This window comes from Neovison vison, chromosome 7 (assembly GCF_020171115.1).
Source record: "Neovison vison isolate M4711 chromosome 7, ASM_NN_V1, whole genome shotgun sequence".
NCBI classification, from domain to species: Eukaryota; Metazoa; Chordata; class Mammalia; order Carnivora; family Mustelidae; genus Neogale; species Neogale vison.
In genome coordinates, this window is record NC_058097.1 from 154,415,137 (window position 1) to 154,487,225 (window position 72,089).

The 72,089-nt window shown below is 38.8% G+C and overlaps 4 protein-coding genes across 4 annotated transcripts; 2 read left to right on the forward strand and 2 right to left on the reverse strand.

Annotated features, from left to right (window-relative positions):
* Nucleotides 1–17,450: 17,450 nt before the first annotated feature.
* Nucleotides 17,451–18,407, forward strand: LOC122914242 (olfactory receptor 52L1-like). The gene has a single exon (XM_044260872.1). It carries the CDS (start codon nt 17,457–17,459, stop codon nt 18,405–18,407), a length of 951 nt encoding a protein of 316 aa, XP_044116807.1. The 5' UTR covers nt 17,451–17,456.
* Nucleotides 18,408–33,071: 14,664 nt separating this feature from the next.
* LOC122912661 (olfactory receptor 688-like) lies at nt 33,072–34,037 on the forward strand. Its single transcript, XM_044258702.1, has one exon. The coding sequence runs from the start codon at nt 33,072–33,074 to the stop codon at nt 34,035–34,037; it is 966 nt and encodes a 321-aa protein (XP_044114637.1).
* Nucleotides 34,038–58,474: 24,437 nt separating this feature from the next.
* Nucleotides 58,475–59,434, reverse strand: LOC122912663 (olfactory receptor 52L1). Its single transcript, XM_044258704.1, has one exon. It carries the CDS (start codon nt 59,423–59,425, stop codon nt 58,475–58,477), a length of 951 nt encoding a protein of 316 aa, XP_044114639.1. The 5' UTR covers nt 59,426–59,434.
* A 7,302-nt stretch (nt 59,435–66,736) lies between these two features.
* LOC122912662 (olfactory receptor 52K1-like) lies at nt 66,737–67,690 on the reverse strand. Its single transcript, XM_044258703.1, has one exon. It carries the CDS (start codon nt 67,688–67,690, stop codon nt 66,737–66,739), a length of 954 nt encoding a protein of 317 aa, XP_044114638.1.
* Nucleotides 67,691–72,089: the final 4,399 nt, after the last annotated feature.

Sequence of the window (72,089 nt, forward strand, 5' to 3'; positions counted from 1 at the left end):
TTTAAATTGCTCTACTGGAACAAAGTTTGGGGGAGAAGCTTCTTGGTCAACATTTTTTTCCTGAATCTCTGTGCCAGGTATCTAGTGACATACTAAACTCAGTATACTGACACCCCCTATTTCACTGTAGGATTTATAGATCTCCTATTTTTCTTCCTGGTCAGACAAGATGAAGTCTAATTCAGGTCTCCTAACCAAGCAAGGAAATGGGATCCTCTTTTAGAAAGGCAGAGGGAAGAAAGAAAACCTAGCATGCTCCTTACAGAGGTGCTTAGGGATTTCTGGATGCTAATGCATCCAGAGGCACCACATCTGCCACCTCCTCATTCATTGCCTTTCTCCCTGTTAATTGGGGTTGGCTGTTAGAAAAGATCTCTGCCTGCCTTGTCACTCTTCCCATCTAGATCCAATTCAGTCTGTGCTACCTACCCTCCCTTGACCCTGGAACTTACAGAAGATGTCAAAGGATGAGTGCTTTATGATGTATCAGCTGTACTGGTAACCATGCTGGGACTTTAATAAATAAGTCTGAAGAGTTTTATGAGCTCCTATTCCTCTTCTATCTTCCCTTTTTTGGACCCATATGGGGAAAGGTGGCTTGGGAAAGCAGACTTAAGGGATGAAGAGCTGAGTCCTTTGGGAACTCTTATGGTGCTCCTGAAGGAAGGGAGTTAGGAGGTAAAGAATGAAATGATTTGAAGCTAAGGTAAGAACTTGCCCAGAAGCCAGAAGCCAATCATCTGGTGCACAAACCTGACATGCAAAACATGGTCAATTGTTTAGGAAAAGAGACCTCCTTTATTATAATAGTAATTGTAAAGTTTTGAGTGACCCTTCTGAGTGACTTAAACCACTTAAGTTCGTTTACATTTTTTCTCATTGAATCATCTCCCTTAGATATGAATGTGCAACTCTTTTAAGTAGGAACTATTATCCCACTGTGTAGGGGATAAATAGAAAGATAAAACCTTGTCCCAAACTCACTAAAATTAGCCTACATTCATAGCCATGTCAATCTGATTCCAATGTCTGTGTTCTAAATGACCCTTCTATTTACTGATGAATGTGACCACAGGTATTGATATCCTAAACAAAATCCTAGCAAGTTGAGTTTAGGAAACTGTTTTTTAACTGACAAATATATTTATCTTTTGAAAAATGCAAAGAGAGTTCAATACAAGGAAATCTGTCACCTAACATATCAAGCTTGTAGATAAGGTCATGGGAATAAAACCATTCAAATCACAAGCAGATTTGAATACTAGCCCTGGCATTTGCTATTGGTGTGACCTATCCATTAAACAAATACTAACTACCACCTATGCCCCACGAACTGTATTAGGCACTGTATACAATGGCAAATAAGGAAAACATGGTTCCTATTCTCCAAGAGCTCATTCTACTTCTGTGGTTGTTAAAAGAAAATAGGCATCTATAAATGTACTTAATTGAATAATTTTTAAAATACATTGTTCAGCAAAGAAGCAAAATGCAAAAACAGTGCATAGAATGCCACACATTATTTTAATGCTATACAAAGAATACACATAAATAAGTATATATATATATATATATATATATATATATGTTATTATATATATTCTTATGTAAAATCAAATTACCTCTGGAAGGATATAGAAACCTATAAGAGAAGTTGCTTCCAGGAAAGAAAATTCTGTGCCTGGCAGATAGAATAGAATGGTATCTTAGAGATTGCTGGTTGCGTACCCAATGCCCCAATTCTTCCTTATTAACAAAAACCACAATTTTATTTGGGTGCCCACCTATACTGCCAAAATATTATACCTCTCAGATTCTGAATACTAATAGATGTCATTTGGTGGGGTTTCCAAAAAGACTCTAAGGTGAACTAAATCAGTTGAGAAATGAAGGTCATTAACCCTCAGTCTTTTCTCATGGAACAGGCATGGGATTGACACCTGAATTTCTAACTTAAACCATCAGCAACTTTGAGGACAAAAGTCAGTTTTTAAGTATGATAATGAGGTTAGAGAGAAACTGAAGCTCTGGTTTCAGCCTTAGATGTTCACCTCTGAAACTCTTCTATATGAAAGGAAAAGAATTTTCTAATTTGTTGGTCCCCATTCTTGGAGTTCCTATTACATAAAATCAGATATATACTAACTGAAACAGATAATGAATTACTTTTTTTTGCCTTATTTTATTTTATTTATTTTTTTTCAATTTATTTATTTTCAGAAAAGCAGTATTCATTATTTTTTCACCACACCCAGTGCTCCATGCAAGCCGTGCCCTCTATAATACCCACCACCTGGTACCCCGACCTCCCACCCCCCCGCCACTTCAAACCCCTCAGATTGTTTTTCAGAGTCCATAGTCTTTTGGGTAAATTGGAAGGGGAGATGAATTACTTTTAATGAACACTTTTTTTTAATTTTCAAAATTTTGAATCATGTACACACATTACTTTTTTTTAATATAAATTCAAGTAGCCAAGATACAGACACCATTGGTTTTTGATAAAATGTTGTGATTTACCAGTACTTTTTTTTATTAAATTGATTTATTTATTTTCAGAAAAACAGTATTCATTATTTTTTCACCACACCCAGTGCTCCATGCAATTCGTGCCCTCTATAATACCCACCACCTGATACCCCCACCTCCCACCCCCCCCCGCCACTTCAAACCCCTCAGATTGTTTTTCAGAGTCCATAGTCTCTCATGATTCACCTCCCCTTCCAATTTACCCCAATGTTTATAGCAGCAATGGCCACGGTTGCCAAACTGTGGAAAGAACCAAGATGCCCTTCAACGGACGAATGGATAAGGAAGATGTGGTCCATATACACTATGGAGTATTATGCCTCCATCAGAAAGGATGAGTACCCAACTTTTGTAGCAACTCCCTTCTCCTCTCTAACACCCCTTGTTCTCCATGATATTTGTTATGCTCCACAAATAAGTGAAACCATATGATAATTGACTCTCTCTGCTTGACTTACTTCACTCAGCATAATCTCTTCCAGTCCCGTCCATGTTGCTACAAAAGTTGGGTACTCGTCCTTTCTGATGGAGGCATAATACTCCATAGTGTATATGGACCACATCTTCCTTATCCATTCGTCCGTTGAAGGGCATCTTGGTTCTTTCCACAGTTTGGCAACCGTGGCCATTGCTGCTATAAACATTGGGGTATAGATGGCCCTTCTTTCATGACATCTGTATCTTTGGGGTAGATACCCAGGAGTGCAATTGCAGGGTCATAGGGAAGTTCTATTTTTAATTTCTTGAGGAATCTCCACACTGTTACCAGTACTTTTTAATTAAATATTTTTAAAAGGTATTCTTTTGGTAATACAGACAAAATTATAAAACACATAAATGCTAAAAGTTTTGGTAATTATACAAAAAGAAAATATACAAAATCCTCTCATGTACCATCATGGAACATTACTAAGGGAGCATTAGGTTAGGTAAGGATGATCAAAAAGGTCTTAACAAAGAGAGGTATGGATAGGAAGGAAAACAAGGGTAGAAACAGAAAAGGCAGACAGACTATTATCTGAACCAGGCAAGAGATGGTGGTGGCATGGACCAGATTGGTGGCAGAGGAAATGACTTTGAATGAACAAATTTGGAATAATAGTCAAGTCAATATAATGATGAATAACAAATGAGAAATTAGTTATTCAATTAGAAGTCAAATATGAATCTTAGGATTCTATCTTGGACAACTTGGTGTTATGGGTTCATTTACTGTAATGACATCACACATTAAGATTTCTGGAGTTTTTTGAGTGTACATCTGAAGTTTGTAATAATAAATGTAATGTGGGTGCCTGGATGGCTCAGTCGGTTAGAGTCTGCCTTCAGCTCAGGGCATGATCCCAGAGTCCCAGGATGGAGCCCCGCCTAGGGTTCCCCGCTTAGGGTTGGAGAGTCTGCTTCTTCTTTCTCTTCTGCCCCTCCACAGCCCCCGCTTGTGCTCGCTCTCAAATAAATATATAAAATATTTAATTAATTAATTAACATGAAATCAGTAAGTTTATTTTTTTTTCCTAGCAAATGTCAATCTTTCACAGAGGAGACAGATATTTAGATTTAAACAGAGTTTGGGTTTTTTCAAGCAACTACAATGGAGGGAGAGACTGAAGGAGTTTAGATTATTTCAAAAAATGTACTTAAATGATGGGCTATAGAAGGGCTAGACAAAAAATAAAACCAGAACAAGGAAAGAATGAGTGATAGTATGAAGAGGATTCCGCCAATGGCTTGTGACACTAGATATTCAACAATTGTGACTGTACTTGGGATAGTTGAAAATGTGAGCCTGAAGGTTGAAGGTGATAGCCAAAAGTAGATGTTTCAAGTCTATATATTAAAGATACATCAACCACAAAAATAAAATAACTCAAAATTGGAGATTTTAAGCAAAAAAGTTTAAGTTTTGAGTACAGGCTGATCTAAGTACTCAAATATTTCATTTTCCCAGCAATAAGACTCCACTGAAAAATAAATGCATATACATAAAGTAATAACAATTATAGGAGAAGATACATACAGTTTAGTTACTTAAATTAAGGATGCATCTGGGAGGAGTTTAGGAAAGGCTTAGAATTCAAGCAAAGAATATGTTCAAGAGAGAAATAATTTGAGATGCGATTTTTAGCCCATAGTATCTCCCACTGATTTTAGACAATTTAGTTAGGTAATAAATAATTTATTTAATTTTCTTGTTTTCTCATCTGATCCACCTGTAAACATAAGTCATCTGGCAGCTACCTTACATTAGAAAATGGCAGAAACTTGTCTCCTAGTGACCTTTCTAGATTTTTGGAGCATCGGTGTAACTCTAGCAGTCTGGAGCTTCCTGTTGCTTTATATTGCACAGGAGGATTGGCCCAACCAAAATAGATGCAATGAAGAGAACAAAGAGATAACCACTCAGCAGGCAAGCAGGGCATGAGCTGTTTCTGCTGGGAATCCAATAATACAGCTCTATTCACTTGTGCTGAAAAGTACACACCTGGAACACAACAGGGCTGTACAAAGATAGCACCAAAATAGACTGATGGCCAAAACTGAAATTCAAAAGGGATGCTACAATCAAGCTGATAGAAAATGAAAGAGCTGCTTTGTAGTTCCCACTTCTCCCACACTTATTTTTTTACTCTTTCTCCACAAGTTCCTAACTAGCGACCTTTAAATGAGCCCCTCAATTCACTGACTTCTTACATTTGTTTTCTACTTATGTAAACTGATAGTTTTCTCCCCAATCTGATACTCATCCTTTCAATTCTCACTCTGAACAATACAGCCCACCAATGGCAGTTCTTAATCTTCCCTCTGATAATCCACTGACATTCTAACATTCAAATTATATAATACTGTATATCATTTAAAGTCCAGCAAAATGTCACTCACCAGAAATAACTATATAAGCAATCTGTTGCATATTTTTCATCTGTGTTTTTCTATGTTTATATTAAATTTATATACATGTAAATGATATTATCCCATATCAATTTAACTTAAATACATGAACCTGTTATAAACTCTTTATTATATCCCATACCGTTGCATTAGGGACAACTATTAGATATGCAATGAGTTTGTAGTATGTTATTATCTGTTAAGATGTGACAAATCTTTTTTAAAACTCGGTTCCATTTGGTGAAACTTTTACCATACATATACACTTTACAGTTTAGAATAACTGCACCAAATTCCTCTGAAAATCTTTGCTGGAATGTTTCTTGAAATTGCATTGATTTTATTTTAGTAGAAGACATCTTTAAAATGCTCATGTGTCCTTTCCATGTACATGGTTTATCTCTACATTTAATCAGGTTTTCATTTAAATACTTTTTTAAAAATTTTATTTATTTTCTTAATTTCTTTTCAGTGTTCCAGAATTCATTGTTTATGCACCACACCCAGTGCTCCATGCAATACGTGCACTCCATAATACCCACCACCAGGCTCACTCAACCTCCCAACCCCAGCCCTTCCAAAACCCTCAAATTGTTTTTCAGAGTCCACAGTCTCTCATGGTTCATCCCCCCTTCCAATTTCCCCCAACTCCCTTCTCCTCTCCATCTCCCCATGTCCTCTGTGTTGTTTCCACAAATAAGCAAAAACATATGATAACTGACTCTTTCTGCTTGACTTATTTCACTCAGCATAATCTCTTCCAGTTCCGTCCATGTTGATACTAAAGTTGGGTATTTATCCTTGAGGCATAATACTCCATAGTGTATATGGACCACATATTCCTTATCCATTCATCTGTTGAAGGGCATCTTGATTCTTTCCACAGTTTGGTGACTATGGCCATTGCTGCTAGGAACATTGGGGTATAGGTGGCCCTTCTTTTCACTACATCTGTATCTTTGGGGTAAATACCCAGTAGTGCAATTGCAGGGTCATAGGGAAGCTCTATTTTTACTTTCTTAAGGAATCTCCACACTGTTCTCCAAAGTGGCTGCACCGGCTTGCATTCCCACCAACAGTGTAAGAGGGTCTCCTTTCTCCACATCCTCTCCAATACACGTTGTTTACTGTCTTGTTAATTTCGGCCATTCTAATTTGTGTAAGGTGGTATCTCATAGTTTAACCATTACTACTATGATCCTTAGAACTCTTCTTTCTTCCTTTACTTACTGTGTTAGCCAGGATTTCCTCTTTCACCCTAAAGTGTATCAATGATGACCACAAGACATTCAGCTGTGTTCTTTTAAGGGGCATTACCTTTGGCAAAAGGGAGCAATAGTCTCCAAGGTTTTGCTCTCTCCCTGGGACAATTCTACCCAAAGACTAGTTGATAAGAGGGTAAAAGGGTCTGTCTGGCACACAGGTCTCAACTTAGATGATTCTGAAAAGCCAACCAGAAATTTTTATGTAATTATGTAAGTCTTATTTTTGTTTTTTGTTCCCTCAAATATTTTTAGTTGGTTTCCACACCTGCATGAACCCATCCGCTGAATACTTTAGGAGGCCCTCTGTAGATCTTTGGAATTCTCTTTCTATACTGTTCTCTCTCCTCTAGTACTCTACCCTGTGAACTCTGGCTACCTTGGAATTCCCTGATTCCCATGTCCTTCTCACCATAGGAAGACTGCCAGGCTACACCTAAGTTCACCTTCACTCCAAGATGGCTTGGAATCTCTCTCCAATAAGTTGTAACAATATTTCTCCAATAAACAGGACTCAACTCTTTTGTTTCCCATCTCTTTGGAATCCTTGCCCTCCATTATCTCAGGTCCAGCATCCTCAGAACAATTATTTTGTATATTTTGTACAATGTTTTGTTGTTGTTTTGTTGAGAGGATTTGAAACTGACTTGAAATTCAAATCTATATCTAACAGCTTAGATATAGATTTATCAAATATAGATATATCTGACTCCACAGACCATCCTTCTAAATATTATACCACTTTCAACGTTCTGAAATGTTACATTGAACCTTACCAGAATTTCTTAATGAAATTATCCTACTACCTGTTTTTTATATTATTCTGAATTCAACTCTGCTATTTGATATCTACATGGAGTGAGCAACTAATTTACCTTATGTAAATCTCAGACATTCAATAAATATTTACATATTATTATCAAACATATAACTAGCACTAGAATAGTCACATGTATAAAACAGTGTATAAAGTAGTTAAGGTCATTGCCCTTATCAAGATTCCTTTATAGTTTTCACATTACATTATAGTATCAGTAGCTTCCAATTGTTCAGTAAATAATATTAGCTATCTTAATATGGACTACTTAACACTGCACATGAACTGGATAGACAGATCACTGTCAGTTTTGTTCCCCATTAATGTGGTGTTCTAAACACACATTGTTAGAATATAGTAGGATCAACATATTTTTACCTAATTAATGAAATCAAGATCATACATAATCTGACCAGTGTATTTAGAACAACTTAATTTCTCTTTCTTCAGTTACATTGTTAGTGTATAAAAATGCAACTGATTTCTGTGGATTGATTTTGTATCCTGCCATGTTGTTGGCCTGCTGCATGAGTTCTAGTAATTTGGGGGTAGAGTCTTTTGGGTTTTCCACATAAAGTATCATGTCATCTGTGAAGAGAGAGAGTTAGACTTCTTCTTTGTAACTCTGAATGCATTTTATTCTTTTTGTTGTCTGATTGCTGGGGCTGGGACTTCTAGTACTAGGATGAATAAGAGTGGTGGGAGTGAGCATCCTTGTTGTGTTCCTGACCTTAAGGAAAAAGCTCTCAGTTTTTCCCCATTGAAAATGGTATTTGCTGTGGGCTTTTCATAGATGGCTTTTATGATATTGAGGTATGATCCCTCTAGCCCTACACTTTGAAGAGTTTTAATCAGGAAAAGAAGCTATATTTTGTCAAATGCTTTTTCTGCATCAATTGGGAGGATCATATGGTCCTTGTCTCTTCTTTTGTTAATGTGATCTATCATGTTGATTGATTTGCAAATGTTGAACGACCCTTGCATCCCAGGAATAAATCCCACCTGGTCATGGTGAATAATCCTTTTAATGTACTGTTGGATCCATTTGAGTAGGATTTGTTGAGTACTTTGGCATCCATGTTCATCAGGGATATTGGTCTGTAATTCTCCTTTTTGATGGGGTCTTTCTGGTAATGGGATCAGGGTATTGCTGGCCTTACAGATCGAGTTTGGAAGTTTTTCTTCCATTTCTGTTTTTTGGAACAGCTTCAGTATAATAGGTATGATTTCTTCTTTAAATGTTTGGCAGAATTCCCTTGGAACCCATCTGGCCCTGGACTCTTGTTTCAGGGAATTTTTTGATTACTTGCTGGTTACTGATCTGTTCAGATTATCTATTTCTTCCTGTTTCAGTATTGATAGCTTATACATATCCAGGAATGCATCCATTTCTTCAGACTGCTTAGTTTGTTGGCAGATAGCTGCTGGTAATAAATTCAAATAATTGTCTCTATCTCCTCAGTATTAGTTGTGATTTCTCCCCTTTCATTCATAATTTTATTAATTTGGGTCCTTTTTCTTTTCTTCTTTTTTGTATTTATTTAATTGACAGAGACAGAGAAAGAGAGCATGAGCAGAGGGGAGGAGCAGAGGGAGAGGGAAAAGGAGGCTCCCTGACAAGCAAGGACCCCAATGGAGGACTTGATCCCAGGACCCTTGGATCATGGACTGAAGGTAGACAATTAACCAACTGAACCACCAAGGGCCCCCTCTTTTTTGGGGGAGGGTAAGTCTGGCCAGTGGTTTATTGATGTTATTTATTCTTTCAAAGAACCAGCTTCTAGTTTCATTGATCTGTTCTACTGTTTCTCTAGTTTCTATTTCAAGACACGTCTCTAAAGACAAGGGAAACAAAAGCAAAAATGAACTTTTGGGACTTCATCAAGATAAAAAGTTCTGGGGGGAGGGGGGTTGGGAGAAGGGGGGTAGGGTTATGGACATTGGGGAGGGTATGTGCTTTTGGGTAAATTGGAAGGGGAGGTGAACCATGAGAGACTATGGACTCTGAAAAACAATCTGAGGGGTTTGAAGTGGCGGGGGGGGTGGGAGGTTGGGGTAACCAGGTGGTGGGTATTATAGAGGGCACAGCTTGCATGGAGCACTGGGTGTGGTGAAAAAATAATGAATACTGTTTTTCTGAAAATAAATAAATTGGAGGAAAAAAAAAGATAAAAAGTTCTGCACAGCAAAGGAAACAGTCAACAAAACTAAGAGGCAACCCATGGAATGGGAGAAGGTATTTGCAAACGACATTACAGATAAAGGACTAATATCCAAGAGTTATAAAGAATTTCTCAAACTCAACATCCAAAAAACAAATAATCTGGTCAAGAATTGGACAGAAGATGTGAACAGACATTTCTCTAAAGATATGAGGAAGTGGTGATGCAACATGGGGGCTTAAGTGGGTAGGAGAAGAATCCATGAAACAAGATGGGATAGGGAGGGAGACAAACCATAAGTGACTCTTAATCTCACGAAACAAACTGGGTTGCTGGGGGGAGGGGGGTTGGGAGAAGGGGGGTAGGGTTATGGACATTGGGGAGGGTATGTGCTTTTGGGTAAATTGGAAGGGGAGGTGAACCATGAGAGACTATGGACTCTGAAAAACAATCTGAGGGGTTTGAAGTGGCGGGGGGGTGGGAGGTTGGGGTACCAGATGGTGGGTATTATAGAGGGCACGGCTTGCATGGAGCACTGGGTGTGGTGAAAAAATAATGAATGCTGTTTTTCTGAAAATAAATAAATTGGAGAAAAGAAAAAAAAAAGACATACAAATGGCTAACAGACACATGAAAAAATATTCAACATCACTAGCCATGAAGGAAATACAAATCAAAACCACAATGAGATACTACCTTATACCAGTTAGAAAGGCAAAAATTAACAAGATAGAGAACAACAAATGTTTGTGAGGGTGTGGAGAAAGAGGAATCCTCTTCTACTGTTTGTGGGAAGTTCCTCAAGACATTAAAAATAGAGCTAACCTATGATGCAGCAATTGCACTACTGGATACTTACCCCAAAGATATAGATGTAGTGTAAAAAAGGGACCATGCATCCCAGTGTTCATAGCAGCAATATCCACAATAGCCAAACTGTGGAAGGAGGTGAGATATCCTTCAGCAGACAAATGGATTAGAAGATATGATTCACATATACAATGAAATATTACTCAGCCATCAGAAAGGATGAATACCTACCATTTGCATTGACATGGATGGAACTGGAAGGGATTATGCTAAGTGAAATAAGTCAAACAGAGAAAGACAATTATCATATGGTTTCACTCATATGTGGAACATAAGGAATAGTGTGGAGGATCATAGGGGAAGGGAGGGAAAACAATGGGAAGAAATCATAGAGGGAGACAAACCATGAAGACTCTGGACTCTGGGAAATAAACTGAGGGTTGTAAATGGGGTAGCAGGGTGATAGGCATTAAGGAGGGCATGTGATGTGATGAGGACTGAGTGTTAGATGCAACTAATGAATCACTGAACACTACATCAAAAGCTAATGATGTACTACATGTTAGCTAATTGAAATTAAATTAAAAAAAATAAAAAAGATTTTATTTGAAAAAAATACTAGAAATTGGTATGAACAAGGAATTTAGTAAAGAGTCACAGCCAAATAGAAATGAATTTTGCTAGTGTAGTTGTGAACTATATTAAAAATTCAAAAAAAATTTCAATAGAAGTGATATGCTTTAAAAAATAATCAATAATGACTCATAAGTAAAATTCCAAATTACTTCAGAAAAATATGGTGTTCTTGTTATCTGCTCTTTTTAGCAAACCACCATAAACATAGTGGCATAATATAGCATCTATTTTATCATTCTCATGGATACCATGGGTCACGAATTCAAAAGCAGTACAGTGGAGTAGAGGCCAGTGGCGTCCTTCTACTCAAACAGGTAAAAATAATCATGTGGCTAGGGTTTGGAATCAGTGGAAGGTATCTTCACTCATATGTCTGTTCCTGGGCTGGCATGATTTTAAGACTGTGCTTAATTGGGAGTGTTGAATAGAGGGCCTACCCAAGGCCTCTTCATGTGGTTTTAGACTTCTTATTGCATGGCACCTGGATTCTAAGAAGGTGCTTCTTGGAGGGAGCATCCAGGAAGGAAACATTCCAAGACATGCAGACAGATGCTGAATGGCCTTTTCTGGCTTGAACTTCTGTTACATTCTATTGTCAGTGGATCACCAAGGTCACTCAGATTCAAGGGAGTGTTTATTAGACTTAATCTCTTGGTGAGGAATTGTCAATGTTACATTGCAACAGAGCCTGTGGGACAGACATGTGTGGTCCTCTTTGTAATGTGTCATACCCAGTGAGATTTTTGTTTGTCTGAGAAAAACCTTTATTTCTCATTCATTTTTTTTTTTTGGTGGATGACTTTTGTTTTCTTTATTTTCTTTTAATTGTCCCCAAATTTGCGAAGTAATGATTTCTTTTATAATCAGAAGAAAGGGCACTTTCCCAAACCTACCCTACCTGCACTTCTTTTTTTTTTTCCCTATTTATTTATTTTCAGAAAAACAGTATTCATTATTTTTTCACCACACCCAGTGCTCCATGCAAGCTGTGCCCTCTATAATACCCACCACCTGGTACCCCAACCTCCCACCCCCCCGCCACTTCAAACCCCTCAGATTGTTTTTCAGAGTCCATAGTCTCTCATGGTTCATCTCCCCTTCCAATTTACCCAAAAGCACATACCCTCCCCAATGTCCATAACCCTACCCCCCTTCTCCCAACGCCCCTCCCCCCAGCAACCCACAGTTTGTTTCGTGAGATTAAGAGTCATTTATGGTTTGTCTCCCTCCCTATCCCATCTTGTTTCATGGATTCTTCTCCTACCCACTTAAGCCTCATCTCATTCACTTTTGAAGGAAAATTTCACAGGGTAGAGAATTCTGGGTTATTGTTTTCTGTCTCTTAACTGTTTAAATATTTCATTCCTCTCTTTTCTTTCTTGCATATTTTCTGAGGTGAAATCAGTTGTAATTCTTATCTTTATTCCTCTATATGTAGGGTGTTTTTACCCCCATAACCTCTTTCATTATTTTTTTCTTTATCTTTGATGTTTGTTAGTTTGAAAATGATATTGCCTAGATGTAGTTTTGGGGGGCACTGATCCTGTTTGGTGTTTTCTGAGCTTCCTGGACGTGGTTTGGTGTCTGACAATAATTTGGGGGGAATTCTGTCATCATTGTTTCAAATATTTCTTCCTTTCTCTCTTTCTTCTTCTTGTAACCTCATTTTGCATATGTTACCCCTTTTAGTTGTCCCACAGACATTTGATATTCTGTTCATTTTTTTTTGTCTTTGTTCCCTTTGCTTTTCAGTTTGGGAGGATTCTATTGATCTATTCTCAAGCTCAGAGAGTCTTTCCTTTGCCATATCTATTCTACTAATAAACCCATCAAAGTCATTTTTTCTTTCTGTTACAGTGTTGTTGTTTTCAATTTCTAGCATTTCTTTTTATTTTCTTCTTAGTATTTCCATTTCCCTGCTTATATTGCCTATATGCATGATGTGTACTTTGTCCATTAGAGCCCTTAACCTATTGTTCATAATTGTTTAAAATTCCCAGTCTGATAATTCCAGCTACCCTGCCATGTCTGGGCCTGATGCATACTTTGTCTCTTTAAATCATGTGTTTTGCTTTTTATATGACTTATAATTTTTTGTTGATAGTGGGACATGATGTGTTAGGCAAAAAAAAAAAAAAAACCCTCCTCAAGCTGCTGTATACAGACCTTAGTAACATGGTGATGGGTTGCGGGGGAAGGAGAAGTATTCTAAGGTACCGTGGTTAGATCTCAGTATTTTAGTATTATGGGACTGTGAACTTCACAAGTGTCTTTCAGTTCCCCCTAACTTATGTAGGACAGGATGGTTATTTGAGGGAAATAACCAACTCTCCTGCCTAATCAGCTATCCCTAGAGACTTAGCTCCCTGTGCCTCCAGCTAATGTGGAGGCTAACTTGGGCTCTGTCCAGGTGTATCTGTGTGTCCTTTGAGACCTGTCAAATGGTAATAATATCTTGACTTCCCAGTGCCTGTTCACAGTCATCAGCTTTGCTTTGGAGAAGTATCAAGAATGGACTTACCTTTTAGCGTGAAGATGAGAACCAACTAAAAGTCCATGCACAGGATTTCAGGTGTGGGAATTGAGGTCACATTTGGGGCTTATCATTTTGGAGAAGACTATTGACAGCTGACTTCTGCTTTCTCATAGCCCTTGTGATAGGAGCTATGTCTTGGTTGGCTACTGTGGCTCTGAGTCTTCCAATACTTCTGGTCTGACAACTTTTGTTGTCTTAAGTTTATTTTCTTTTGCCTCAGAGTAGCTGTTCTCCCCAGGTCTGACTTCTCAAAACTAAACCTTTCTGTTCAATTCCTCTTAGCTTCTGCCCTTCAGACCATGCATTGCTGTAAGGTAACCTTTGAGTTTTCCAATACTAACGAAAGCCATGGTTGAATCTTCATAGTCATTCACAGAGTACTTTAGCATCCTAGCTTGACATCCTCATCATCATATACGATGCATGTAGACATAGTTAATTAACCCATTTAACCTAAGTCTTGCCAGAGCTAGGAGAAGATCATCCTGGAAATCTTTATCTTTGAACCCAAGTGATGTGTTTGGTTTCCTTTTTGGTATTCAGAAATTTCTGTATAGCTTTTTTGAATGTAAAATCCCCTTCATCACTGTTAGTCTCATGTTAGTCTCATGGGGCAGGTGGTCATCATGTAGACTAAACTGGGGATTCAGGGTATTTCTGTGGCTGAGCAGAGAAGACCATAATGGAAACTTTGAGTCTGGCAATTTTCTCCTTTTTCTCAGTTTTCTCCTGAATCAAGACTGTGAGATATGCATACTCAGAGGTAGCCTGGAGATCAGGAGAGTGGTCCCCCTGTACCAGGCATATTTTACTGATTGTATATGTGTCTTGAATTTGACACCTGAACGCTGCCTCTAAGGGTTTGATTTTTGTTTTTCCCTCTCCTAGTAAGTCATCATTGTGAACCCATTGTTTCTATTCCCTCTCATAATCTCCGTGTCCCTGAATCTCTCTTTTACCACTATGATCAAGTCCATGCCACTTTAGAGATTATGGAAACAGGGACAAGCCATAGCCCACAGAGGGCTGCCTGCACTCCTGCCTGCAATAACAGAGATAGTGATAGAAGTGACCAGCAGTGACCAGAGGTGGCCCTCAATTCTGACACACAGCTGGGATCCTGCTATAGACTTTTCTTGCATAGAGATTCAACAGGGTTCCTTCTGACATGAAGCACCCAGAACATCACTTCAGGTGAGGAGCATGAGGCCCAATCAGTTCATCCCTCACAGATACCCACATCTGCTAATCCCTCAAGTTTTTGTCTATGGTTGTTTTATATATTCATCTATTTATTTGTAAAATAATATTGTAATATTTTATGTTACATTATATAATATAATATTATAATATAATCATAAAGTATTAAGCAAACATTGCTAAGTACTAGCTAGATTCTGTACTTCTGAAACTTGCCCCAGGACTGCTGCCCCCAGCAAGACATAGCCCCTGGTCTCCAAGCACCAACACACTGATAGGTTTTCCAGTACAAGGGAGTCAGTGCAATGACATGACTGGTAAAGTGATTTGATAGGGAAGAAAAGGAGGCATGCCATGCCGCCTTACAGAATTTAGGGATGGCTTCATAGAAGACAGGTTGCTTGGACTGAATTTACGTGAATAAATAGGAATGTACAACTACAGTTCTTCGCTAATTGTCCTCTGCTTCCTGCTCAGAGAACTAAATATATCTTCCCTTAGGTCTTGGGAATAAAGTCTGTTCTGCTTTTCCTCTAAGAATCACTGGGGCACCTCTTGTTGACTTTAGCAATTAATTTTTAAGAAATAGCCCTAGGCTTTTGCTATAGACTACAGCATAAACCAGGCAGGTGGTACTCAGGTACCTGTGTGTTTGCTCTCTTTCTTACCCATTGTTTTGGGCTCCATCCTCCACTTCTCTGCTGACACTGCTCCTATCAAAACAATGGGTGACCTCCCACAAACGGAGAACTGTTCTCTGACTCCTCAGCTGAAAACTGAGACATGAGCTGAAACCTACAGCAGAGAGGGTGTAGTTAAGAAAGAGACTTAATTTTCTCACCATACAGAATGTCAAGTACTAAAATGTGAATTTTTGTAATTATGGGATTTTCCTGGAGGTCTGAATAAAAATATGTTACTGCTACTTGCAGTTATAAGTGGATTTGAATATGGAAGGAAAACAGACTGGGAGTTATGTGCCTATCTGTCATTTCAGATTTTGTAACTGCTATGTTAAGAGATTGGGAACAATATTGTAGTCATCATTGATTCATGAAAATGACACTAGGAGTGATCTATAGATGCACAATCTGAAGGACCTGAGTCTTTACTGACTCTTTTTTATATAGATATACATGTGAACCTCTCCCTTATGTATAAAAATACAATTATTTCAGACCATGTCTGTTTCTTAAGACAAACATATAGATGCAAACAGATCCAGTATCATGTTGTTTGTTTTAATGCCCTAGAAGTGAATTGCATGGAGAAGATTAAACAGAACACCTGTTTAATTGTATGACTTGTTAATATGGGGGTTTCAAGAACACTGAATCATCATGACTTCATGGTAAGACATAAACAGCAAAAATTTGAGACAGAAACAGATTCATGTGGACAAAGTAAAAAGGAAAGAGGCCATAATCTCATATTTAGCAATGTTTTTTATAAATGTTAATAATAATGATAACTACAATTGATTTAAGGTAATGTATATCAGATAAACTTTGAAATTTTGTACACCAGTCTTAAATGTATGATTTCATTCCATGGGTTTAATGGACTAAGGGTTTTAATCTCAGAAGTGAGAAGATGACATCTGTATGTTACAAAACACCCTCCTACTACGTGGAGACTGGTTTGAAAGGTATAAAATCAAAGTCAGAGAGATCTAAGGAGATAGAGGTTAGGAGTGTGTCACTAAGCAGTGACACTAGGGGCTAAGAAGAATGACTGGATCAAAGGGTTTAAACTGTAGTCAACAGGAACTGGTCACAAGTAAAAGAGAGGAGAGATAAGAATGAGAAAGGATCCTTTCAGGTTTCTACATTGGGTTGAATAGGTACATATAGTGATTTAACATACAAAGCTATGAGCATGAAGGAGGTAGAGTGGATTGGGAAAGAGTAAGCAAATTAATTCAGTCTTGAATTCCTTGAGCATGTGGTATAGATACTTAGGTATAGATAAATGCAAAATAGATCTGGGTTGCAGAAAAGTATTTGACTCAGAAACCTGGATTTGGAAGAAATTAAAGGACGTAATTGGTTACAATATTAATAAATGGATGAACTCAATCAGAGATAATGTACAGAACAGGGAAGAGAGGAGAGGATGGGACCCTGGAATCAACACCACATAAGAGAGAGGTAGATGGAGAAGGGGGTGGGATGGGAGACATAGGAGGGACAACTGGAGGCTGCTGTGTTGTGGAAACTGAGGGAGAATACTTTAAAGAGAACAGATTGATTTACAGCATTCAGCAATGGCAAGAGGGGCTGCAGAGGATCCTTTCCAGTGGACATTCCAAGTGAGAAGTAATTGAATGGTAGAGTTTAAACATCTCCCTAAAAGCAGAGTGTTTACTCTTATCTGTAAATGAAACTAGACCCATTGTAGTTCAGACATGTGGATGTCTCACCTTAAAGACATTATCTCAAGACCAGGGGATTCTCTTCTTTGTATCTCACTTTATTTGCTTGTGTTTCACTTTCAGCTTCTTTCTTCTCATGAAGATGGTGGCCAGATCTAGACACTGGGATAACCCACCAGGAATGGAGAGATCATGATTTTGGATTCTTTTCTCTCTTCTGTGTCCAAGCAAGCCATTGACGATGGCCCTTAGTAATTCAAGCTGGAGGCTACTCCATCCTTCTTTTTTCCTGATGGGCATCCCCGGTTTGGAGGAAAGCCAGCACTGGATAGCATTGCCACTGTGTGCCCTTTATCTTCTTGCTGTAATGGGCAATGTGAGCATCATCTTCATCATCTGGACTGACTCATCCTTGCACCAGCCTATGTACCTCTTTCTGGCCATGCTCTCTGGCATTGACCTGGTGCTGGCCTCCTCCACTGCGCCCAAAACCCTTGCGGTACTCCTGGTTCATGCCCATGAGATTGGGTACACTGTCTGCCTGATCCAGATGTTCTTCATCCATGCGTTCTCTTCCATGGAGTCAGGTGTACTTGTGGCTATGGCTCTGGATCGCTATGTAGCCATTTGTCACCCTCTGCACCATTCTACCATCTTGCATCCAGGGATCATAGGGCGCATTGGGATGGCAGTGCTGGTACGGGGATTGGTCCTCCTCCTCCCCTTCCCTATCCTGTTGCAGAGACTCGTCTTCTGCCGGGCCACCATCATAGGCCATGCCTATTGTGAACATATGGCTGTGGTAAAACTGGCCTGCTCAGAAACCACAGTAAACCGAGCTTACGGGTTGGCAGTGGCCCTGCTTGTGGTTGGGGTAGATGTTGTGGCCATTGGTATTTCCTATGGTCTCATCCTTCAGACTGTGCTGAAGGTACCAGGGGGAGAGGCTCGTCTTAAGGCCTTTAGCACATGTGGTTCTCATATTTGTGTCATTCTGATCTTCTATATTCCAGGGATGTTCTCCTTTCTCACTCATCGCTTTGGCCACCATGTACCCCATCATGTTCATATTCTTCTGGCCACCCTCTACCTCCTTGTGCCACCTGCACTCAATCCTCTTGTCTATGGGGTGAAGACCCGGCAGATCCGCCAGCGAGTGATGAGGGTTTTCTCCCTAAAAGGACAGATCTGAACACATCCCCATTATTTTCTTCTGAGGTTGCTGCCAAAGGTACAGCCAAGAGTCCCTGTCTGGTCTAGACTCTGTGGATAGAGATCATTCTGCAGTGAGGAGTTCTTTCTGTCCTGCTAGTCTCATGGCAAAGAACACCGCTGGGGACTCAGCTCCATCACTAATTTGGTTACCTAGATAGCTGGAGTTGTAATTATTTTCCTATGGCTTCTTTTGCTTTTAATCCCAACATTTCTCTATTCCTGTGTTGAGGGGACTTGAGGACTGGAGAAAAGAGCTTTGTATAAGCCATTTTTTTTCTGGATTCAGCTAATAAGTGTACAACAGCATCTGGTAAGGGAATGGGAAATCCCAGTGTTTGCTTGTCTTTGGTTTTAGAGTGTCTTCACACTCTTGAAGTTAGTGCTATTAGCTCTAGGTCACTCAGGTTCTGTGTAGCAACAGAGTCTCTCAAATCATTTCATACTGCCAATATGTCAGAAAACACCTCTTGTTACAATATGACTGTTAGTCATGTATTTAAATTAATTTAATTGGGGAGACACTAAAATAGGTTCTTAGAAAAATAAAATACAAAACTATTTTCAAGGAAGAAATGTATATTGTAGAATGGATTTCTTTTTTAAAATTTCTGTTTGCATTTTTCATCTGTTCATATTTTTTGATTAGGATAAAGAAGAAATATGACCAGTATTGAATATATGTGTGTTTTATAAGTCTTAATTTAATAAAGCAGAACACCCAGGTAAGTATTATTATTTATTAACTATAAAATGTGCTAGAGTCTGGTACTGGTAAACACAGCTTTATTGATACATGTAGACGTAGTTTTGGCACTTGGGAGAAGAATATCTCTTCCTAAAATGTGGATATGGAATGATGTCAATTAGATGCCCCCCCTTCCTTTCTAGTAACATAAACTGGGTAAAGCTCACAAGATGATTGCCTTAATTAGTAAAGTGCATCCTGTTTGTGGGATGTTGCCCTGAAATATGGCTTAACTCTTTTGTATTTCTATGTAGCAACAAATTTTATTCAGTCCTGGAAGATGCAAGTCATTGCTGCCTTGCTATAGTGCTCTGGTGTTGAGAGGGTCCTATCCTGAGACTCCATAGTGGTTGAAAGGAGGGACTGGAAGGGTCAATGTTCCAGTTTCTTCTTTCTTGATAAATTTTACTCCTAATGAATAGTTTCAGGTACAGAGATGGAATATAAAGTCTTCAGTTTGGTTGGCACATGTGGATGAATTAGAGAGGAGTCCTATGAGCTCTTATTGTAAGAGCAATTACATGTTCTCATCAGCTTGGTTGTAGGCCTGGACTTGAACTCTGGTGAGTTGTCCTGGGGAAGTCCAGGCTGTGCTCTATTTGTATCATATCCACAGGAAAACCGTCATGGCCCTAGAGGTACTTACTTTAGGTAGGTTATTCCAAGTAGCGGTTTGTTCTCTCCTCCCATTTACACCACTTGCTGATGCTTGGGATATGGGTATGATGGTGGGATCTGAAGAGCTTCCTTCGACCACAAGATAGAAATATGGATATAATTATGGCATGTTCAAAAAAACTTAGGAGAATAACTTATAGGCAATAAAAACACAAATTTTATTATACTATCATCATTGGATTAGAGAAGAAAAACAAATGCTATGCTATCAAATACTTTTACAAAGTGTAAATTTATAAATATAAAAATATAAATTTATTACATTTATATTTAGAAATGTAAATTTATGTAAATAAGTGAGAACTAAATTAAATAGAAAAAAAAAAAGATAGAAATGTGTGCTAAAGCTGTCAGAGCAACACTATAGAAGAGCCTGTGTCCCTGATGCCATCTGGGCCACCACCTTGGCTTAAACCCGGGACAAAAACTTGTATCTGGGTGAAGCCACTATGTTTGGGAAGAATCTTTTTGTAGCTGACTAACATATAGCCTAATGAGTAGATGTTTTTCCTATCAGACCATCCAGGTTGGATATGTTTTCTTCCTGAAGGATGTCTTTTAGAATTTTTTTTTGAAAAGGTTTTCAGTTCTTGTCTAAAAATCTGTTTATTTTACTCATTCAATTTTACTATCAGAAAATGTTTATGTCATTTTCTTACTGTTTTATTTTCTACTTTGGCTATAGTACATCCCCATATATCCCCTGTTTCATTCCTAGCAGTGTTTATTTGTGCCTTCCCTGATTTCCTTGCTTATCCATGTTAAACATTTATCAATAGTATGAAAATATTTTAATGTTTGAACTTATATCCATTTAACCTAATATTAACACGGGCTTTTTGGCTCTAACTTTTCTTGTCATATTTTGCACAGAGAGGACTGCACTGACCCAGTTGCTCTGGTAATACAAAAACAGTTCCCTCATCAAGTCACTAAATTATGGCTTTCAATTTGTTATCAGTTCTAACGATTCTAAACTTGGATTATTTCTTGAATCTTGAATCCCTTTTTTTTAATTTGCAGAGTCTATTAACATATAGTGCATTATTTGTCCAGGCTCATCAGGCTCACACATTTCGCAGCACTCACCATAGCACTTGCTCTCCCCAATGTCCATAGCCCAGCCACCCTATCCCTACCTCCTCACCTCCACCCAGCAACCCTCGGTTGTTTGTTTAGTGAGATTAAGAGTCTCTTAAGGTTTGTCTCCCTCCTGATCCCATCTTGTTTCATTTTCTCCCTCCCTACCCCACACAACTCCCCACCCTGCCTCTCAAATTCTTCATATCAGAGAGATCAGATGATAATTTTGTCTTTCTCTGGAGTATTTCTTTCTCTTTCTCTGACTGGCTTATTTTGCTATTTTGCTCAACATAATATGCTCTAGTTCTATTCACTTCATTGCAAATGGGAAGATTTCATTTCTCTTGATGGCTTCATAGTATTTCATTGTATATCTATACACCACATCTTCTTTACCCATTCATCTGTTGATGGACATCTAGGTTCTTTCCATAGTTTTGCTATTCTGGACATTGCTGCTATAAACATTTGGGTAAACTTTACTAATTATGACATATAAACAGGATGCATTTTACTAATCATGACAATCCTTTTGTAAGCTTTACCCAGTTCATGTTACTAGAAAGGAAGTGGGGGGGCATCTAATTGACATCATTCCATAGCATTCAGATAATTACATTTGTATCTTTAGGGTAAATACCCAGTAGTACCATTGCTGGGTTATAGGGTAGCTCTATTTTCAACTTTTTGAGGAACATCCATACTGTTTTCCAGAGTGGCTGCATCAGCTCGCATTCCCACCTCCTGAATCTCTTATTAAGAACATTTTTCACATCTGCATCGAGATTTAACTTTCCCCAGTCCTTTCCCTAACTTATAATTTACCCTCCACACATACATACCTTCCCTGGTTTATAGATTTCTTCATTCTGATTTTTCTATAAAGTCAATGCAGTAGATTTATAAATTCCAGAAATATTTGAAAGTATTTGAACCAATCCTAGAATATTTCCCCATATTCTAGAAATGTTATTGAATTATTATTTATGTATCTCTTTAGTCATTTGATTTCAAACTATATAACAAAGCTAATGGTTTTGTAATAGTAATAGTTTTGATAGTAATCAAAATAATATAGTATTGGCATAAAACCTATACACAGATCAGTGGACCAGAATAAAGTCTCTAGAAATAAACACATGCATATATGGACAATTTAATTAGAACAAGGCAAATACAAATATACAGTGGGAAAAGGATTATCTCTTCAATATATAGTGTTGGGAAAACTGGATATCCATATGCAGAAGAGTGAAACTGGACCTAATCTTACACCATACATAATAATCAACTCAAAATGGATTAAAGACCTGAATGTAAGACGTGAAACCATAAAACACTTCAAAGGAGACAGAAGAGGTAAACTTTTTGACTTTGGCCTTCTTAATGATTTTTTGGATTTGATATCTTGAGAAAAAGCATCAAAGTCCAAGCTAAACAAGTGATAGAACATCAAACCACAAAGCTTCTGCATAGCAAGGAAACCATCAACAAAGTGGAGAGCAACTATGGAACTGAAGAAAATATTTGCAAACCATATATCTGATAAGGGATTAGTATACAAATTACCCACAAATTATATGAAGATCTTATACAAGTTAATAGAAAAAAAATAGTCCCATAAAAATGGGCACAGGAAATGAATAGACATTACAAGTGGCCAACAGGTGCATGAAAAGGTGCTCAACATCACTCACCATCAGAGAAATGCAAATCAAAACCACAATGAGGTATCACCTCTTGTGGATATGGAATGTTAGAATGGCTATCATCAAGAAGACAAGGGATAACAAGTGTTGGTGAGAATGTGGAGAAAAGGAAGCTTTTTAAAAAATATATTTTATTTATTTATTTGTCAGAGAGAGAGAGAGAGAGGGCACAAGCAGGGGGAGCAACAGAAGGAGAGAGAGAAGCAGGCTCCCCACTGAACAAGGAGCCTGATGCAGGACTTGATCCCAAGATGCTGGGATCATGACCTGAGCCAAAGGCAGATGCTTAACTGACTAAGCCACTCAGGTGTCCCAGAAAAGGAACACTTGTGGGCTGTTAGTGGGAATTGATAAATTGGTTAATGGGTATTGTAAATTAGTGCAGCTACTATGGAAAGCCCCATAGAAGTTCCTCAAAACAGTAAAAGCAGAACTACCATATGATTCCACAATCCCACTGCTGGATATATATCCAAAAGAAATGAAATCAGTATCTCAAAGAGATATCTGCATCCCTAGGTTCATTGCAGCATAATTCATGATAGCAAGACATGGGAATAGCCTAAGTGTTCCTCAATAGATGAATGAGTAACAGGTGAATGAATAGCAAACTGTGGGGGGGGGTGCATACTATATTGTGGGATATATATTTTCCATATATGTAATATATATATAATATACACACACAATAGATTATTTTTTAGCCATAAAAAGGAAATCCAGTCATTTGCAACATCATGGATAGACCTTGAGAGCAGTATGCTATGTGAAGTAAGTCAGAAAAGAAATATTGTATGTAAAATCTTAAAAAAAAAAAAAAGCAAACAAACAAACAAAAAGAAAACACCATACTCACGGAAACAGAGAACAAATTGTTGATTTCCATAGGCAGCGTATGGGGGTGGGGTGGGAGAAATGGGTGAAGGCGGTCAAAGGTACAAACTTACAGCTATAACTTCTGCAGATGTAGAAAAAAAAAAAAAGTAACTTTGAGAGGGAAGAAGTAAATCATGTTGTCAGTCCAAAAGCCCTAATAGCACTTACCAAGGACAAACAGAAAAGGGGATGATATGATCAAGATGGTAACAGAAGTTGCCTGACCTTAGTCCTCTTCACAAGAAGACAAACTGTTATCCATAGACAAGACACTGTTGTGAAAATCCCATAATCACAGGGTGAGGCTGTAGCATTCTCCTGGACCACAGAGACCCAGAAAGACTGCCTTAGAAGAGTAAGAGGAGAGGTTTCACTTTGCCTGATTTGTGCCTCTACCAGGATAACACAGAATGGCACTGAAAGGTCCTATCCAGTTTCTCCAGGAAGAAAGGAGAGCCCAGTATGGACATCCACCTCCACCAACATTGCAGGGTGCTTTCTGGGAGGTCCACTCCTGTCTTGCCTCATAAGGATCATGAGTTAATCTGCATGTTATACAGGGCATAACATAGAGATGGAAAACAGGGGTAAGGGTTTACCACAACTAGTGTTCAGATGCTAGAGAACAGCCTTCCTGCTGTAGAACCTGAGTAGAGATCTCAGCCAGTGGATCACCCCATCTGCAGAGCTAAGCTCATGGATCCATCTGGCCAGTGAGCTTAGCTGGCACTTCTGCCTGATTTGAGTCCCCAGTAAATAGGCATTACTAGCTTTGGACTCTATTCTCTGACCTCATCCAGGCAGGGAACCAAATTCACTGTTGGGCTTGACCAGGAAGTCTTGTCCTGATCAAATGACAAAAAATGATTTTCAAAGAATGACAAAATGGTAAAAGCAGAAAAAAAATGATAAAAAAAAAAAACACTCCACTCTAAACAAACTGAAAGTCAGCAGCCCTGTGCAACTGTTGAGCATAGCCTCTAGCCTGCATAACCTAACAATGACCCTGGGTCTAGCCTAGTCTTGGAGCCTAGCTTACAATCTCACTCAGCCTATGAGTGAGGAAGGAATGAGACAGGAATCCATCAGAATCCTCCATCAATCCCCTTCATCTGCCAATGAAGATGCCCTTCAACGGACGAATGGATAAGGAAGATGTGATCCATATACACTATGGAGTATTATGGCTCCATCAGAAAGGATGAATACCCAACTTTTGTAGCAACATGGACGGGACTGGAAGAGATTATGCTGAGTGAAACAAGTCAAACAGAGAGAATAAGTTATCATATGGTTTCACTTATTTGTGGAGCATAACAAATATCATGGAGGACAAGAGGAGTTAGAGAGGAGAAGGGAATTGAGGGAAATTGGAAGGGGAGGTGAACCATGAGAGACTATGGACTCTGAAAAACAATCTGAGGGTTTTGAAGGGGTGGGGGGTGGGAGGTCGGGGTACCAGGTGGTGGGTATTATGGAAGGCACGTATTGCATGGAGCACTGGGTGTGGTGCAAAAATAATGAATATTGTTATGCTGAAAATAAATAAAAAATAAATTTTTTTAAAAATGGAAAAAAAAATTCCACATATGAGTGAACCACCAGGCTCACCCAACCTCCCACCACTCCTTCCCTCCAAAACCCTCAGTTTGTTTCTCAGAGTCCACAGTCTCTCATGGTTCATCTCCCTCTCCAATTTCCCCCAACTGCCTTCTCCTCTCCATCTCCCCATGTCCTCCGTGTTATTCCTTATGCTCCACAAAGCAAAACCATATGATAATTGACTCTCTCTGCTTGACTTATTCACTCAGCATAATCTCTAACAGTCCCGTCCATGTTGATACAAAAGTTGGGTATTCATCTTTTCTGATGGAGGCATAATACTCCATAGTATATATGGACCACATCTTCTTTATCCATTCATCCATTGAAGGGCATCTTGGTTCTTTTCACAGCTTGGCAACTATAGCCATTGCTGCTATGAACATTGGGGTACAGATGGCCCTTCTTTTCATTACATCTGTATCTTTGGGGTAGTGCAATTGCAGGTTAATAGGGAAGCTCAATTTTTACTTTCTTAAGGAATCTCCACACTGTTTCCAAAGTGGCCGAACCAACTTGCATTCTCACCAACAATGTAAGAGGGTTCCCCTTTATCTACATCTTCTTCAACACATGTTGTTTACTGTCTTGTTAATTTTGGCCATTCTAACTGGTGTAAGGTGATATCTCAATGCGGTTTTAATATGAATCTCCCTGATGGCTAGTGATGATGAACATTTTTTCATGTGTCTGATAGCCATTTTGCATGTCTTCATTGGAGAAGTGTCTGTTCATATCTTCTGCCCATTTTCTGAGATGATTATCTGTTTTGTATGTGTTGAGTTTGAGGAATTCTTAATATATCTTGGATATCGGCCCTTTGTACTGTCATTTGCAAATATATTCTCCCATTCTGTGGGTTGCTTCTTTGTTCTGTTGACTGTTTCCTTTGTTGTGCAGAAGCTTTTGATCTTGATGAAGTCACAAAAGTTCATTTTCACTTTTGTTTCCTTTGCCTTTGGAAACATATCTTGAAAGAAGTTTCTGTGGCCAATGTCGAAGAGGTCACTGCCTATGTTCTCCTCTAGGATTCTGAGGGATTCCTGCCTCATGTTGAGGTCTTTTATCCATTTTGAGTTTATCTTTGTGTACGGTGTAAGAGAATGGTTGAGTTTCATTCTTCTAGCCATAGCTGTCCAATTTTCCCAGCACCATTTATTGAAGAGACTATCTTTTTCCGCTGTTTATTTTTTCCTGCTTTGTCAAAGATTATTTGACCATAAAGTTGAGGGTCTATATCTGGGCTCTCTGTTCTGTCCCACTGCTCTGTGTGTCTGTTTTTGTGCCGGTACCATGCTGTCTTGGTGATCACAGCTTCATAGTTATCTTGAAATCATGCAATGTCATGTCCCCAGTTTTGTTTTTCTTCTTCAACATTTCACTAGCAATTCGGGGTCTCTTCTGGTTCCATACAAATTTTAGCATTGTTTGCCCCAGCTCTTTGAAAAATGCCGGTGGAATTTTGATTGGAATGACATCAAAAGTATAGATCGGCAGATTGATGGAGGATTCTGATGGATTCCTGTCTCATGTTGAAATCTTTTTTCCATTTTGAGTTTATCTTTGTGTACAGTGTAAGAGAATGGTCGAGTTTCATTCTTCTACATATAGCTTCCCAGTTTTCCCAGCACCATTTATTGAAGAGACTGTCTTTTTTCCACTGTATATTTTTTCCTGTTTTGTCAAAAATAAAATGGGGGGGCATCACATTACCTGATTTCAAGCTTTACTAGAAAGCTGTGATCACCAAGACAGCATGGTACTGGCATAAAGACACATAGACCAGTGGAACAGAGTAGAGAGCCCAGATATGGACCCTCAATTCTGTGGAATTTTTTTAAGGATTTATTTATTTAATAAAGAGAGAGAGTGTGTGTGAACAGGGGGAAGTGTAGAGGGAGAGAAAGATTCTCAAGTAGACTGCCTTCTGAACACAGAGCCTGGCATGGGGCTTGATCACACAACCCCAAGACCATGACCTGAGCTGAAACCAAGAGTTGATTCTCAATCAACTGAGCCACTGAAGCGCCCCCATATGCAGAATTTAAGAAAAAAAGTGAATAAAAGGGAAAAAGGAGACAAACCAAAAAGTACACTCTTACCTATAAAGAACAAACTGATTGTTACCAGAGGGGAGGTGGTTGGGGGTAATGGGTACAATAAGTGAAGGAAATTAAGAGTACACTTATTGTGATGAACACTGACTAATGTATAGAATTGTTGAGTCACTGTGTTGTATACCTGAAATTAAATACAACATTGTATGTTAACCTTAGTGGAATTAATTTTTTAATTTAATTATATATTTATTAATAAACATTTTTCTTTATGATTTAAAATACAACTACAAAACAAAAATGATAAATTTATGTTAAAGGACTGACATAAAGTTGCAATTTGTGACAATAACAATATAAAGGGATGGAACTATACAAAAAGCAAAGTATTGTGAATATTATTGAAACTAAATTGGTATTAATTCAAACAAAATTATAATAAATTAAGGTGTTAATTGTAATCCTCAGGACAAGACTAAAATATATATATATATATACAATAAAATAAAGAGGAAAAAAAGGAGAAGGGAATCAAAATAGTATACTGTAATATATTTGTATAACACATAGACTTGAGAAATTCAGGAATACAAAAAATACAAGACATGTAGAAGGCAATTAGCAAAATGGCAGAAGTCCTTCCTTATCCATAATGACTTTCAATTTAACTAGCTGAGTTCTCCAATTATAAAGCAGAAATTGGCAGAATGGATTAAATAAAACATGATCTAACTATTTGATGTCTACAAAGAGACTCACTTTAAAACCAAAAACACAAATAAATTGAAAGTGAAAGAAAAGAAAAAGGTAATCCATGCAAATAGTGACCAAAGAAAGCTACGATATATTTTAGTATACTTAATATCACATTAGACTTTAGATTTTAAAAATTGCTACATTAGATGTAGAAGGATATTATATGATGACAAAAGGTGAATCCATCAAGGAACTGTGACAATAATGCAATTATATCCACCAAACAACAAAGCTACCAAAAAAATGACAGAATTGAAGGAAAATGTCAAGAAGTTCAACACTAATACTTCGAGATTTCAACAACCACTTTCAACAATGGATGAAACAGCTACACATAAGATAAAGAAATAGAAAACTTGAACAACACTATAAACCAGCTAGACCTAATGGTTATATATAGAACATTCAACCCAACAGGAGCAAAATGCACATTCTTTTTAAGGGCACATAGAACATTCTACAGGATAAATCATACATTAGGCCACAAAACAAGAGTTAGTAAATATAAAAAGATTGAAATCATACAAAGTCTCTTCTCTAATCACAATTGAATGAAATTAAAACTCAATAATAGAAGGAAAACTGGAAATTTAAAAAGACATGAAAATTAAAAAACACACATCTTTAAAAAGTGGAGTCAAAGAGGAAATTGAAAAGAAAATTAGAAAATACTTGGTAAGAATAAAAATGAATATACACTATACCAAAATTTATGGGATATGTCAAAAGCATTGCTCAAAATTTAGACCTATAACAGGTACATTAAAAAATAAAATAGATCTTAAATCAAAAACCTAACTTTCCTGCTTAAGTAACTAGGAAAAGAACAAGAAACTAAATACAAAGCAAGAAGAAAGATGGAAAAACTAAATATTACAGTAGAAATAAATGAAATAGAGAATAGAAAAGAATAAAGAAAATCAACAAAACCAGGATTCAACTCTGGAAAGATCAACAAAATTGACAAAACTTTAGGTAGACTGACTAGACAATTAGGCAGTAAAAATATAAAGAGTATTCAAATTAAAAAGGAAGAAGTAGAACTATATTCACAGATGACATGATCTTATATATAGAAAATTGTAAAGAACTCACAAAAAAAATTAGTGCTAATAAATTCAGAAATGTTGAAGGATACATTAACATTTAAAAAATCAGGTATATTTGTATACATTAGCAATTAACAATTCAATAATGGAATTAAGAAATAACTCAATTTGCAATACCATTAATCAGTATAAAATACTAAAAAAAAAGTATAAAATACTTAAGAATAAATTTAACCAAGTAGGTACAACACTTGTACAATGAAAATTACAAACCATTTCTAAAAGAAATTAAAGTATGAAATAAATCTAAAAAAAAAGTTCACAAATAAACTCATACATTTACGGTCAAATGATTTTCAACAAGGGTGCCAAGATCATTCAATGAGAATAGAACAGTTTTCAACAAATAGTGCTAAAAGCACTGAATATCTATGTACAAAGAAAGAAGTTGAACCCCTCTCTCTACCATATCCAAAAATTAACTTAAGATGAGACACAGACCTAAATATGAAAATTTAAACTACAAACCTCTTAGAAAAAAAATGTACAATTAAATCTCTGTGACTTGTTTAAGCAAAGCCTTCCTACCACGATACCAAAAGTACAGGGTGAGAGGGAAAAATAGACAAATTGGACTTCATCAAAATTAAAAATGTTTGTGTTTCAAAGGATACCATCAAAAAAGTAAGAAGACAACCCAAAGAATAAGGGAATAATTTTACAAATCAAAATGACAAAGAAATAGTCCCATACTTTGGCATGCTGTGATTAAGTGCCCTAGAGATAATGCAAAGAATGATAGAGAGCTGGAGCAAAGAATGATAGAATCGGGACTGCCATTTTAGACAGAATTATCAACAAATATACTTATCATTAAGGAGCATTTGATCTGAAGTTTAATATCAAGTTTGTAATACAAGTCTAATATCACTCCGTTATTTCAGTTTAATTAACACTAAAAGTACCAAGTCACAAAAGACAAGAGAGGCAAGTGGTCCTAGAAGGAACTAATGAACACAGACTAAGACCAGAGAGGGTTCAGGCAAGACTACATTCTAAAAATCCATTATTTGGGACAATTTGAAAGCAAGCATTAGCAAGAGTAATTTCTTTGCAATGTTGAAACAAAAATTAAATTGCAATGAAATAAGTATGGAGGAGATGAAGAAGAATTAACAAAGAGTTTACTCACAAAGTTTGTAAAGGGGAAAATAGATAGGGGCAATCCCTGGAAGGGATATGAAGGAAAAATATATCTGAAGGGGGGAATACTTCAGATCTGTCCTTTAATTTGAGGGCCATTATTCATCAGAGAAGGGTGAGTTAAGCTGTGGGGAGTCTGAAGTGGAAAGATGTCCATCTGGTGGGCTGCCCTGAGTGAGATTAGTGTTGAATCAGTCTACTCCCTGAAATTACTTAACTAACCCCTAAGGGCACTAGAGCCCTTTTCCCATTTCAATATAAAAAAGCATTAGTCCCTAGAAGATGCTTAGAATACAGTGGGGAGGGCTTAAAGAGCAGCACACCAAATCAGGGCATCCCCGGGATCTAATTTATTCTAAAACCCCACACTCCGGGGATGCCAAACAAAGCTACAGATGTGGTCTGAACAACAAAAGGCTGAACACAGGCAGCCAAAGCCAGGAGAGCAGAAGCAGTCACAGAAACCAGTGCCAGTCTGAGAACCTCTTCAAAGACTCTCCTGAAGTAATAAGGAAAACAACCAATAATGTACATCCTGCGAGGTGAGGGGATGGATACATCTCACATTCCAGTAATTCTGTCCTGAACTCTGAATTTGATTACTACATGCCTTATCTTTGGCTTCCATGGCTGCCTTTCCTTATTTGATCTTCATCTCTAGTACCTCCCTCTCACAGGCTCTTCACTTTTGTAGAAACAAAGGTCTATGATCAGAAAACAGGACAGGAATGAGGCAAGCTCTAAGACAACCCCAAAAGGATGAGATTTTCCAGTCAGAAGACCATATACTTTTACCTTACATCTCAAGGGAGGAACTAAGACTTGGGTGGATTCCTCCTGCATGTACCACCTTGCGCAAGGGAGACAGTGAAGCAAAAGTGAGAAAAAAGTGCCATGAAAAATCCTGCAATTGTGAGTGTGGCATTTCCTTGGTTGGGCATTTACTTGGTGCCTATAGATCCTCACTTAGTTTCTTAGTTCCCAGAACTCCCACAATGCTATTTTGGCCAATCTGTTACTTTATTAGTGTTCTGTAGTAGAACAAAGACCTAGAGAGCTTCCTAGTTCACCATTTTGCCAATATCAAGCTCTCAAATACATTTTTTGGTACAATTATTTGAAGAGTTCTCCAAAGATTAAAGAATTAACAAATCAAGAATGCAAAAATGAAAAGGACCAAGTGTGAAAGGGCCAAGGGTAAGCTATGAAATTACTTAAACAAAGAAAAAAATAATAGTCTAAATGTGTGCCAAAAAAAAAATTAAAATGCATGCTGTATTTCCAACTTGTACCATACAGAAATCTAGAAGTTGTTAAAAGTTTATTGCCATTTGGAATTTAAGAAACAAAAACAGACGAACATAGGGAAAGGGAAGGAAAAATAAAGTGAGATAAAAACAGAGAGGGAGGCAAACCATAAGAGACTCTTAACTCTAGGAAACGAACTGAGGGTTGCTGGAGGGGAGAGGGGTGGGGGGGGATGGGAAAACTGGGTTATGTGCATTAAGGAGGGCATTTGATGTAATGAGCAGTGGGTATTACATGCAACTGATGAATTACTAAGTTTTTCCCTGAAAGTATACTATACTATATGTGAACTAACTTGAATTAAAATAAAATCTTGTGGGATGCCTGGGTGGCTCAGTGGGTTAAGCCTTTGCCTTTGGCCCAGGTTATGATCTCAGAGTCCTGGGATTGAGCCCCACATCAGGTTTTCTGCTCAGTGGGAAGCCTGCTTCCCACCCCCTCTCTGCCTGCCTCTCTGCCTACTGTGATCTCTATCTGTCAAATAAATAAATAAAATCTAAATAAACAAATAAATAAAATCTTGAAAAGAAAAAATAAATAAAAGTTTATTGCCATTAGTCCCTCCTATCTTTTGTTAATAATGTTGGTAATTTAAAAATATAGCCCTAGACATGTCTTTACATTACTTTAATAATCAGAAGAAGAAACAAATGCTATTCTATAGGGTACTGAGCTATCCACTAAGAGTTTATAGAAGGCATGCTGAATTTAAATGCATACCATTAAAATTTTGCTATAGCTTTGACACTTATTAGTGATTTCGACACATGATCCTTATTTAGATAAATCATTCAGTCTGTTTCCTCATATGAATTACACCTGATTGGTGAAGATTAAATGAAGTGTTTTAGGTCGGAAACTATTTTCCAGCAACAGGGCACTTAAAAAGCCTGGTTAGAGCTCTAACTGCTGCCATTTTTTCTCTTTCTGAAGATCCCCTGGAATGGAGATATCACCTCTAATCCCTAAATTTACTTACTTGTTATGGCTCAATTGTATCCCTCAATTCATATATTGAAATTCTAATCTCTAGTACCTCAGAATTAACAGTTGGCAAAAAGGTCTTTAAAGAGGTAATTAAGTTAAAATGAAATCTTGACCACAGGCCATAATCCAATGTGACTAGTGTCCAAAAGAGAAAATCTGGACACAGACATGTGCATTTACAAAGACTAGATGACATGAAGACACGAGAAGAAGATAACTATCTAAAAGCCAACAAGAGAGGACTTAGAAGAAACCAGGACTGCCAACACCTTGATTTTGGACTTTTTGCCTACAAAACTATGAGAAAACAAATTTCTATGCAGGATTCCAGGTGCATAAAATCAATAAATCTTTACTTTTATTTTATTAAATCTTTATCTTATTATCTATATTGAACATTCTTTTATTCTTAAGTACTTTTTCCCAGAACCTCAAGGGGATAAAGAATGCATTATATTTAAAAGACCGAATTATTGTTTGTGAATCTTATACCTGTACTCAAATTTTGACCTTCACCTAAGCTAAACGCAGACTATCCTTGCTTCCCTTAATCCACAGGCAGATGCTGAGAAGAAGACATCCTACAATATGGATACTACCCTGAGTATAAATAATAGCTCCATGTTCCAAGTGTCTGAGTTCATCCTCATGGGGCTCCCAGGCATTCACGAGTGGCAGCACTGGCTCTCCCTGCCCCTGGCTCTGCTCTACATCTTAGCTCTTGGTGCCAACATCCTCATCTTAATCACCATCCAACATGAGCCTTCCCTGCACCAGCCCCTGTACTGGCTCCTTGGTATCTTGGCTATAGTGGACATTGGCCTGGCTACCACCATCATGCCCAAAATACTGGCCATTCTATGGTTTGAGGCCAAGGCCATCAGCCTCCCTGAGTGCTTTGCTCAGATCTATGCCATCCACTCTTTTATGGGCATGGAGTCAGGCATCTTCCTCTGCATGGCTGTCGATAGATATGTAGCCATCTGCTACCCACTTCGGTACCCCTCCATAGTCACTGAGGCTTTTGTGATCAAAGCCACACTGTCCATGGTGCTCAGGAATGGCCTCTTGACCATCCCAGTGCCTGTACTGGCTTCCCAGCGACACTACTGCTCCAGGAATGAAATTGACCACTGCCTGTGCTCTAATTTGGGGGTCACCAGTCTGGCCTGTGATGACATCACGATTAACAGATTTTACCAGTTGGCCTTGGCATGGGTTATAGCGGGGAGTGATATGGGTCTGGTGTTTGCTTCCTATGCTTTGATTATTCGCTCCGTGCTGAGGCTGAACTCTGCTGAAGCAACATCAAAGGCCCTGAGTACCTGTAGCTCCCATCTCATCCTCATTCTCTTTTTCTACACAGCTGTTATTGTTGTGTCTGTCACCCAGCTGGCAGGAAGAAAGCTCCCTGTCATCCCTGCTCTCTTCAATGTGCTACACAGTGTCATGCCCCCAGCCTTTAACCCCATGGTGTATGCCCTCCGGACCCAGGAGCTGAGAGCAGGCTTCCAGAAGGTGCTTGGTTTGGGCGACAACATGTCCAGGAAGTGAGCCAACTTTAAATGGCAGTGTTTTATAACTGGTGTTACAGAAAGAGCACAGGCTTTAGCGTGTAACAGCCCTGGGTTAAGATTGCATGTCTCCCAATTGTTAGGAACATCAATTCATATTAATTTACCTGTTTTGTATAGCATACACTATGTGCCAGGCACTGTTCTAAACATTTCACAAATATTAACTCATATAATTGCATAACAACCCTCTGAAACAAGTCCAACTGTTATTTAGATGACACAATTGTTATTGAGAAACTATCCAAGGTCAAGTGGGAAAGAAGTTGGCAGTGATTTTAGAACCCAAGCAAACCCCGTTCTTAACCCTTTTCTCTCTATTCAACCTTGCTACTAACTTTTAAAAACATAAATAAAAATGAAAATAAAAAGGAATGATATCTAAGTAAGAATACAAATCACATGTCTCTTAATAAAAGAATTTTCCATTTAAAAGTTGGCAGCATTCTTCCTGTCCAATAGTAAATATAGCATATTTTAAATCCTCTAGAGTCCCCCTAGAAGATCCTCTTCGTTATATAAATGTAAGTCAAGAATTTGACAGTATTTCATTACTTTATAAAGTCTTCACCAACTCTTGGGTTTATTTGCATTAGAGCCCAAAGAGGAATATATCAACTGCTTTTTGTTAACATTAAACATTACTTGAACTTCACTAATGAATTAAGACAATCCCTATGATTTCCAATGGGTCACAAATAGTGTAAAGACACCAGAAGTATCTGAAGAGAAACTTTTTCTGTAAGAGAAATGACAGATGTTTAGGAACAAAGGGAAAATTGGTCATTTTTTTTATTTATTTCATTCAATGCCGGAGTATAGCTCAGTAAGGGTGGAATGTTGGCTTCAATATAACATGTGGATATGATTGCATCTCGTGCTGACCCAATCGCATGGCATTATGCATACTTTTCAAAGAGAAACCTAACTTGTGCCAGTAAATTTGGAAACTGAAATGTGAGAATTTTAGGCCATTAAATCCTTAAGGAATTGAATCATCTTTTCTTTGACAGAGCAAGTTAGATAGAGTTTTATTACACCTAATCTCAAGGCGGAATTGAACCAGGTGCTTTCACCTTTTTTAAATTGTGATTCCATATACCAAAAACAAAAGCACTGACAGCTGATAAGTAGCAGGACACTAATGGATGGGTCAGACCCTGTTATTCTTTCTATATGATGACTGGACCAAGTCCTTGAGATCTTTTTAAATTTCAGGGAGGAAAAAATAAGCCCAAAGAGAAAGATACTAGAATCTCTTTTCCTCTGGTTATCCAAGAGATTGGATTCCATTTCTATTAATGACTGATAAGATAACTGAAAGACTCTGGGTGAGAACAAGTAGAAATGATGGACAAACAGCTTTAAATGGATATAGTGTTTGGAAGACTAATAAATCAGTAAAAATTATAGGAGACTCGAAGAAACTTCCTTTCACTCCAAATCGTAAAGGAAGTTCAGAAGTTGTCACTCCCATTCTTACAAGATAAAGCTGGACAAACTGAAAACCAACCACTTTTCTTGGGCCCATCAGAGAACGAAGGTGACAGGGCTAACTGACTTCCTAGAGTCAGAGGAATAGCCTTCCTCTAAATGGGGTATGGTTCTAGTAAGTCTCTCCTCCTGGAGAGAAAACCTTTATCATGAAAATGCTCTGGGATTATTTCACAATGTTAACTTTTCCCCTCCCCATGCCAGGGGTCTCCTCTTGGAACTTTACTCTGAGAATCTGCAGAGATTGCTGTAAATAATACAGAATGGAGCCTCTGTAAAACTGCATCCCCTGCCTATTTCTCATTCTCATGCTAGACCACATTTGTAATCCAGCAGTATTTCAATATTACCTTTGAAGTTTCCTACCAGTTTGCTACTCCAGCTGCTTCTACTCTAAGTAACCAGGTAGGAAAACCAGTGTTTTCCATCTCATCAAATTTTAAGGTGGCTTTTTGTCCTGTAACAATCAATTCCCTAATGGATACAAGAAAAGTTATTAATATTTCTTTTTTCTGACTTTTCTTCTTGTCAGGACAGGAATGATGACTTCTAAGTTCTTTACACATCAGAAGTCCTAGTATGAGGTTAATATTCAATGTACAAAATATCCCACACTAATATACCACACTAATATAAGTAGATGATACAACAAATGAATGGAGGACAACAGATAAATCTTCCATGTACAAAATTTCCAAATAACCTATGTACATATACCACTCTCAACTAGAGCACAGCATGGGAAGTGGGAGAAAGAATAAATTTACAAATGTAGAAACATGACAAACACCATATCAACTAGGTTATCAAGTTCACAGCAATACAGATAAATTATGTTCATAAGTATCTTTGATATAAGAACAGCACTTTACCCCTATGGTCTTTCTCCAAAAACACATCTAATCATAAGAAAACCATCAATCAAAATGGTTCTAAATGCAATGTTATATCCTGGTGGAATCCTGGAACAGAAATAAAGGCATTAGGTAAAAACTAAAAATATCTGAATAAAGTATGCACTTTATTAATATTCTATAAATATTAGCTCATTAAAAGTGAAAAATGTACTGTACCAGATAAGTTATTAATAATAGAGAAACTGGGAGTGGAAATACATGGACACTCTCTACACTATCTCCACAAATAACACTATTCTAAAACTATAAGACCATTCTACAATAAGAAATCCATTTGGGGATCACCGGGGTTGTTCAGTTGGTTAAGCATCTGACTCTTGATTTGGGCGCAGGTCATGACCACAGGATCATAAGATGGAGCCCCACTTTGTGCTCCACACTAGGTGTGGCGTCTGCTTAAGATACTCTCTCTTCTTCTCCCTCTGCCCCCCTCTCCTCCCTCCCTGCTCTTGTGCACTCTCTCTCTAAAAAAAAAAAACCAAAAAAGTCCATTTTTTCATTTCTTTCTTTATTTATTAATTTTTTCAATTTATTTATTTTCATAAAAAAAGTATACATTATTTTTTCACCACACCCAGTGCTCCATGCAATCCGTGCCCTCTACAATACCCATCACCCGGTACCCCAACCTCCCACCCCCCCGCCACTTCAAACCCCTCAGATTGTTTTTCAGAGTCCATAGTCTCTCGTGGTTCACCTCCCCTTCCAATTTACCCAAATTCCCTTCTCCTCTCTAACACCCCTTGTCATCCATGCTATTTGTTATGCTCCACAAATAAGTGAAACCATATGATAATTGACTCTCTCTGCTTGACTTATTTCACTCAGCATAATCTCTTCCAGTCCCGTCCATGTTGATACAAAAGTTGGGTATTCATCCTTTCTGATGGAGGCATAATACTCCATAGTGTATATGGACCACATATTCCTTATCCATTCATCCGTTGAAGGGCACCTTGGTTCTTTCCATAGTTTGGCGACTGTGGCCATTGCTGCTATAAACATTGGGGTACAGATGGCCCTTCTTTTCACGACATCTGTTTCTTTGGGGTAAATACCCAGGAGTGCAATTGCAGGGTCATAGGGAAGCTCTATATTTAATTTCTTGAGAAATCTCCACACTGTTCTCCAAAGAGGCTGCACCAACTTGCATTCCCACCAACAGTGGAAGAGGGTTCCCCTTTCTCCACATCCTCTCCAACACATGTTGTTTCCTGTTTTGTTAATTTTGGCCATTCTAACTGATGTAAGGTGATATCTCAATGTGGTTTTAATTTGAATCTCCCTGAGGGCTAATGATGATGAGCATTTTTTCATGTGTCTGATAGCCATTTGTATGTCTTGATTGGAGAAGTGTCTGTTCATATCTTCTGCCCATTTTTTGATATGTTTGCCTATTTCGTGTGTGTTGAGTTTGAGGAGTTCATTATAGATCCTGGATATCAACTTTTGTCTGTACTGTCATTTGCAAATATCTTCTCCCATTACGTGGGTTGCCTCTTTGTTTTTTTGAATGTTTCCCTTGCTGTGCAGAAGCTTTTGATTTTGATGAAATCCCAAAAGTTTATTTTCGCTTTTGTTTCCTTTGCCTTTGAAGACATATCTTGAAAGAAGTTGCTGTGGCTGATATCGAAGAGATTACTGCCTATGTTCTCCTCTAGGATTCTGATGGATTCCTGTCTCACGTTGAGGTCTGTTATCCATTTTGAGTTGATCTTTGTGTACGGTGTAAGAGAATGGTCGAGTTTCATTCTTCTAAATATAGCTGTCCAGTTTTTCCAACACCATTTATTGAAGAGACTGTCTTTTTTCCACTGTATATTTATTCCTGTTTTGTTGAAGATTAATTGACCATAGAGTTGAGGGTCCATATCTGGGCTCTCTACTCTGCTCCACTGGTCTATGTGTCTGTTTTTATGCCAGTACCATGCTGTCTTGGTGATCACAGCTTTGTAATAAACCTTGAAATCAGGTAACGTGATGCTGCCAGCTTTATTTTTGTTTTTCAACATTTCCTTAGCGATTCCGGGTCTCTTCTGATTGCATATAAATTTCAGGATTATTTGCTCCAACTCTTTGAAGAATGCCGGTGGAATTTTGATCGGAATGGCATTAAAAGTATAGATTGCTCTAGGCAGTATAGACATTTTAACAATGTTTATTCTTCAAATCCAAGAGCATGGAATGGTCTTCCATCTATTTGTGTCTTCTTAAATTTCTTTCATGAGTGTTCTGTAGTTCCTCAAGTACAGATCCTTTACCTCTTTGGTTAGGTTTATTCCCAGGTATCTTATGGTTCTTGGTGCTATAGTAAATGGAATTGATTCTCTAATTTCCCTTTCTGTATTTTCATTGTCAGTGTATAAGAAAGCCACTGATTTCTGCACATTGACTTTGTATCCTGCCACGTTGCTGAAATGCTGTATGAGTTCTAGTTTGGGGGTGGAGTCTTTTGGGTTTTCCATATAAAGAATCATGTCATCTGCAAAGAGAGAGAGTGTGACTTCTTCATTGCCAATTTGGATACCTTTTATTTCTCTTTGTTGTCTGATTGCTGTTGCTAGGACTTCTAATACTATGTTGAACAAGAGTGGTGAAAGTGGGCATCCTTGTCTTGTTCCTGATCTCAATGGGAAGGCTGCAAGCTTTTTCCCATTGAGGATGATATTTGCTGTGGGTCTTTCATAGATAGATTTGATGAGGTTCAGGAATGTTCCCCCAATCCCTATACTTTGAAGCATTTTAATCAGGAACGGATGCTGGATTTTGTCAAATGCTTTTTCTGCATCAATTGAGAGGACCATGTGGTTCTTCTCTCTTCTCATATTAATTTGTTGTATCACATTGATTGATTTGAGAATGTTGAAGCATCCTTGTAGCCCAGGGAGGAATCCCACCTGATCATGGTGGATAATCTTTTTAATGTGCTGTTGGATCCTGTTGGCTAGGATCTTGTTGAGAATCTTAGCATCCGTCTACGGCCATACCACACTGAACGCGCCCGATCTCGTCTGATCTCGGAAGCTAAGCAGGGTCGGGCCTGGTTAGTACTTGGATGGGAGAATCTTAGCATCCATATGCATCAGTGATATTGGTCTGAAATTCTCCTTTTTGGTAGGGTCCTTGCCTGGTTTGGGGATCAGGGTAATGCTGGCTTCATAGAAAGAGTCTGGAAGTTTTCCTTCTGCTTCAATTTTTTGAAACAGCTTCAGGAGAATAGGTGTTATTTCTTCTTTGAAGGTTTGGTAGAATTCCCCAGGGAATCCGTCAGGTCCTGGGCTCTTCTGTTTTGGGAGGTTTTTGATCACTGCTTCAATCTCGTTGTTAGATATCGGTCTATTCAGGTTGTCAATTTCTTCCTGGTTCAATTTTGGTAGTTTATATTTTTCCAGGAATGCATCCATTTCATCTAGGTTAAGCTTATTGGCATATAACTGTTGATAATAACTTCTGATGATTGTTTCCACTTCCTTGGTGTTAGTTGTGATTGTTCCCTTTCCATTCATAATTTTATGAATTTGGGCTTTCTCTCTTTTCTTTTGGATTAGTGTGGCCAGTGGCTTATCGATCTTATTGATTCTTTCAAAAAACCAGCTTCTAGTTTCATTGATGCGTTCTACTGTATCTCTGGTTTCTCCCTCATTGATCTCAGCTCTAATCTTGATGATTTCCCTTCTTATGTGTGGAGTTGGTTTGATTTGTTGTTGATTCTCCAGTTCTTTAAGGTGTAGAGACAGCTGGTGTGTTCTGGATTTTTCAATTTTTTTGAGGGAGGCTTGGATGGCTATGTATTCCCCCCCCTTAGGACCGCCTTTGCCATACCCCATAGGTTTTGGACCAAAGTGTCTTCATTCTCATTGGTTTCCATGAATTGTTTCAGTTCTTCTTTGATCTCCTGGTTGATCCAAGCATTCTTAAGCAAGGTGGTCTTTAGCTTCCAGGTGATTGAATTCCTTCAGAACTTTTCCTTGTGATTGAGCTCCAGTTCCAAAGCATTGTGATCTGAGTATATGCAGGGAATCATCTCAGTCTTTTGGTATTGATTGAGTCCTGATTTGTGACCCAGTATGTGGTCTATTCTGGAGAAGGTTCCGTGTGCACTTGAGAAGAATGAGTATTCTATTGTTTTAGGGTGGAATGTTCTGTATATATCTATGAGGTCCATCTGGTCCAATGTGTCATTCAATGCTCTTGTTTCTTTATTGATTTTCTGCCTCGATGATCTGTCTAATTCTGAAAGAGGCGTGTTAAAATCTCCTATGATTAGTGTATTCATATCAATATGACTCTTTATCTTGATTAACAGTTTTCTTAAGTAATTGGCTGCTCCCATATTGGGAGCATAGATATTTACAATTGTTAGATCATCTTGGTGGATAGTCCCTTTAAAGATTATGTAGTGTCCTTCTGTATCTCTGACTACAGTCTTTAGTTTGAAGTCTAATTTATCTGATATGAGAATCGCTACCCCAGCCTTCTTTTGAGGCACATTGGCATGACAGATGCTTCTCCATCCCTTCACTTTCAGTGTGCATGTATCTTTAGGTTCAAAATGGGTCTCTTGTAGACAACATATGGATGGGTCCTGTCGTTTTATCCAATCTGCAACCCTGTGCCGTTTTATGGGTGCATTTAGGTCATTCACATTGAGAGTGATTATTGATAGATAAGTTTTTATTGACATCGAGTTACCTTTGAAGTCTTTCTTTCTGTAGACTGTCTCTATATTTCTGTTCAATGCTACTCTTGGGTTTTTCCTCTTTTATAGAACCCCCCTTAATATTTCCTGCAGTGTCAGCTTGGTGGTTGCATAGTCTTTTAAGCCTTGCCAGTCTTGAAAACTCTTTATCTCTCCATCCATTTTGAATGTCAGTCTTGCTGGATAAAGTATTCTTGGCTCCATGTTCTTCTCATTTAGTGCCCTGAATATATCTTGCCAGCCTCTTCTGGCTTGCCAGGTCTCTGTGGACAGGTCTGACGTTATTCTGATGGGCTTCCCTCTGTAAATAAGGAGCCTCTTTGCTCTGGCGGCTTTCAAGAGATTATACCTACAATTATAATTCCTCAATTTGACTATCAGGTGTCGTGATGTTTTTTTGGACTGTATAATCTTGGGTGGAGACCGTTCAGCCTCTAGTACATGAACACTGGTTCCATTCACGATATTGGGAAATTTTTCATGAAGGACTTGTTCCACTATATCTTCTAGACTTCTTTCTTTCTCCTCCCCTTCAGGGATTCCAATAATTCTGACATTGGAACGTTTCATGGCATCATTTATTTCCCTGATTTTGTTTTCATGGCTTCTAAGCTGTTTGTTCCAGGCTTCCTCATGATCCTTTCTCTCTATCTGTTTGTCTTCCAGATCTCTAATTCTATCTTCTGTCTCAGTTACCCTAGCTTTGAGAGAGTTTAGATTAGATTGGAACTCATCAAGAGCATTGTGAACCTCCTCCCTGGTAGCTTTAAGCTCTGCCCTAACATTGTGTACATCCTGTCTGGTCGCTTTCAGTTCAGCCCTAATCAATTCTGTTTGGTCATCCATGGCTTTCTCCAACCTAGCTATTGCCTGGATAATTGTTAGCCTGAATTCTCTTTCTGACATATTGTCTATGTTGATAGCCGTTAGCTCTGTTGCAGAAGGTCCATCCTCTGTATTTTTCTTCTGTTGGGCCTTCCTCCTCCTAGTCATTTTGGTGGGAGATGACTGAACAGATGTAGCTGGATGTATCAACTCTGGTGCAGTCAAGGTGCACCCTGGAATACTTCTGAGCAATCAGGATTCCCCACCCAAATGAGAGACAAAAGAGAAGAAAAAAAGAAAAGAAGGGAAAAAGAAAGAGAGAGAGAGAGACAGGAAAAAAAGGGAAGATGAAAAAGAAGGTTTAGCCCAGATGGGCCCTATGTAAGATTTATGAAGTAGACAAACAAAAAGAGATTAAAAGTCTGATACAAGTATATGGCAAGAGAAAAAATATATATATATATATATGCAAGTAAAGAAAGAACCTCGTCAAAAAGAACCACAAGTGTAAAATTTATATGCTATCAGGACAAACACAAAAAACACAGAAACACTGGTGGAAGAAGATGGGAGAGTTCTTATAAATTCTCAGTGTGTGTGAGGAAGGTTGTTTTGATTCTTCCTGGATGTATCTTGATATCTTTGTTAAAGGACTCAACTTTCCTAAGATAAAGGGGATTAAAAATTGGTTTACCTATAGGGGTAGTATTGATTGGGGAAAGGAGATTATTTTGAAGTTTAACTCTATATGAATATTAGAAGATAAAGATAAAAAGGAATAAACTAGACTAAACTAAACTAAAATTTTAAAAAAGGAATTCAAAAAATAAAAATGCAAAAGAAAAACATAGGTGTATGTATCAAAAAGTACAGGTTAGAAATGTATTATGGAATTTGATGTACTGTACAGCTCGCTGTGATGGTAAATAGGTTAAAAAAATTACCTATGTGTAAAAAAAAAAAAAAATGAACCGGAATAGTGGAAATGAGTGAACAATACAAGTTTTCCTATGAAGTATTGGTTGTTCTCTTGTAGTCCTTTTTTTTCCTTTCTTGGTTTGTTTTCTGGGGGAGGGTTCTGCCAGTGGGTTGTCAGTCAATGATGTTTCCTGAGTTGAGTCCTCCCGACCCCTCAAGGGGGTGGGCTCTGGGGAAACTGGTTTTTTTTCAGGCTTTCAGGCATAAAAAGCGGTTTTTATGCTTGTTCACTTTTTTTCCTCTCACCTTGACCGCCTTTGATGGTTTTTGTAGTATTAGAAGAAATCAAACGGCAACCTGATCTCCCTCTCAGAGAGAAGCCTCAGTCTGGGTGCAGAAGCTGAATAAATTCCCCCTTAGCCGCTGGCAGAGCAGGTTCCAAATTGCAGACCCTGGGGGCACAGGATCTTTTGCTCGTACCCAAAGCCGAGGCAGTGGCGGCTGTCTGGGAGCTCCCAACCGCCAGAGAGGTTCCAAGCAGCAGTCGCACACTGAGATTTTGCCACTGGCCCGGGCTGGGAGTGCCCGGCTTGCGCGCACCTCTTTTCAGAGGCAGCTATGGGTCGGGCGCGCGTCTGGGGCACTGAGAATGGGGCGCTGGTCCCTAAGCCCCAGGCTGGGCTTTTGCGCACCTCTGTCAGGGGAAGAGTTTCGGGCACGCGGTTAGGTTTTAAAACAATGGCGCGGGTCAAAGAGCGCCGGCCAGGCCTCTGTAACTCAGGGGAGCATGAGGGATGTGCTTGCGTATCTCAAGCTTTGTGGTAGGGCTAGCGCGCATTCTGCAGACTGGCGCGGCTCCCATCCCCTCACAGAAGCCGGAACCCACCCATTCTCGGACGCGCTGGCAATTTAGGGACCAAGAGCGGTTTCTCCGCCGCACTCTCTCTGCCTCAGCGCTGGGGAGGCTGTCTGGAACCGGGAACTTAAGCCCCTGTCCCTAGCCACCCCGATTCCCACAATTTCCCCCGCGATCCTTTGCTCTTTTGGAGTGCTTTCAACCAGTCTCCAAGTTAATGCTGGTGCCCAGACGCAGGGCACTCTCCCTCGTATTGGGGTATTACTTTCCAACCAGTCGCCTCTGGTGGCTCCCTCCCCCTTTTGTTTATCTTCCATATTAGTCCGCTGTTCCCATTCCGCTTTACCTGCCCACTGGCGTCTTCTGCCCCTGTAGAGATCCAGACGTGTATAATTCTGATCTCAGGCTGATTTCATGGGTGATTAGAGTTCTTTGGTAGGTAATCAGCTCACTTTGGGGTATGGCTGAAAAGGCGCCTCTTCCTATTACCCCGCCATCTTGTCCCCCTGTTTTCGTTTTTTATTGTTTTTTTTTATGAACCTCTTTTTATCCCCTTTCTCCCCCCCATGATTTGGGGTCTCTTCTGATCTGAAAATATGTTAAAGCGTATTTTCCTGGGGTCTTTGCCACACTTTTTTAATTGCTCCTTAATATACTATTATCTGGACAAAATGACAAGGCAGAAAAATTCACCACAAAAAAAAGAACAAGATGCAGTACTGAAGGCTAGGGTCCTAATCAATACAGACATTGGTAATATGTCAGATCTAGAGTTCAGAATGACGATTCTCAAATTTCTAGTCAGGCTCGAAAAAGACATGGAAGATATTAGAGAAAGCCTCTCAGGAGATATAAAAGCCCTTTATGGAGAAATAAAAGAACTAAAATCTAACCAAGTTGAAATCAAAAAAGCTATTAATGAGGTTCAATCAAAATGGAGGCTCTCATTGCTAGGATAAATGAGGCAGAAGAAAGAATTAGTGATATAGAAGACCAAATGACAGAGAATAAAGAAGCTGAGCAAAAGAGGGACAAACAGCTACTGGACCATGAGGGGAGAATTCCAGAGATAAGGGACACCATAAGACAACACAACATTAGAATAATTGGGATTCCAGAAGAAGAAGAGAGAGGGGAGCAGAAGGTATATTGGAGAGAATTATTGTAGAGAATTTCCCTAATATGGCAAAGGGAAAAAGCATCAAAATCCAGGAGGTGCAGAGAATCCCCCTCAAAATCAACAAGAATAGGTCCACAACCCATAACCTAATAGTAAAATTTATAAGTCTTTGTGACAAAGAGAGAATCCTGAAAGCAGCCTGGGAAAAGAAGTCTGTAACATACAATGGTTAAAAACATTAGATTGGTAGCAGACTTATCCACAGAGACCTGGCAGGCCAGAAAGAGTTGGCATGATATATTCAGAGCACTAAATGAGAAAAACAGGCAGCCAAGAATACTATATCCAGCTAGGCTATCATTGAAAATAGAAGGAGAGATAAAAAGCTTCCAGGACAAACAAAAACTGAAAGAATTTGCAATCTCCAAACCAGCTCTACAGGAAATATTGAAAGGGGTCCTCTAAGCAAAAAGAGAGCCTAAAAGTAGTAGATCAGAAAGGAACAGAGACAATATACAGTAACAGTCACCTTACAGGCAATACAATGCCACTAAATTAATATCTCTCAATAGTTATCCTGAATGTTAATGGGCTAAATGCCCCAATCAAAAGACACAGGGTATCAGATGGGATAAAAAAAAAACCCATCTATATGTTGCCTATAAGAAACTTATTTTAGACCTGAAGACACCTCCAGATTTAAAGTGAGGGGGTGGAAAACAATTTGCCATGCTAATGGACATCAGAAGAAAGCAGCAGTGGCAATCCTTATATCAGATCAATTAGATTTTAAGCCAAATACTATAATAAGAGATAAGGAAGGACACTATATCATACTCAAAGTTTGTCCAACAAGAAGATCTAACAATTTTAAATATCTAGGCCCCTAATGTGGGAGCAGCCAACTATATAAACCAATTAATATCAAAATCAAAGAAACACATCAACAATAATACAATAATAGTAGGGGACTTTAACACTCCCCTCACAGAAATGGACAGATCATCCAAGCAAAATATCAACAAGGAAATAAAGGCCTTAAATGACACACTGGACGAGATGGACATCACAGATATATTCAGAACATTTCATCCCAATGCAACAGAATACACATTATTCTCTAGTGCACATGGAACATTCTCCAGAATAGATCACATCCTTGGTCCTAAATCAGGTCTCAATCAGTATCAAAAGATTGGGATCATTCCCTGCATATTTTCAGACCACAATGCTCTGAAGCTAGAACTCAATCACAAGAGGAAATTTGGAAAGAACCCATATAAATGGAGACTAAACAGCATCCTTCTAAAAAAATGAATGGGTCAACCAGGAAATTAAAGAAGAACTGAAAAAAATTATGGAAACAAATGATAATGAAAACACAACGGTGCAAAATCTGTGGGACACAGCAAAGGTAGTCCTGAGAGGAAAATATATAGTAGTACAAGCCTTTCTCAAGAAACAAGAAAAGTCTCAAGTACACAACCTAACCCTACACCTAAAGGAGCTAGAGGAAGAACAAGAAAGAAACCCTAAACCCAGCAGGAGAAATCATAAAGATCAGAGCAGAAATCAATGAAATAAAAACCAAAAAACAATAGAACAAATCAATGAAACTAGGAGCTGGTTCTTTGAAAGAATTAATAAGATTAATAAACCTTGGCCAGACTTATCAAAAAGAAAAGAGAAAGGACCCACATAAATAAAATCATGAATGAAAGAGGAGAGATCACAACTAAAACCAAAGCAATACAGACAATTATAAGAACATATTATGAGCAACTCTATGTCAAAAAATTTGACAATCTGGAAGAAATGGATGCATTCCTAGAGACGTATAAACTACCACAACTGAACCAGGAAGAAATAGAAAACCTGAACAGACCCATAACCAATAAGGAGATTGAAACAGTCATCAAAAATCTCTAAACAAAAGCCCAGGGCCAAACGGCTTCCCAGGGGAATTCTACCAAACATTTAAAGAGGAACTAATTCCTATTCTCCTGAAACTGTTCCAAAAAATAGAAACGGAAGGAAAACTTCCAAACTCATTTTATGAGGCCAGCATCACCTTGATCCCAAAACCAGACAAGGATCCTATCAAAAAAGAGAACTACAGACCAATACCCTTGATGAACACAGATGTGAAATTTCTCACCAAAATACTAGCCAATAGGATTCAACAGTACATTAAAAGGATTATTCACCACGACCAAGTGGGATTTATTCCAGGGCTACAAGGTTGGCTCAACATCTGCAAATCAATCAATGTGATACAACACATTAATAAAAGAAAGAACATGAACCATATGATACTCTCAATAGATGCTGAAAAAGCATTTGACAAAGTACAGCATCCCTTCCTGATCCAAACTTTTCAAAGTGCAGGGATAGAGGGCACATACCTCAATATTGTCAAAGCTATCTATGAAAAAAAACCCACCACAAATATAATTCTCAATGGAGAAAAACTTACAGCTTTTCCACTAAGGTCAGGAAGACAGCAGGGATGTCCATTATCACCACTGCTATTCAACATAGTACCAGAAGTCCTAGCCTCAGCAATCCGACAACAAAAGGAAATTAAATGCATCCAAATCAGCGAAGAAGAAGTCAAACTATCACTCTTCACAGATGATATGATACTATATGTGGAAAACCCAAAAGACTCCACTCCAAAACTGCTAGAACTTGTACAGGATTTCAGTAAAGTGTCAGGATATAAAAACAATGCACAGAAATCAGTTACATTTCTCTACACCAACAACAAGATAGAAGAAAGAGAAATTAAGGAGTCAATCCCATTTACAACTGCACCCAAAACTATAAGATACCTAGGAATAAACCTAACCAAAGAGGCTAAGAATTTATACTCAGTAAACTATAAAGTACTCGTGAAAGAAATTGGAGAAGACACAAAGAAATGGAAAAACATTCCATGCTCCTGGATTGGAAGAACAAATATTGTGAAAATGTCTATGCTACCTAAAGCAATCTACACATTTAATGCAATTCCTATCAAAATCCTATCCATTTTTTCAAAGAAATGGAACAAATAATCCTAAAATTTATATGGAACCAGAAAAGACCTCCAATAGCCAAAGGAATATTGAAAAAGAAAGCCAAAGTTGGTGGCATCACAATTCCGGACTTCAAGCTCTATTACAAAGCTGTCGTCATCAAGACAGCATGGTACTGGCACAAAAACAGACACATAGATCAATGGAACAGAATAGAGAGCCCAGAAATACACCCTCAACTCTATGGTCAACTAATCTTCGACAAAGCAGGAAAGAACATCCAATGGAAAAAAGCCTCTTCAATAAATGGTGTTGGGAAAATTGGAAGGCCACATGCAGAAAAATGAAATTGGACCATTTCCTTACACCACACACAAAAATAGACTCAAAATGGATGAAGGACATCAATGTGAGAAAGGAATCCATCAAAACCCTTGAGGAGAACACAGGCAGCAACCTCTTCGACCTCAGCCGCAGCAACGTCTTCCAAGGAACATTGCCAAAGGCAAGAGAAGCAAGGGCAAAAATGAACTATTGGGATTTCATCAAGATCAAAAGCTTTTGTGCAGCAAAGGAAACTGTTAACAAAACCAAAAGACAACTGACAGAGTGGGAGAAGATTTTTGCAAATGACATATCAGATAAAGGGCTAGTGTCCAAAATCTATAAAGAACTTAACAAACTCAACACCCAAAGAACAAATAATCCAATCAAGAAATGGGCAGAAGACATGAACAGACATTTCTGCAAAGAAGACATCCAGATGGCCAACAGACACATGAAAAAGTGCTCCACATCACTCGGCATCAGGGAAATACAAATCAAAACCACAATGAGATATCACCTCACACCAGTCAGAATGGCTAAAATTAACAAATCAGGAGATGACAGATGCTGGCGAGGATGCGGAGAAAGGGGAACCCTCCTACACTGTTGGTGGGAATGCAAGCTGGTGCAACCACTCTGGAAAACAGCATGGAGGTTCCTCAAAATGTTGAAAATAGAACTGCCCTATGACCCAGTAATTGCACTACTGGGTATTTACCCTAAAGATACAAACGTGATCCGAAGGGGCACATGCACCCAATTGCTTATAGAAGCAATGTCTACAATAGCCAAACAATGGAAAGAACCTAGATGTCCATCAACAGATGAATGGATCAAGAAGATGTGGTATATATACACAATGGAATACTATGCAGCCATCAAAAGAAATGAAATCTTGCCATTTGCAATGATGTGGATGGAACTAGAGGGTATCATGCTTAGCAAAATAAGTCAATCGGAGAAAGACAACTATCATATGATCTCCCTGATATGAGGAAGTGGAGATGCAACATGGGGGTTTAAGGGGGTAGGAGAAGAATAAATGAAACAAGATGGGATAGGGAGGGAGACAAACCATAAGTGACTCTTAATCTCACAAAACAAACTGAGGGATGCTGGGGGGAGGGGGGTTGGGAAAAGGGGGTGGGGTTATGGACATTGGGGAGGGTATGTCCTATGGTGAGTGCTGTGAAGTGTGTAAACTTGGCGATTCACAGACCTGTACCCCTGGGGATAAAAATACATTATATGTTTATAAAAAATAAAAATAAATTTAAAAAAACACATCTGACTACAGCATATAATCATTTTTATAAATTGCTGAGTTCTGTTTGCTAGTATTTTCTTGAAACTTTTCTCTCCACAAATGTATTTTGGGTTTTTTTCATTTGTTTTTTCATTTGTTTGTTTTTTGTGCTCTCCTGGCTGGTAGGTGTGTATGTCTCTGTCCACCACATTTTCAGAGCTTCCTGAAAAAATTGTATTAATTCCCAGAAGTTTGTACAACTATGCTTTTGCCTTGGCTGTCAAATCATTCAGCTATTCTAAACATATTTTGAATGTCTTTTATATCCTCCATTCCATATACTCTGTCAATTAACCAAATGCCAACAATTTCTTGAATCAAACTGACTCTCCCAAACTGCTAAAACATAGGACCCTGCAGGCATAAAACCTTTACAATGACTGACAGCCATAGAGACACATGTTGCAGAAATAAGAAGAGAGAAAGGGACTGAGCTCTACATGATCATCATTTCTTCTTTATATTAGTCACTCATGTTGGAAACACTTCCACTCTGGGAAGTGAGTAAACAGTGAACAGAAGCCAGCAGTGTTTTAACGATGTGCTGACCTACACAAAGAGCAAAACATCAAGAAGGGGAAAGGTGTGCCTCACTAACATTAGTCAACAATCAATTAGGATTGTGTTTAGCTGTATAAGAGACACTAGATTATAATGGCTTAACCAAATTGGAGTTTATTTATCTCATCACAGAGCGAAGCGTGAGAGAGAGGGATAATCAGGCAGTTCAGAGTTGTTATGACACTTCTATTATGCCAAGAAAAGATCAGACTTTCTATTTTTTCTGCTCTGCCATTCAAAGCAAAGACCACCATCCTCCACACACAATTCTCAACAGGAAGAGACAGAAAAGGAAACCTCCATAGACCTTTATATGTGATTGGTCAGAAATTGATCTGATGTTCATCTCTAATAGCAAGGAAGACTCTCGGGTAGAGTATTTTAGCTTCCCAGTCTCTATAATAAAGGAAAGTTATACAAAGGTGGATTTGAAGGAAAGCTGAATAGCTAACACTAAGAACAGACAATACATATCATGTTCTTTTCATGCATTATTCCCAGAAATTAATAAAATAATAAGCCATGAAGAAAGTGTCAAAAGTTCTAAAGGGTAAATAAGTTCCAAAGATCTCTGGATCAACATGATAAAGTCAGCATGCCCTTCCTCCTCCCATCCCAAAACCAATTAATATTGACAAGATATTCAAAAATAAATCAACTCATAATATGATACAAAACAAATAGAGAGTCATTTATGAGACAGAAACATGAGGAAACTCCAAAAGATGAAAGATTACTGTGATAGAATGATGGAACAGAATGGAAGCCCAAAAGATACACGGGGAAAAAACTGCTACAAAATGTTGATTCAGCTTCAGAGATGTCTAATACTACAAGAAGCAGAAGGTCATGATACAATCAAGCTGCTGATAAATAAGCAGCACAGAGTAGTAGTCAGGCAGGTCGGTCCTCCTGGACATATATTCCTGAAGAAGTAGGCCAAAAGTAAAGAAACAGTGGGGGGTGTTTCAGAATATTCAAGATTGGGTCAGAATACAGGACAGTGACCCACATGGCTATAAATAATCATGCCACATGAACCATGGGGGAATAAGCTCAAGCATAAATCAAGCTATTAACATACCCCACATCTCCTGTACGACATGTTGCATCAACCAACTACAGCAGCATCGTGGGATGCCTACTAGGAAAAAAACAATCAATGATCAAGACGACTAAACTTCAGACAGTTTCTTCCAGACTATAATCCCCTGTCCTTTGCTTTCTTAGAGTACTTCCTTGTGCAAATTTTTAATTATAAAGTCTATGTCCCTTTGCAGTATATATAAATCTTTTCCTAACCTCTTGCCAGTTTGGCAACCTAGGAAATGTTTTTCTCAAGAACCCAGGAACTATCTCCTAAAATATAAACATGTAAAGAGATAGCACCCCATCTCTCAATCCCTGTAAAGGATACCAGCCTAATTTCTAAGGGCACCAGTTAGCAAACACAGATGGTCTAATCACAGACAAAAACACTGGCAATCTCAGGAATAATTCAATGTACTTGACACATCCCATTGATCAACCTCCCACTGAAGTTCCCCAGCACATTTCCACTTGTTCACCCCAGGTGACTTAAACTCATTCCATCTGACACATTACCCCACTCAACCCTGCCTTTGAGTTAATGGAACTGGGTATCCAAACTCGATCTGAGCTCTCTTCTCTATTGCTGGCATTAGTATAAGAATAAAATCAATTTCCACTGCTCATCCTGTCCAGTACAATTTTATTTAATAACAAATACAACCAGATATCTGAGTAAAACCAACATTAGAGAGTGGCATTAAAGTTAACAAACATAACTCATGCCTAAAGAGACAGAATAAATTCAGCACCAATCAAAAAAGTTCTTCTTAAGGTAACCTTCTCTATGCCAACTCACTACTTCAAAAATCTAGTGATTCCTCCCTTCACATCTAAAGCTGATGACAAGGGCTGTTACTAACCCAGGGTAATTGCACTATGATTTAGGATCTTTTACTAATGACATCCTTTTAAGTGGTCCCTTCATACATAAATCCTTCCCTAATTGTTCTAATTTGAGTGGGCCATCTATTCCCTACTGGGACTCTTTCTAATTCGATGCTGATTCAATTAGGCAATATGGAAGTCATTAGTAAAAGCAGTTTCAATATAGCAGTTGGACAGATTTGAGATGGTCACAGATTAAAAAGGTGATGAAGTGAAACCATATGATAATTGATAATAGTCAATTATCATATGGTTTCACTTATTTGTGGAGCATAACAAATAGCATGGAGGACATGGGGAGTTAGAGAAGAGAAGGGAATTGGGGGAAATTGGAAGGGGAGGTGAACCATGACAGACTATGGACTCTGAAAAACAACCTGAGGGATTTGAAGTGGCGGGGCGGCGGCGGGGGGGGGGAGGTTGGGGGAACCAAGTGGTGGGTATTATAGAGGGCACGGATTGCATGGAGCACTGGGTGTGGTACAAAAATAATGAATACTGTTATGCTGAAAATAAATAAAAAAAATTTTTTTAAAAAGTGATGAAGTGAGAGCAACATACAAAGATTACTCTTATAAGAGGATGAGTCAGTAAAAGACAGTATCCACACCCTGAGGATACAAGGTGTGACTAGGAAGTGCCATGGAAAGACCCAGGCACAAGTCTGTTCAGTAGAGATACTCTGTGAAGTTCTCAGTCCTTGGAACTTGGAATATTGACGTGGAAGATTCGAGGGGAAGACTGTGAACACAGGATAAGAAGGATACAGCCCCTTCTGCTATATCACTTGGTTTGATACATTTCAAAACAATTGGAGGATAACCAGATTTCACCTTTGCCTTTGTGCAATCCAAACACAGAAAACTGCATCAAGCTGGGAGCGAGTGTCCTAGGATATAACACACACACACACTCCTAAAGTCCACCAGCGTTCCCCCCTCAATCACAATTTTCTGAGTTCAGACGAAGCTCTTTTTACCACTTCACCATAGCTCATAAGCTACAGCCCTTTTGCCCATTTTCAAAACCAAATTTCATGTTCTTCTCAAAGTAAAGTGTTGTCTTTACTTTGTAAAGTACTTTCTAAAGTAAAATACAGATACAGTATTTGTATTTCCTTAACCATTTAACATGTGTCAAAATCTGCTAGGTTTATCCTAGTTCTCTATCTTTTTCAGGTATCACTGGTAGCATTTCTGAGTATTACATTCCTAATTCCATTTTCCTCATAAATCCTGTGGTTTCTCATGGGGAGTTTTGCATAGCACAGTGATTTTGAAGAACTCCTACATTCCATTACAACAGAACTGACTACTTGCTAGAGTGAGTGGGGAGGAAACCAAGTTTAGACAAAAAGGGAAAACACACTTTCTTCTGACAATTCAAACTGGCAGAGCTGTCCACCTCCGGGCCCCTGTCCTGGGACTAGGTTTGTTCCCAGAGAAGCCAAGACAGGCCTCCAAAGTCACTGGGGAACCTCCTGTTGGAGTGAGACACCTGCTCCAGGGGCAGTTGGATGGCAATGAGGAGTGCTATGGGGTGAGCCTTTGGGGGTTGGGAAGGGGGCCAGGGGTTCAGACCAAGACCAGGTGATTTCAGACCTGTGATTCACATCCAAAACCCTAGGAGTGGTAGGAAAGAGACACATCTGCTCTGAGCAACAAAAGGCCCAGCATAGGCAGCAATAGCCAAGAGAGGGGAAGTAGCCCAGAAGGAAGCCTGGAGGCATCTTCATGGGCCCTCCTGCAGTAATAAGGAAATCAGCCACTATCATGGACCCTGGAAGGGGAATCAGTGGAGACAGTCCCCCTCTCAGGATTCTGTCCCTGTCTATGAATCTGGCTCCCTGTCCTTGGATTTCTCACCTTGCCTTTCTTTTTTTTTTTTTTTTTTAGATTATTTATTTATTTATTTGACCCCAACCCCCTTCTCTCTAACTCCCCATGTCCTCCATGCTTTTTGTTATGCTCCACAAATAAGTGAAATCATATGATAATTGACTCTCTCTGCTTGACTTATTTCACTCAGCATAATCTCTTCCAGTTCCGTCCATGTTGCTACAAAAGTTGGGTATTCATCCTTTCTGATGGAGGCATAATACTCCATAGTGTATATGAACCACATCTTCCTTATCCATTCATCCGTTGAAGGGCATCTTGGTTCTTTCCACAGTTTGGCGACAGTGGCCATTGCTGCTATAAACATTGGTTCTCTTAAGAACCTTCATCTCACCTTATACTATGGTGCTACAGGGTACCAGTAGTTGTGATGTGAGGAACAGGATTTGAAACCAACTTGAAAATCATATCTACATCTATCTGCTTGACTCCATAGACCATCCTTCTAAACATTATACCAGTTTCAACATCCTGAAAGGTTATATTGAACTTTTCTAGAATTTCTTAATGAAACTGTATTTTTTCCTGATTTTCACATTATCCTGTATTGAAATTCACTATTTGATATCTGCATGAATTTGGGCAGCTAATTTACCCTACATAAAAGTAGTCATCGGGTAAGTTATTTTTTTTTTATTATTCAAGTAATAGTTGACATATAATGTCACATCAGCTTCAGGTATAACATACATATCAGTTTTTTTTATTATCAACTATATGTCCAGTGCTATATTAGTCACAAGAATAAAGAGGTAAAAAGTAGATAAGGTCCCTGCCCTCATTGATATTCCTTTATAGTAATTCCATTACATTATAATATCAGTAGCTTCTCATTATTCATAAAATAAAACTAACTTTCTTAATATGGAATACATAACACTACATGTGAACTGGACAGTTAGCTTCATGAACACAGGATCAATGTCAATTTTGCTCCCCATTTATATGGTATTACACACAGTGTTAAGAATGTGAATGAAATAAGTCAAACAGAGAGAGGCAATTATCATATGGTTTCACTTATTTGTGGAGCATAACAAATAGCATGGAGGACATGGAGAGTTAGAGAGGAGAAGGGAGTTGGGGTAAATTGAAAGGGGAGGTGAATCATGAGAGACTATGGACTCTGAAAAACAATCTGAGGGGTTTGAAGTGGCGGGGGGGTGGGAGGTTGGTGTACCAGGTGGTGGGTATTATAGAGGGCATGGCTTGCATGGAGCACTGGGTGTGGTGAAAAAATAATGAATACTGTTTTTCTGAAAATAAATAAATTGGAAAAAAATAAATAAATAAATAAAATCTTTTTAAAAATAAAACAAAAAAAATAATTTAATTAATTTAAAAAGAAACAAGGAAAGAAAGAAAGGAAGAAAGAAGAAAGAGAGAGAGAGAAAGAAAGAAAGTACTGTTATGCTGAAAATAAATGAAAAATAAATTTAAAAAAGAAAGAAAGAAGAAAAGGGAATCACAACAGAGACATCAAGTTTGTGCATTCAACCTGTATCACAAATAATTAATAAGATGTTTATTGTACTGGGAAGTAAGTCAGCCACTTGGTATTGAGAAGTAAATAACACACAGAAGATTCCTGTTTTGGGGGTGTCTGGGCAGCTCAGTGGGTTGAGTGTCAGACTTGGTTTTGGCTCAGGTCATGATCTCAGGGCCATGGGAACTAGCCCCCTGTCAGGATCTGTCTCACTGCAGAGTCTGCTGGAAATTGTTTCCTCCCTCTCCTTCCCCCTCTGCACTCTCTCATTCTCTCTCTCTCTCTCTCTCTCTTGAATAAATAAATAAAATATTTTTTTTAGAAAGAAGAAGAAGAAGAAGACACAACTACTGTCTCTCTGGACTCTAGTCTACCATGGAAAATACATACAGCACAAGTGATGTCACAAGATTAAGTTAAAATTGTAATAATTATGATTCAAGATGTTAGACTAAAAATATTATTTACTTCCCCTATCTGTCAAAGTTTCCCTTTAATGGCTACAGAAATAAAAATGTAAGATAATTTAATCCAGTACTTGATATGTGAAATGGACAAGGAATGGTACAAATACTTTGAGAAATTTCTGGAATTCATAATTCACATTGGATTGACTTTATAGGAAAAACAGAATGAAGAGGCTACAAACCAATGTAGGTATGTATGTGTGGAGGTTAGAATTATAAGCTAGGGAAAGGACTGGGAAAAGCTTGATGCAGATATGAGAAATGTTATTAAGAGATTCAGGAAATAATCCAGGTTTAGAATCATTAGAACTGATAACAGAAATTGAAAGTAATCCTTTAGTGAATTGATGAGGGAGTTGTTCTTCTATTACCAGGGAGCTGTGTCAGTGCAGTCCTCTCTGCACAAAATGTGACAAGAAAAGTTAAAGCCAAAAAGCCAGGCTAACATTAATTTAAATGGATATAAGTGTAACATTTAAATATTTTCATACTACTGATAAATGTTTAACATGGACAAGCCAGGAAATCAGGGAAGGCACAAATTAACACCTCTAGGAATGAGACAGGGAATATATGGAGATATACTATAGCCAGAAGAGAAAAAAAAAACAGTAAGAAAATTACATAAACACCTTCTGATAGTAAATTTGAATGAGAGTAAAATAAACAGAATTTTAGACAAACAATAACTGAAAACCTTTTCAAAAGGGAATTCTAAATGACTTCCTTCAGGTAGAACATATCCCATCTGGATGATCTGATAGGAAAAACATCTACTTCTTAGGTTATAGGTTAGTCCACTACAAAAAGATTCCCCCATGCATAGTGGCTTAACCCAGATACAAGCTTCTGTCCCAAGTTTAAGTCAGGGTTGGTGGCCCAGATGGCACCAGGGACACAGGCTCTTCTACAGTGTTGCTCTGCCAGTTTCAGCATCTATTTCTATCTTGTGACCCAAGGAAGCTCTTCAGATCCCAGCATCATACTCATATCCCAAGCATCAGCAAGTGATGTAAATGGGAGGAAAGAACAAACCACTACTTGGAATAACCTACCTAATCTAAGCACCTCTAGGGTCACAACAGTTTTCCTGTGGATGTGATGCAACATAGAGCACAGCCTGGGCCTTCCCAGGACAACTCACCAGAGTTCAAGTTCAGGCCTACAACCAAGCTGATGAGAACATGTAATTGCTCTTACAATAAGAGTTCATAGGACTCCTCCCTAATTCATCCACATGTGCCAACCAAACTGTAGACTTCATACTCCATCTCTGTACCTGAAAACTATTTATTAGGGGTAAAATTTATCAAGAAAAAAGAAACTGGAAGAATAACCCATCCAGTCCCTCTTTTCAACCACTAGGGAGTCCCAGGATAGGACCCTCTCAACATGAGAGCACCTACAGCGAGTCAGGATGACTTCCTTCTTCTAGGGATGATCAGAATGTACTACTTTTTAGGATTTTAGGGCAATATCCAACAAATAGGATGCAATATATCAACTGTGACAATCCTCTTGTAAGATTTACCCAGTTCATGTTACCAGAAATGGGGAGGATCTAATTGATATCACCCCCATATCCACATTTCAAAAAGAGAAATTCTTCTTCCAAGTGGCATAACTAGTTCTATATTTATTTATATATATAATAACAATTTATAAATTTATAAATAATATAATAACAATTTATAAATTTAATAAAAATTTATCAACACCAGACCATCCAATGGTATGATTATTAGATCATAATAATTACATTATTACCTTTGCTTTCTGAAATTAATATTTATAAAACATATATATACTCAATACTTGGTCTTATTTCTCTTTATCCTAAGCAAAACATATAAATTAAGATATAATAAATCTAAAATCCAAACAGACCATTTTAAAAAGAAATCCACTATATACATATAAGCTTGTATTTTGAAAATAAGAATCATAACAGATTACTCCTAGAGCCTATTACATTACCTCCCCACTTAGATCTATTTTAAGTAAATGAGTAACACTCATATTGTAATAAAAACTGTTTATTAATCATATCGTAAAAAAAAAGTGTTTTAGTGTTTTTTCACATAGTGGTCATTTCAAATGCCTCTCTTACTACAGGGGAACCCAGTGACCTAGAGCTCACAGAATTTTGAGAGTTTGAAGACACTAAAACTAAAACCATGCAAAGGTTGGGACTTCCCACTCCTTTACTAGATGATGTTCCATAGTGACTGGGTGGAGGCAGGAAAAAATGGCATATCCAGAGGTATCATCTATTAATCTTATTCCAAGTCCCACATCACAAGGAGTAGAGAAATATTGGGATCAAAAACAAAAAAAGGATGGGGAAAATAATCACAAATCCTGTTATCTAAGTAAACCAATCCCTGATAAAGCCAAGTGCCCAAGCAACATTCTTTGCCGTCAGACTAGCAGGACAGGAAGGACTCCTCACTGTGGAATGGGCTCTATTCACATAGCCCAGACCAGCCAGGGACTTTTGGCTGTACCTTTGGCAGCAACCTCAGAAGAAAATAATGGGGATATGTTCACATCTGTCCTTTTAGGGAGAAAACCCTGATCACTCGCTGGCGGATCTGCTGGGTCTTCACCCCATAGACAAGAGGATTGAGTGCAGGTGGCACAAGGAGGTAGAGGGTGGCCAGAAGAACATGAACATGATGGGGTACATGATGGCCAAAGCGATGAGTGAGGAAGGAGAATATTCCAGGAATATAGAAGATCAAGATGACACATATATGAGACCCACATGTGCTAAAGGCCTTAAGACGAGCCTCTCCCCCTGGTACCTTCAGCACAGTCTGAAGGATGAGACCATAGGAAATACCAATGGCCACAACATCTACCCCAACCACAAGCAGGGCCACTGCCAACCCGTAAGCTCGGTTTACTGTGGTTTCTGAGCAGGCCAGTTTTACCACAGCCATATGTTCACAATAGGCATGGCCTATGATGGTGGCCCGGCAGAAGACGAGTCTCTGCAACAGGATAGGGAAGGGGAGGAGGAGGACCAATCCCCGTACCAGCACTGCCATCCCAATGCGCCCTATGATCCCTGGATGCAAGATGGTAGAATGGTGCAGAGGGTGACAAATGGCTACATAGCGATCCAGAGCCATAGCCACAAGTACACCTGACTCCATGGAAGAGAACGCATGGATGAAGAACATCTGGATCAGGCAGACAGTGTACCCAATCTCATGGGCATGAACCAGGAGTACCGCAAGGGTTTTGGGCGCAGTGGAGGAGGCCAGCACCAGGTCAATGCCAGAGAGCATGGCCAGAAAGAGGTACATAGGCTGGTGCAAGGATGAGTCAGTCCAGATGATGAAGATGATGCTCACATTGCCCATTACAGCAAGAAGATAAAGGGCACACAGTGGCAATGCTATCCAGTGCTGGCTTTCCTCCAAACCGGGGATGCCCATCAGGAAAAAAGAAGGATGGAGTAGCCTCCAGCTTGAATTACTAAGGGCCATCGTCAATGGCTTGCTTGGACACAGAAGAGAGAAAAGAATCCAAAATCATGATCTCTCCATTCCTGGTGGGTTATCCCAGTGTCTAGATCTGGCCACCATCTTCATGAGAAGAAAGAAGCTGAAAGTGAAACACAAGCAAATAAAGTGAGATACAAAGAAGAGAATCCCCTGGTCTTGAGATAATGTCTTTAAGGTGAGACATCCACATGTCTGAACTACAATGGGTCTAGTTTCATTTACAGATAAGAGTAAACACTCTGCTTTTAGGGAGATGTTTAAACTCTACCATTCAATTACTTCTCACTTGGAATGTCCACTGGAAAGGATCCTCTGCAGCCCCTCTTGCCATTGCTGAATGCTGTAAATCAATCTGTTCTCTTTAAAGTATTCTCCCTCAGTTTCCACAACACAGCAGCCTCCAGTTGTCCCTCCTATGTCTCCCATCCCACTCCCTTCTCCATCTACCTCTCTCTTATGTGGTGTTGATTCCAGGGTCCCATCCTCTCCTCTCTTCCCTGTTCTGTACATTATCTCTGATTGAGTTCATCCATTTATTAATATTGTAACCAATTACGTCCTTTAATTTCTTCCAAATCCAGGTTTCTGAGTCAAATACTTTTCTGCAACCCAGATCTATTTTGCATTTATCTATACCTAAATATCTATACCACACACTGAAGGAATTCAAAACTGAATTAATTTGCTTACTCTTCCCCAATCCACTCTACCTCCTTCATGCTCATAGCTTTGTGAGTTAAATCACTGTATGTACCTATTCAACCAAAGTAGAAACCTGTAAGGATTCTTTCTCATTCTTACCTCTCCTCCCTTTTACTTGGGACCAATTCCTGTTGATTGCACTTTAAACCCTTTTGACTGACTCATTCTTCTCACCCTGCAGTGTCACTGCCTAGTGCACACTCCTAACTTCTATCATGTGGATTATGTCCTTAGATCTCTCTGGCTTTGCTATTAACTCCTTCCTATCCACTGTGCATTCTTAAGGCAGAGGATTATAAAATATAAATAAAATTCACATGTCATCATGTCACTTCTAAGATTAAAATATGTTATTCCATTTAGTCCATGGAATAAAACTACACATTTAAGACTGGCAAACAAGACTCTCAAAGGCTACTCTTTGTATTACTTTGACTTAACAAATTTTTACATATATGTCTCACTTGAACTGTTCCAATGTTCTTGGAATTATATGAGTGCAACAACTTACTTTACATGTGCCTTTTGTGTGTTCTTTCTTCTTCCTCTTTTATCTGACTTAGTCTTTCTCGTCCTTCAAAATTCAGAGTCCACTGGTTCTGTCCCTTAGAAGGACTGATTAACTGTTGGACCACACTAATCATGTTAAGAGCACTGTATTTTGTTATCTTTTTTTGTTCATACACAATTTTGTTTTATCTAATTATAAAAATCCTTTCAGTGCCTTAATGGTTTGCCTCACATAAAGAACAATTTCTCATTAAACTTCATAATTATAAACTAGCTGGTAGAGTCTTCACAGTACAGGAGATAAACATAAGCTTTGTAGCCAGACAACTGTGCTTAAATTCTGTCCCATTCATATTCAACAAATGAAACCATGATAGGATACCTAAACTCTCTGAGTATAGACTGCCTCACCTGATGGTAGAGCAAATAATATAAATTTTACTGATATATTATAAATATTAATTAAATGATGTGTATAAATTTCTGGTACATAGATTATTCTATAAATAATGCACAAATTTACACCTAGTTTTGTAGTCCTACCATGAAAGACAACTCCACTCTTGATACTTCCCCAAGATAGGTCCAGTAACTGTAAATAAGACAGTGAACGGGCAAGATGTTTTTACCAATTGGCAGGTCCCAGAGGACAAACAGACACCTTTGGACAGGGCTAAAGTTAGCATCCAGACTGGCTAGAGGCCCAGAGAGCTAAATCAACTGCCCCAGGGGTAGCTGGTTGGGCAGAGAGGCAGAGCAGGGAGTAACACCTGTACCAGACCAGGTGGCTCATGTCTGTCCAGTGTTGGTTATCACTTCTAAGCCTGTCCACCTTGATGGCTGTCATAGGAAGCCGCATGTTCGGTGAGCTAGGAAAGCTCATATTTATCTGTAAGTTCAGATTTCTCATTCTCACAGGTCAAACTCAGAGCAATAAATTCTTTAGGGGACTCTGGTGATACTTGCTCATTCCTCCATCTGCTGAGTGTTGGCTGCTAAAATCTCATAATTGAGTCACTCTCCCTTAGACAAAGACAGCTGACTCACCCACTATTAGTTTTCCTTTCTGAGTACAGTTCTCACCCAATGACCCATTTAAGTACAAATACAAAAACCTGAACCTCTCTCTTTAGAAACAACATCGAAGAACCATATCCACTCAAGAGCACCCCCATGGAATTAGCTCAGGCATCTGAGGTAAATAGATCATAGTTTAACTCCTTCCTCTTTTCCAACCTGCTGCCCATACTCCCGGACAGATGTCATCCCCAAGTATACCTAGTATACTTGTATACCCAAGTATACAATAAGCTTTCTGCAGGCAAATCTCTGCCTCAGCATCTGTTTCTAGAGAATCCAATCTGAGGTAAACACCATCTCTCTCAAGTGAATTAAGCACTCTGCTTCTCTTCTGAGAAATTGCAATAGGTCCACGGATATCAACTCCAATACCACAGCAAGTATGAGATAGGCATTGATTCTCACACAGTCCATCCAAGCAAGTTTCCAATGAGATGGCTAAGACCTTCTCCGTCATAACTCCCTATTACCAAACAGATCCTTCCCTTGGCCACATCTCTGATAAAAAGCAGTTACAGTACACCTCAGTAGCCACATTCTCCTTTGGAATAATGTTTCAGTTGCAGTCTTTTCATTTATCCAGGCAACAAGTATTTAATTCATAGTTGGTGGGAAGCCTCATTTATTCATTCATTCATGCATGCATGCAGTAGGCATTAAATATCTGCCACATCTGTATACTCTACTAGATGATACAAAACAAGCAATATGGTAAACAATCCCTACCATCATGGCTCACTGGATGGTATATATTATGTATGTGATCAAAGAAACCTAGTAACAGTTATAAGTATTATAAATTAAAACTTCAGGAGGTCAAGCATGTAATAAGAGAAATTTCTCATTCTGGGGAATACAGGACAGCCCTCCTAATTCAAGTTAGTGACCAGAATAATGGGTTAAAAGTGAAGGGAGGTGTGGAGAGGAGGCTGAGGATACAAAAACCCTTAGGTAAGAGGGAAGGGAGCTTGGTATTGCCAACGGCTTGAAAGAATCATAACATTTGGGGATGTAGTACTCAGGAAACTGAGCCTGGTGTATAAGCAGAAACCATACGAGATGTGGAACCTGGTATATAAGCAGGAACCATAGGACTATGAAAAGTGGAAATCATGAAGGTTTTAAGCAAAAGACCGAGACATTAACAGAATCTCATTATCAAATATGCTAGGAGTATGCATAAGAGGTGAAGCACAGATGCTGGGAGATGTGTTAGGGACAAATACAGTGATCTCCAGAGAGGTTTGAGGATATGTCATGGGAATGGGTAATGAGGTAAGGATCTTGGGAGAAATAAATCAAGAATATGAAAACACAGAGTGTTCAATGGGTCATAAGCATAAATCCTGTAGTCCTGCACCAGAGTAATGGGGGAAGGGGCAAAAAATAGAGAATATATGCACTTAGTCATCATTTAATGAAGAAGAGCAGCAAGGAGAGATAACAGAAATTAGGAGTCGTATAGAATGATTTGCATGAATGACATGAACAGCAAAGCACCAGTCCACGCTTATTTGTTTGCTTGTCTGTTGTTCCAGAGGGAAAAACCCTGAAAATTGCTTCAGGGAACAAGAACAGTGAACTCACTATCAAACAAGAGGTATGAGAAGTGTGAGACAATGAATGATCCCCACTTAGTAGGAGGTATAACATTTTTGTCAGAAACAAAAAATGAATATAATGAGAGTACCAGCTTCATATACATTTTGTAGACATTAAACAATAGAGCCTATGTGTGAAGTTTTTTTCCTCAAAGGCTCAAGGTACCATGGAGTAATAGCTGAACAATAGGAGATGCTCATATAATCAAGATTTTGCACTAGAGGGGCACCTGGGAGGTTCAGTGGGTTAAGCCTCTTCCTTGAGCTCAGGTCATGATCTCAGGGTTCTGAGATCAAGCCCCACGTAGGGCTCTCTGCTCAGCAGGGAGCCTGATTCCCTCTCTCTCTCTCTCTGCCTGCCTCTCTGCCTACTTGTGATCTCTTTTGTATGTTAAATAAATAAAATCTTAAAAAAAAAAAGATTTTACACTAGGGGCGCCTGCATGGCTCAGACAGTTAACTGCATGCACAGAGAACTCTACACCCATTGGTTGTAAATGTCACTCATCCACCTACTAACGAATATTCATCTGCAGTCCAATAGCTACTGTGCACCTCCAGTAGCCCTTTCTTCTACTCCGACCTATGAAGCAGAGATAGGAGAAGAGGGAGGTCTCCACTTTTTGCCTTTTCTTTGAAAAGCTATCTTTTTGGAGTGTTTTTGTTGTTGTTGTCATTTTTAATTGTGGTAAAGTATATTTAATATAATATTTACATTTTAACCATTTTTAAGTCATAATTCAGTGGCATTGGGTACATTTACAATATTGTGCAGCCATCACCAATATCTGTTTCCAGAATTTTCCCACAATTCCAAATAGAAGCTCTGTACCTGTTATATAATAATTCCTATTCATCTCTCCTCTAAGCCCCTGGAAACCCTTGTGCTATTTATGTCTCCATGCATTTGTCTACTTTAGATACTTCATATAAGAAGAATCATAGAATATATGTCATTTTGTGTCCAGCTTATTTCACTTAGCATAATGTTTTTTTCTGCTTTATTTTTTTTTCAATTTATTTATTTTCAGAAAAACAGTATTCATTATTTTTTCACCACACCCAGTGTTCCATGCAATCCATGCCCTCTATAATACCCACTACCTGGTACCCCAACCTCCCACCACCCCCCGCCACTTCATAATTGTTTAAGGTTCATCTATGCTGTAGCATGTGCCAGAATTTTATTTCTTTGAAGGCTGAATACTAATATGTATACTACATTTTTGTTAATCCATTCATTAGCTGATGGACACATTGGTTCTCTTTACATTTTAGCTACTGTGAATAAGGCTGCTGTGATATCTTCTTACTAATAATATTGAAGATTTAATATTTAACAGGGGAAACATGGGACCATTGAGCATGGCATAGAGCAGAAGCCACTTAGGAGAAAGACTGAAGCAGACTTTCCTTAGGGACCATAAGTTTAGCCTTAACCCTGCAACTACCCTATTGACAACCTAGGCTCATATTCTTGTAAACCTTGGTCATTCATAGCATCTCTTTAACCTAATCCAACCCGTGTCCCTGTGCTGGCTTTTACCTCCCATGCAGAATTAGTCTCAGTGACTTAGAACCAACATCCATCACAACACTATCACATTTTATCATAGTTTCTATATTTTCAAGTTCATTTCATCATCACACTGAGAGCCTAGAAAACACTCAGGATGAGGAAGAAAATATTGAAGAAAAGAAGAGCAAATTAAGATAAGGAGGAAGATAAATGCTATTTTTCTGCTTGTTCTATGTTTATACACAGCAGTGAGATTACATTATAAGAGTAATCACATTCTCCAGGGCATCTGCACTGTGTCCATAATATCACCAGTTGAAAATTTTTTTAATGAAATTACATTTGAAAGTTGAGATATTGTTCATCACAATGATAGCAGTAAAGACAGTAGTGTTAATAGTGATTATGACTGCAATGCTTATTTTGTGACAACTTATTTAATTTCTTCAATAAAAAGTTATTGAGTGTCTATATCACAATTGGAGATTTATGTATTCATTTAATCCAAAATACGCATATGTCAATGTGACTGATGAGGAAATATGTTAACAATGATACAGTCTATTAAAATAATAAAATTTATTTATTAAGTAAACATTTATTGAGTGCCTATCTTGTACCGGGCACTATGCTAAGGGTACAGTACAACTCACCACTTAGTAGAAATGAAGGAAAGATACTTCAACCAATAATTTTATATATATATCACTTTTGAAGATTTGTTTTATTTTAGAGAGAGGGAGAGCATGAGTAAGAAAAGCAAGGATAAAGACAAGGAGGTGCGTCCTCATTAGGAAGATCCCAGACTACGCACGCATGGAGGAAGCATAGACTTGAGGAACTAGAGAAGGATCCTTATGTATATTAGGAATACATAACACTTAATAAACACTACATACATTGCAAGGTATAAAGGAGGGCACATATTGCATGGAGCACTGGATGTGGTACATAAACAATGAATCTTGGAACACTGAAAATATAAAATTAAAATTTTTAAAAAATAAAAATTTTAAAAACACACAAAAAACAAACAAAAAAGGATATGCAGATACTTAAGAACATATGAAAAACATTAAAAAGTGAGTGCCAATAGTAAGAATTAGAAGAAAATGGCCAAAAGAATTACAAATGAAGACAAAATAAACAATAATTAGAACAATAATTATTGCATGCAATAAATTTAACTCAAGGTTCTGCCCTTGAGACTAAAGGTGAAGAAATGAAAGAAAAATTATCATTACTCTCAGAAGTTAAAAATACATAATAGAGTCAGAGAAGGTCATCCATCTCAAAAACAAGATGAAAGCACATGAACTAAAGCACTTCTAGAATCAGATGGAACATGAATATTTTAAAGAGTCTCTCTCATGAACCTGAAACTCTAAAGAATTTCCATAGTTTGCCACCCTTATTTCTATGATGCCAGAGTTTTACTGATCGAGAAGGCCTATTGGCTCCCACAGACTGCCTATGTGTTAGTGTCAGGATGGTGGGAAGTGGCCCATGTTCTCATATGTATAAATAGGGACCCAGTTCATCTCTCCCTGATTTTCCAAGTCACTTTTTCCAGGTCCATAGAAGTCCTCATTGTTTCTCAATTCCCTGATACATTCATCTTGTCAACACAAGTCATAAACTCTTAGAAGAAAGACGTATTCAAAAAATTACTTGCTTGAGATACCCCACCCAGTACTTTTGTTTTCCATCCTAATCTCTAAACACTATATATGACCTCAGAAGAGATTTCCCAACTTCCAAACACTCAAGAAAACCTTACTTGCTTGTCTTTTGACTGGCCCTATTAGGTAAATGACCTGGGCTCCCACCCCACAGGGGAGGACCACCATTGCCCTGAGATCCAGCTGATGAGAACTATATTCATGTGGGGTCAATCTGTTTGGGCCTTAGCATTCTAAACAGTAGCTCCCGGATCTGTTTGGTCTTGACTCCATAGACAATGGGGTCTAGTGCAGGGGGAAAGAGCAAGTAGAGATTGGCAAGGATGACCTTAGCGGCAGAGGCTGTGGGTGGCCCAAAGCGCTGCATGACCACAGAAAGAAAGCCTGGGCCATAGAAAAAGAGGATGACACAGACATGAGCTGTACATGTGCTGCCGGCTTTAGCACGTGCCTCAGGTGAAGGAAAATGAATCACAGTCCTCACGATCTGCCCATAGGAGTAAGCAATAAAGGCCACATCCCCCACACCAAGGAATATTGCTACAGCAAAGGCATAGAGGTTATCCACAGTGGTGGCCCCACAGGCCAACTTTACTACTGCCATATGCTCACAGTAGGTATAGGCAATTGTGTGAGAGCCACAGTATGGCAGCCGACGGGCCAGACTTGGAAAGGAGATGGTCAATCCCACACCTCGCAGCATCACCAGGCCTCCAATCTTAGCAACAACAACTGGGGTAAGAATGGTTGCATAATGTAGTGGGTTACAGATGGCCACAAAACGGTCCACGGCCATGGCCACCAGCACTCCTGACTCCATAGCAGAGAATGCATGGATGAAAAACATCTGAAAAAGACAGGAGTGGGAGCTGATAGCTGTAGCACCAAACCAGAAGATGGCCAGCATCTTGGGCAGAGTGGAGAGAGAGAGAACCAGGTCAACAAAGGAAAGCATGGCAAGAAAGAAAAACATGGGCTGGTGAAGGCTGCGCTCGGTCCGGATAAGAAAAAGCAGGACAAAATTCCCAGTCACTGCCAGGAAGAACATGAAGCAAAAGGGAAGTGAGATCCAAATGTGGGCAGCAGTCAGTCCTGGTATGCCAGCCAAGAAGAAAGTATGTGGGAAGTGATGAGAATTATTGGAAAGAATCATGGTGATCATCTCACTGAGAAGAGTGAAGGGCTCCTGCAAAGAAAGGAGGCAAGTTAAATTCAGTGATTGCGAGCTCCAGATATATGGTCCCACTGACAATACTGTCACCATCACTCTACCCCCATAGGTCTCAGTGAACACTCAAAAATAATTTTCAGTTTAGTTAACATTTCTGCAAGATCTTCAAACACAGATGAGGCAAGTCAGCTTGATCCCATGGGAAGTGCATTTGTAAAGAAGTTCAGAAACCAGGTTCCAGAATTGAATATCCCAATATATCTATGACCTGAACAACTGACATAACCAGATTTAAGTAGATGCCCATAAACTAAGGTTAAATAAAAATACTTCCCATCATGCTCACATTCCCAAGTTCTGAATTCTGGGCTGGATTAATCAGCACTGACCTCACTTAGTCCTTTAGTCTTATATCACTAACCTTTATCTGAAACTGCCAAAAATCCTGACATATGGAAACTCTCTTAATTTGGAGACATCACACTCCTCCAAACTTCACTTGACTGCCAGATTACAGAATAAATGGTTCCTGATGACTCCAAAACTTATTAGGTTCTTTCTGCAGTTATTCTCTAGCCATTTCACAAATGCACGTCTTGTTTCTCTCCCCAGTATCTCAATCCTGTATCTCCCTCTCCTTCAAGGTAGTGGTGTACAGAGGTAGACACAAAGTTCAGAGTTGTGGTCACCTGTAAAAAAACAGAAGCTCTTGGTAGTAACTGTCATGTGAAAGCCAAAGAATTCTAAACCATGCCAAATGAGAACAGAGAAAAAATGGCAGACATTCCCTCCAGTTCCATTTCTCATATATAATCACAAAAAGTGTACAAAATTATTCAGATCTGCAATACATCCTGTGCCCAATATCATTCTTTTGTAGGTTAGAAAACTGAGGTCTAAAACGAAGTAAATATCTAAGGGTCAAAGATCCATTTAGTGACAGAATCAGACTCACATCAAACCAATCCCCAGTTCCTGAGCTAGGAAGTCATCACCCTCTCTGTGTGTTAGCAGTGACTGCTGCAGGGCCAAGGAAGAACATCCAGATCTGGGTGGCCAAGGGTGGACAGTAGAGGGATCAAATAGCAGGGCAGATAAGGAACAGTTTAGAGAGTATAGTTCTCTCCAACATCCTCAATACCTCCAGTGCAACAGTTCTTTCACGTGAAAGAAAAACACAAGGATACAGAGAGACCTAGGGGCATAAGATAAGTGATTAGCATTCCTGGCAGAAAAGATGCAGCTAGGTTGATCTCAGAATTCCAATAACAGAAATAAGTGGTCTTGAAGCATGAGGGAAAGGAGCAGAAGTCAGCCAGGAGCATAATCCAAGAAAGAAGAAAGAGCACAGCTTAAAATGGCCAAGAATGTTTTGCTTTTCTCTCCAATAGAAACTACATGATTATTGCTCATACTTTCACCACAACTACTAAGGAGACTGCGTAACCTCAGCAGAAGGCATGAGAACTGGGAAGATGAGAGATTAGAGCAGACCTATACTTCTGGTATCATGGAATAAACTCTGGACCAGGAGTCAAGATCTGATTTGAGGTACTATTTCTGCCATATGTCACCTCTGTGACTTAAAGGAAATCATCTAACCATTTCCAAGCCTTAGCTTCCTCACATGTGTAATGAATATACTAAAACCCATCCCACAGGATCATTGTGAAAATCCAATGAGATATAATACATGAAAGTCCTTTGTCAAGAGCTGAAAATAGTAATATTACTTTCATTGAATTAAAAAATAAATGATGCATTTGGAGGAATCTGCTTATGAACAACAGAAACTTCAGAGATTCAGAAAAATGTATTTGATTTGACAAAGGATGATATATTCATCCAATGGGTGGCTATTATGTAGTAGTGACCCAAAGACACATAGTCAAAAATACCATATCCTCTTCAATACTGTTCCCCTCTTCCTTCCTAACCACACACTGTTCCCCGCAGCACCCCCAGGGAATACTGTTGTGTGTTGGTGGTGGGGGAGGAGGGCTTGAATGGTGTCAAGAAAGGTGTTTCTGACCACCTTAGCAACTGCTTCACATTATTCTCAAAGCTGCCCATCTTTAAGCCTCAGCCCACATAGTGGAACATGACTGTTATCTTCAGAACAGTTGAAGAAATAATTACCTCTAATGCCCCTCAGGACCTTAGCAAGTGTCCCTCTATAACCCTTGTGCCTCAAGGAAAAGTCTGACTCAGTAAGCTCGGCTCCTTTACTTCCATCAGGGAAGAAGGTTAAGGAAGGTAGGGGGTCCTGGAACCAGAAGAATCCAGGGCACAGATTGAGATGTCTCCATAAATGTTTCCCTATGACTCACCCTATAAGCTTCAAAGAGCAACAGACTTTACAAATAGCTAACTATTGAACCAGGACTAGAAAGATGTTTGCCTGCTTGGGAGGAGGTAATTCTCACACACCTGACCCCTCCCTTGCCTATGTCCATATAATACAAAAGGTCCAAATAGACTTTTGACAATCTACACATCATCAATATTGATGGTATTTCCAATTTTTCCCAGTGATATCAAGACCATGCATTTCCACCCCAGACAGTCTATCGGATTATCCAGATCTGCGAAGTTTGAAAAGTTAATTTGTGGATGAAGCCTGGATGTCTCTCTCTTGCTTGGCCCTATGCTTGGCCATTACTCACCAAAGAGCTGCACTGTTTAACCTACAGAAGGATGAGAAGAAGTTAAGGTACCAGTCAATTTCCAAGAGCAGAGTATTTAATGGACAGCTTTTTGGGCATTGCCTACAGGGATCCAAAATGAAGCTCCCACCACCCAGACACCAATTAGTACTTCTGCCTCTTCTTCAGACAAAGGTTTAACAAGGTCTCTTCTTCTTACTGGGACTCCAGGGAACATCTCCAGCAGGGAATATTTTGAATCGCATACTCCAGGGTGCCATGTCAAGAGAGGCCTTACATCCAGAAACAAGGTAAACCTTCCTGCCATGGGGAGTGGGACTACCTGATTTTCTGGCCTAAGCAAGATCTGATCTAGGGTGAGTGAGGAAGAAGGCAGGGATGGGGAGGACCAACACCAGGACCAACATACAATATTACCTAAATGACCCTCCCCCCATGACGTAAGTGGAACCATGAGAGGAAGAATGGATTAATAAGTAGAAGACTTTATGAGAAAAGATAACCTGCCAGGGAATAAGAGTGAAGATAATATCAAATGTCTGAACTCAAAATGGTAGGTACAAAGTAGGCCAAGTCTTGACAGTACTACCATCCATATACTATCTCACCTTAGGTGAAATTACCTACCACTCTGTCCCTACTTAACCAATTTCTTGACATTTGATTCTCATCTCAGCTACCAAAATCACTCCTGAAAATGTTGCCATGTTAATCTATGGGAGGATATTCAAGATGATGAAGGATCTAGATTGAAAGGGAGTCAATGGATTAAGAGGGATTCAAAAAATTGAGTGTGTAAGCTTACACAAGAGAAGACTTGTGACGTGCATGATTTTTGATGGATTCTTCAAGTCTAGGAAGAAAGTCCCTGCAGGGGAAAAATTATTTGTTTTATAAAGCCAAAGGCGGGGGGATAAGAACAAACTCTGCAAATTTATAGCTCAAGACTCAGTAAGACCTGTGTCTTCAGAATGATACTCCCTGACCAGAAAGACAAAGGGCAACACAGGCTATATGGAAGGCAACAGCACCCAAATCAGGTCAACCCTTTCTGAGAGCCATACTCTAAGGGTACCAAACCAGTTCCAGAGGGAAGAAGAAGACATAGCAGGTGTCGTTTCAGGTAGAGCCAAGATTAGGAACGCTAATATGAAACACTCAGTTTCCTGACAGAGAAGTCAAATTAGATAACAGTGAGCTTAGAGCAGAAGATACCATCATGTCTCTGAAACCACAGAGAGAGGTATTATGAAGCAGAAAATACTGGCCCAGAACCCCAGTGGAGGAAGAAGGAGTAGGCAGAACAAGTAGCAAGAGAAATACAAAGTCCAGTCTAATAGGCACTGGTAACAGACACAGAAACTCGGGCCCAGAAAATAAAGAAAAGCCTCAGAACCAGAACTCTAGATTAGTATGACTATGGACTCCTTGACTGAAACTCTGAACTCTCGCCTGAAGTCAGAAATTGTGTAAAATATCAAGAGAATGGAATGGGCTAAAGCTTCACAAACAGTGAAGAGGGCTGGGATCAATAATTTGTATCAAAAAAAATATGTTTTCTGAGTTCCCCCTTAAGGCTGTGGAAGGCAATTTAAAGATTTTAAACATGGCCTAGTGGAAGATATACATCAAACTAAGGTGAAGCATCACCAAAGGCAAAGCAGACATATAGGCAAAGATTTGTGGCCACACCATGGAGAGATGGGAACACCTTG

Bases quoted from the DNA above. Each gene is read 5' to 3' on its own strand.
- LOC122912662 (XM_044258703.1), bottom strand. From the start codon at position 67,690: ATGATTCTTTCCAATAATTCTCATCACTTCCCACATACTTTCTTCTTG.
- LOC122914242 (XM_044260872.1), top strand. From the start codon at position 17,457: ATGGCCCTTAGTAATTCAAGCTGGAGGCTACTCCATCCTTCTTTTTTC.
- LOC122912661 (XM_044258702.1), top strand. From the start codon at position 33,072: ATGGATACTACCCTGAGTATAAATAATAGCTCCATGTTCCAAGTGTCT.
- LOC122912663 (XM_044258704.1), bottom strand. From the start codon at position 59,425: ATGGCCCTTAGTAATTCAAGCTGGAGGCTACTCCATCCTTCTTTTTTC.